General features: G+C 39.0%; 1 protein-coding gene across 1 annotated transcript; it reads left to right on the top strand.

The window, feature by feature from the left end:
• The first annotated feature begins 14,519 nt into the window (after positions 1-14,519).
• On the top strand, positions 14,520-65,037 carry ENPP1 (ectonucleotide pyrophosphatase/phosphodiesterase 1). Its single transcript, XM_005518351.3, has 25 exons — positions 14,520-14,705; positions 28,499-28,571; positions 29,962-30,078; positions 32,976-33,101; positions 33,274-33,334; positions 38,067-38,164; positions 41,713-41,792; positions 43,072-43,191; positions 44,313-44,422; positions 45,164-45,229; positions 45,540-45,612; positions 47,315-47,423; positions 48,582-48,713; positions 50,378-50,409; positions 51,638-51,765; positions 52,788-52,857; positions 54,775-54,862; positions 55,682-55,857; positions 56,358-56,409; positions 58,785-58,939; positions 60,144-60,279; positions 61,071-61,151; positions 61,603-61,735; positions 62,384-62,540; positions 63,376-65,037. Exons 1-25 carry the CDS (start codon positions 14,520-14,522, stop codon positions 63,541-63,543), a joined length of 2,727 nt encoding a protein of 908 aa, XP_005518408.2. The 3' UTR covers positions 63,544-65,037.
• Positions 65,038-72,089: the final 7,052 nt, after the last annotated feature.

The raw sequence follows: 72,089 nt of genomic DNA, 5'->3' as shown, positions 1-72,089 counted from the left end.
TGACGCGTAACTGGCTGTGTCTGCTGCCCAACATCTTTCCCATGGTTCCTGGTCATCATTCTCTTGCTCCAGCTTGCGTCTTTGTCTCTTCCCAGCCCTGGTCGTGTTTCTCTGCATCATCTGTGTCTCAGTGTGATCTTGGTCTTCTCCAGCTGCTGACACTTGCAAAGAAAGAAGTCTCAGCTCCTTTCTCCAACTTGGCCCTTAGCATATGGTTGCACTGCTCATGTGCCAACCACAGTTCCTAAACTATTACTTTGGAATAAAGCCAGTATGTGAACTAATTTCATGCTCAGTCTTTGGGACTATGACCACTGCCACCCATGCTTTCTCAGACCAGAAATCATATTGTTTCTGCAACTCAGGATTTTCAGAACGTTTAATGTAGAAGTAATGAATCCAGTCATTAAAATCACACAGAGGAATAGAATGGGCTATGGGAAACCCAGAAATAAGCATTTTTCCATCACAAAAAACTTTTACATTTTATGATAACTTACATGGCATCATAACTGTTCTCTGAGGCACAGATTGTATTTAATGTACTTGTACACAGACCCTTAGATAGAAAATTTCTGTTGGTCTGAATGATTTTTGTTTGAGAACTTCTAAGTAAACACCGTTGCATGAGAAATGCTGCAAATCTGTACGGATTACAGAAGTTTATATAGTTCTTCTCTTAATGTCTTCTTCACAAGAAAAATGCTTAAGAGAAATAATTCAGCAGAAATGTTGTCAGTAGTACTGCCAACCATTCTGTCTATTATTAAAAGCTTCTAAGCATTGCCAAAAATGTGCATAAAAGCAATGTGAAATCTTTATAGAGAAATAAAAATAGAAAAAAATATTTTTGTACCTTGCATAATAACCAGCATGTATTTCAAAGCAGCAGAGGGAAATTACTACTTGCTGTCAGTGCAATTATAGAAAGTTCCCACTTTTCCAGCTATGAATAACCTAATACAATCATAGGCATAATGCTGCAATATTACTTGACAAATTTGCTAATTGATGGCTGTAAAAAATGGCACCTTTTGAAACACAATTGCTACATGACATAAAATCAAAATGAAATCTGAACAATTCAGGAACTTTATGAAACCCACTGTAAGAGAAATTATATTTTTTCATAGGAATTGATTTTCTGTTCTCTATTACGTGTTTCTCTACTGTGATTAATGCAGAATAACTTCACCATAAAATAGCACTGAACAAAGTTTGTTCTGGCTGAAGCTTCTGCTTTATGAATCACTGAATCCACAGTCTACTTCTTGTCCAACCAAGCTGCACAGCTATTCTGGACAGCTATAGCATGGGATAATGACATATGGGACATGACACATCAGTGTCCTGTTTATGCTCAAGGTTTTTCCTGTGTGACATCTTGGTTTGTTTACTGAGGTTTGAGGTTAAACTGAAGAAAACTGTGATTTCCTCCTCGTCTCTGATATCCATTTGCTTTTTAACTGCTCAAAGTCCTTTTTGAACTACTGTCAACTTGTACTCATTACTTTGAATGGAAATGAGGTGTTCCATCTGTGTTGGTGTTTATTTGGCCACAGGTGCTTGGCTGTGCTGAGGAACTGTGGTGATGCCCTAATGGCCAAACAGAGGGGAGAAAATAAAGAATGGCATCATTGCTTCTTCAGATATTAATTCTGAATGGTTTCACATGTAGCTACTTATAGGTTTGGCCAGCTCAGACCAGGGAGCACAAAGACTGTGTGTAGACCTGGGATGACCATCAGTGGCAGTGAAACTTCCAATAATGTGGTCTTAGACATCCTGAAGCCTGTACAGAGCGCACATAGGGCTTCAGAAAGCTCTTATGTGACAGAAAACTTGCTTTGAAGTGAAAAAGGGTGTGACTGCCATTGGTGACACCTCCTGTCCTAGATAGGGAGTAGGTAAATAGCTTGACAAATAGTGAGCCACATGGCTTTCAGCGGTTGTTGTTGGAGGTAGAAACAGAGTGGAGCTCATGTAAGGCTAGCAAATACATACTGATGATACATTTTTGTTGTTTTTTAGTACAAGAAAGAGACTCCAAAATATAAGGAACACTGTAATACCATACAGGTATTAGGTGACTTCATTTTGGAACAAAAGCAACAGAAGGCTCTGATATCATATGGAAAAAAAATCCTTATATGCTTAACTACTTTAATCTCTTCACAAACAAGAGATTTTAAATATTTTCTTGTTTAGCAGAGTAAACCCACAACCTGAGAGGAGATTAACTACTCTTTCTAGCTGTATTGCTAGGAGTGATAGTAGTGATGATCAGCAGAGAAAGAAAAAAAGAGAGTGGTTTATAATAGTGAAAAATGTTAGCACCAAATAATAATAATAATGATACATAAATCTGCGAGCTGTAGAGTCCAGCAGGAAATCAGAAGACAGATTTTCACCAGTAGGCTTCTGGAACAGCTATTCTATGAAAGTTGCAAGGGATGAACAAAAATACTTTAAAGTAAAGAACTTGGTCAACCTCTGAATCAGGCTGAATTACAGAGTTACCCACAAGAGCAGGCAACTGCTATCCATGAACCTCAATGACTCTTTTGGGCCTGTGTTCTTTGCCTCAGCAAATAATGATTAAGTGAAAGAAAAAGAAGGCATTTTTACTTTAGGAAGTTAATAATGCAAGACCTGTTTGATTGAGACAGTGATTAATGATGAAATTAACACCTCAAGCCCTTGCCAACCAGTAACTTGAGGAACTTGCCTGGGTTTACTGCAATTTAAATAAAAAGTATCTGTGTGGCCAGGATTTGTATGAGCACTGCTGGTGCTGCCATTTCATCAGTCCTAGCTCATGCTCTGCTTTGGTTGCCTGTGAATCATATAACTGAACATGTGGATAGGAAAGCCATACTTGCTTTACTTCCAGCTGTGTTTGTGAGGTTGGGAAGAATGACAGGCGATGTCATGCTGGGCCAGAAAATGTCTGTACAAAGTGCTTTTGACTAGCTAGGAGGAAAAAGGCATGGATAAAGTTGGTCAGAAAAAGCCTAATAAAACTTATTTGGGTTTTAGTGGTTTTCGGTGTTGGCTTTTTTTTTTTTTTTTTGTTTGGATGAATTAGTCAGATCCATGAAATTAAATAATTTTGCAGAGTCTGAATTTGCTTTCAGTGGTGTCCCAATACAGCTGTGTCAGCCAGACAATTTTCAGAACAAGGTTAGATGCCAACACATCATCTCCATGACTTTTTCTTTTGGGCTTCTCCCGAGCTGACAAACAACCTGAACTCATTGAATCCTGGATGAGAGCCATATTGCTCCACAGCCTGCTGAGGTGACAAAATCCAGAGCTGGAGCAGCTTGCAGGCATGAACTTGATGCCAGATTTTGCACAACTTAAGTGAGTGTCTTAATAACCAATCTGCTAATTGTTTTGCTGTTCTTCTGTCTGATGGGTCCCCACACCTGAAAGATGGCTCTGACCTGGTGTGGAATGTGAGAGGTTTTGAAGTCTTAAAAATTCCCTGAGGGCAGGAATTTTTTTCCAGTGCAGCATTTCTGCCATGACTCTCCTCTTCAGCATATCCGAAACTCATGCTGTTGTCCTTGCTTGCTTTGCCAAATCCTATTCCAGTTCCTCATAAGAAAAAGATATATGAATTTTGGTTGGAACGTATGCAGAGACTGGGCAAGGCAGTCTGGCTAAAAGGAGAACAGGCACATGATGGAGGATGTGGTCTGCTCAGAAACTTTCATGTCAGAGAAGTTGCCCTGCAGGTCATTTCTATTTATATCTAATGAGAGCAGTCAGAAGATACAGAAGAACTGCAGGAGCCCAAAGGCAATTATACGTATTAAATTTCCTAGGTGTGGGATACAATGACAGTGATTGTAAGGCAATTGCCATAATAGCATGGTCCCTACACCTTTTGTTATTTTGGATGCAGCATGCAGCAGTTCATCATTGTTCATCAGTATCATGATTTCATTAGTGACAGAAAACTGCTTAACTCTTATCCTAATATGTTTGACTGGCCTGTTTCATAATTTGCAGAGTTCCAGAGTAGGTGAAAAAAATATTCTACCTTTCTGTCCACCTTTCACTAATCTTGGGGATATGCAATGCATAAGATAAACACCAATTGCTGATATATAACCTCAGAAAAAAAGATCAGAGGGAAAAATTTTTATATGCTTGAGCTGATGCATGAGGTTAACTGCTAGAATGGAGCTTTGTATTTTTATACCATAAAGGGGAAGAATGAGCAGATTTATGGCATTTTAGCTTTTAACATTAAAACTATTAATCCAAATGATTTTCATGTAAACCACGCAAGGATTCAGTACTTATGTTGTTCTTAGGCTACAATAAATGCTTACTTGTCTCTGTTCCTCATATAAAACTTGTAAAAAGATTGATGTGTGGCATGTACTTTGAGGCCTTAAGCTGACATAAAGAAAGAAGCATAATAATATCTTCCTTGCTTCCTCAAAATTTATTCCATTAATATCTATCTTCCAATAATTAGTGGAGAATCTGAAAATAAAAATACTTGCTAATATGTAGGTTTTTGTAAACAAAGTACAGGTTGGATGGCGTACAAAGGCAACAGCACAGCTGGGACTGACCATCAGTGTTTGGGATTCATCCCAAAACTATCACCTGGTGCCACCTGATTATTCTTTTTTGAAACTGGTGGTTGTAATAAGAGATCAGGTCACAGTGGGAGCCCCAGGTGTTGGTCTTGTGTGAGTCAGCCTCCTTATCAGGTCGGTCTTCCTGATTGATCTCAGGTTGTTGAGTTGGATTTCCTCTTGAGAGAATGGAAAGTGAGAGGTGTGGGGCTCCTGTACTATACATTGTGCTAGTAAAGAGGGCTGTAACAAAAGCCAGAGGAAATGCTTCTGTGAGGTAACAGGCAAAGAAACTATGACTTGTCTACATGGAGAAATTGTCTGTGTTGTTTTTGTGGAAAAGTTAATCTGCATTTACTGAATCCTCTTAGACACTCCCATTGCTCTCTAAGAATGCCAGGAAGAACATGGAGCTATGCCGACAGTTTTTCTTGTTTCATAATTCTTTGTACATGATCTGAAAGCCCATGGGGCATGGTGGATTGCTAAACTAGAAGAATACAGGCAAAGACTTCTGACTCTCAATTAAATCACATCCTTACTTCATCTTAAGGAACTGGTTGCCCTATCCCTCTTCTCCATGGAGAGCAGTGAAAAATATACTCATGACCTCTTTCTAAATAGGCTAAATTAAAACCAGATTTTGAATTTCAAAACATTAATTCTCATCTAGCTCTTTGTTGAGCAGCTCTGTGTGTTACAGGGCATCACTATGAGCCAGCTTGCTGTCAGTGAATGCTACCGTGATCACCAGCACTAAACATTTCTAACAGGGTAACTAACAGAGAAATACCTTAGCAGAAGTGCTATGCCATGTTCAAAATGCCAGCAGTCACCACTGCTCATTTGCTTCCTCTGCAAATTATTCTGCAGTTCAGAAGATAAGAGTAACCTTCAGCAACCCCACAGTTAGTTAACACCCTGAAAGAATTACAGAAAGGTACCTTCCAAAGACAAGCAATTCTTCAGAGACAAACTGATTTACCAACAATTTGTAAACTATGTTTTTAACATATCTGGTATGTAGAGCTCTTGGAACTTTCCACGAAAAAGGAACCCCAGACAAAAATAAAGATTAACTAAAAACACATCATGTTTCATTCTGGGGTGAGGATAAAATGACTTTTAGACACCACTAACATCCTGGTTGAGTCAATTCAACCTCCCTAAAGTCAAATATATAGTTTGGTTTGCTTGAACATATTAGTTTTTAAACACTGACAGTCTTAAGAGACCCTACAAAAGCTGATGATGAAATCAGTTTGGGTTTTTTCTTCATATCTTCTTACAAAAACATGAAGAGAAAACTTAATATAAAAATTGGCTTTTAAGCTTTGCTCTGGAGGAGTTTGTCAGGTAAATTTCATCCATCTGCCTTTTGAGATATTTTTCCTTTTTTTTCCAGCTTATAAGTCCTAGCAGGAAGAACTCCTATGAGAAGGCAACACTATGTCTGCATTACCTACAGTGAGTGATGCTTAGCCAAGATTTGCTCTCTCATAAGTGAGGGACTACTGAGAAACTGGGGACAAACAAGCCTCACCAAGGGAAGCAAATATGGAATGAGCAAATCTTTCTCTGACATCTCAATATAATCTGGCTGTGGCGCGTCCACATAGGAGAATTACTGATTAAATTTAATGTAGACATCTGCAAAAAACACACTTGACATAAATGATTTGGGGGTTTTATAAAGGATGTTTAACTCTAGTCCTCAGAAGATTAATTTGCATATTAAGCTGAAACAAAGAGTGGATTGAGTGAATGGGCTCAAGAGCCTGCTGCCTGAAATAGCTAGTGCTGTCTTCAGGTCAGCAGAGGATTGGCTGCATTGCTTATTAATGACCTGGTTTTCCTGAAAAGGTGCAGGAGAATTGCCTTCCACTTCTCTTATGGGCTACATGAAGGAATGAAAGAAGAGTAGAGACTGGAAGGTTTATGTTTTTAGTATTCCTGCATACTAATTGTGGTGCCAGTACTGACCATGTGTCTCTTCAGGACTGGTTTAGCACAGGTTCCCTAGATGGGGTCTGTCAGCCTCACCTGTAGATTTCAGTTCTCTTTCTCCACCAGCAGTATTGTGACTCCTAAAAACAAACTCAAATTCTGCTCTGAAAGCAAAGCAATGAGTTGAGTTTCAATGGCAAGAAGAATTTGGGCAATGACTTCTGACTCTCAGTTAAAGCACATTTTTATTTCATCTTAAGGAATTGATTGCCCTTGTGAACTTCTCTGCTTCTGAAGATCCTGGGGTGCATTGCATAGACCTGGTATCAAACTTGGAAGAATGCACTTCCTGGTATTCTCCACAGTCAGAAGTAGCTGTACTTCCTGACACCTAGCTTCAGTGAATCTCTTGACAGTCTTTTAATGATGCCTGGGTCAGGCATAATATGCCCAGGTCATAAGGCAGCAGGGATTCAGCAGTAGGCACCCTGCTGGAGACTCCAAAAATATTTAAGCATGCATTATTTCCCTTGGTGGGCTTCTTTCCTGGTACATATCCCAAAAAGTGGTTTCATTTTATTACACCAGAACAGCTTTGACAGAAACAATTTTTCATCCTTTTGTACTTTTATAAATACTTCTAGTATCTGCTTTTGTAAACAGAGAATGGACCCCAAAATAATAATACTAAAATATTCTCCCAGAATTTCTCTGGGCATTTTTTTGTCATGAGATCCCAAGAGGAGGCAGCACAGGTTAGCTGGGTGACAAGGCAAACTTGAAGACTCCAGGTTTGAGGGAGTACTGTGAGCTAAGGTGCTGGTCACAACCACTCACACTGTTTGGAGATGGGAGTGTGAACTTTTCCTATCACAAGACCATATTCACCTTCTTGGTGGATTTTTCTACATGTGCATCAAGTCACAAGAAGCACAGAAACAGAATGGGGTGAGCAAGAGGTGTGTGCCAATGAGCAGCTCAGGCATAGACTGACTTGGAAGTCCAAGGACAAACATTAATTTCTGACAGTTAACAACATGCAAGACTTGAATGTTTGATAATTACATTGGAAAAACTAGTCTCCCTGAGAAAACATCATTCTAGTCAGCTTTCTTGGAGATTATTAGCCCTGAAATTCATGTTTTATTTAGAATTTATATACAGTTGTTACTCTTAAGCTGTGTTTAAGCTTTCAAAAGTGTTTGTGCAGAGGTCTCTCAGGATTGCAAAACCAGCTGTCCAGTAAAGGCTGTGATAGTCAAATATTCAGAAACATGGAGTATTTTTTGCTGTCACAGTTCTGAAGAACAGAAATACCACAACTACTCAAATTACTTGGAAGCTTTATGGATGTCCTTTTTATGGAGAGGAAATTTGATTGAAATAACAAAATTTTTTCATTAGGGGTTTTTTTCTATTGAATGGGATCATCTGTTAAACTTAAAATGTTTGCACACAAGGCACTAAAATTCAGATGGATGAGAAACAGCATCTACACCACTAAGAAACAAAGATAAAACTTACCTCTTTCTTTACATCCAGGTACTCCCCTCTGTCTGTGCACTCCTCCCTCCCTCTTCGAGATCTTTGAGTTTTATCTCATTAATTTTCCAGTTGGCCTTAACATTATACTTATCAACTGTAACATTAATGTTAATAATTTTAATATTGATGATAATAATGTTAATATTGATGTTAATAATGTTAAATTCCCATCTTATACCTTCTTTTATTTTTTTTTAAGAACACATGTTTTTTCTCTTATTATCCCTGCTTGTAGTATTATAATTTTGTGTACTGAGTAATATCATATTTTAAAATACCAGATGTTTCCTTAAATGTGCAACAGGTTCCTGGATCATTTGTGGTTTGTTGAAACACCGGAAGAAACAACTTGCATTGTGGAAATCACAATTATTTTTTTTTCCATACTAATTCAGTGCAGCACAAATTTTTTTCATACTAATTCAGAATGATGCAATTAAAGCATCATTCCAGGTATTTTTTAGAAGTAAAAAAGATTCTTCCAGAATCTTGTTTTCATGACATTTTAGTAGGTTTATATGAAATAGGTTTTGTTCCAGCAGTGAAATACAAACTTGGCATTCCATGCACTTGTTTCCAGTAAAAAGGTAGTAAATGCCAATGTCTGTAAGCTGTTGAAAAGGAGACATGCAGCATCTGAAAGGTAAAGCTACTATACAGGACACAGAACTTCCTCAAATTACATCAGCCTATATATTTTACATGGTGACAACAATATACTAAAATTTAAGGAGGTATTTCTTCACCAAAAGTTAGAATGCAAGATTTTGTACTACAGGATTAGTAGTATTAGTAGATCTACATTTAGTAGATCCTAAAATATGTATGTGTTCAAAAAGTGGTTAGACATGATGAAAAATTATCTTGAACAGTATTTAGCAGGAGACCTTCCCTCTGGCACAAAAATCTCAGCTGCAGGTCTTTGACACTGTCTATCCTAATTTAATAGAGCAGTTGTACTTCTAGGGATGAAATAAAAGTGGATTTAGAATATAGATTTGTATGGAGCTGCCATATGCCCATTGTTAAATTCCTTATGCATTTTTTCCAAATCTCTGCCCCCAACTGACCATCTATTTTAAAGGCCTTTTTTCTTCCCATCCTGGTTTGTGTTGAATCATGTTCACTTCAAGATGTCAAAACTCAATGAGAGGTAAGGGGATATCTAACGTAAATCGTAAGACAACATTTAACTTGTGAAAGAACATTTTATCTTCTTTGAATCACCCTCTAGACGCAGTGGATATTGCAGTACCCACACTATTGCTTCACTCTGGACTCCTCCCAGAATGATAAACACTGATTTTAATATTACTACTACTAATATACTACTGCATTAACCTTTCAGGTCTTCAAGAAGCCACAAGAGTGTTTACTCAATACTGTATTCCCCATCCCCACCCCTGCTTATTTTTTTTGTGAATATCTTACAATTTTTCCACCATAGGTACCAAAGTATTCTTCCTGATAATAGGCTTGATTGTGCAGACCACTTAGATATGGTTGGCAGGTTAGGTATTTGTAATTGTGTTTGCTAGAGAGATTATGCTGAGAAGAGCATAATGAATGTCTGTTTGCTTCTTCAAACATCTTATAGTCTGCTTCCCAACAAATCTTGCCAATATGTTATCATCATATCATGATTTTACAGTTTAAAGGACTACAGGCATTTTTTCTAAAATCAAATAGAGGCATTTTTTATGTAGTTTAGAGAGACAGGAAATCACTGTCAAGCAATTATTTCCTATTGCTAAAGGACTTTTCATATTTTTCTTCTACTGTTGCCAGAAATCTAACAACTGTTATCTTAACAGTTATTTCCAATAATATATGCCAAATTAAGACTGAAAGGAGGAACAATTGTGCCATTTTTCAATTATACAGGAAATACTAGATTATCAGTTTGTCATCTATATAGATTTTTTTTTTGATCCCAGCAAAACAACCAAAAAATGGGTAATTATTGGCAGAAACAATTTTCTTTCTGTACTTATTAAAAGGGGAGTGTTGGGGAGTAAAATTAACAGATTTTGAAGCAAGTAGTTATAAAGGACTAATTAATTTTTCCTGACAAAGAGGCATCTTGATGCCAAACTCAGAACTTGAGACTTGCAACATGTGCCTTGAAACTCTACCTTGCCCTTGTGTTTTGGATCATTGCCTGGTTATGTACCATCCTTTGATGAAAACTGTTCAGTCCACACAGTTTGATAAGCCCAAAAATGCCATGGAATTTCTGACTTCATCTTAGGCATTACTCCCAGACATAATAGAAAAGTTTTGAGATATACCTCCAGTTTCATTTGTTCCTTTCATTAAGGACTTGCATTTTGGTGAAGTTTTAGACACATTTTGAATGCTAAGTGAAAGTACCCATAAGGATATTTCAGAAACTACCATAACTGCTAATTTTTCTATGATTTCTAAACTAGCTTACAATGCAACACTCATGGAGCAATGAAGTTCCAGAGAAGTTCTTATAGCAGGAGCAGAGAAACAGCTTCAATTAGCTCCTATAATGTAGTCCAGTGTTACACAGATCAGCAATGGACTTTAACAAGCAGCTTCAGACCTTCCTAGGGCTCCTGGTCTTTTTCACAGTTACGGGAATTTTGCTGCGGATTAGAGGCAGTGCAACAGGAAATACTTGCCACAACCACCAACCAAATTGGTTTCTATTGCAATGTAAGGGTCAAGACTCAGCCAGCCTGGAGCTGATTATCACTGGCAACCTCACAAGATGATGCTCCTCTGCCTGTGAGTTCAGTCTGTCCCCCTGCTGTGAGAGCAGCAAGGGCCTCCCAACTCTGGCTGGTGGATGGTCCAATCATGCAACATGGTGCAATTTACAACCCCTGTCACTAACCACAGCTCCTAAGTGGGCCACAGCCACCTCACACACACAGGGGCCAGGCAAGAGCACTTGGTGTTTGCTCAGGTCTTTCCAAAAACAGATGTTTGGTGGAGATTTTGTCGAGGTGAAAAAATGCAAGGAGAAAACATCACAAGCTGTGACATGCAGGAGCATGGAAAACTTCCCATGTTTACCTTTTTTCTCCTACTACATAGTTTATGCCTGTTTATCTTTGCTGCAGCCAGTAAAAGATGAACAGCAAATTAAAATTGATAATCCCTGATGACTCCCTTCACAGATAAGGCCTGCAAACATGAAGCTGGTGTCACTGCTGTTCTCCCTTGATGGTTGGGCAGCTTGATCCAGTTACTGCTTGAGCTGGCAGCTGTGCTGGCAGCAGCCCTTCCTTCCTCAAAAGCTTCCTCAGTCTCTGTTGAAATGGTTGCAGCCAATTTTTGGAATTTGGATTTGTAACTTCAGTAATCTCTGCAATTAATTTGCTGCACAATGATGTTTTTGTCACAGATTTGTTAAAATGGTGTTGACTCCTGTTTAACAACCTCACCCCAAGGAGACCAAGCAGATGTGGATTTTTGAAGGTTTAATATTGGGGATGTTTTGCCTTTTCCCCCAGTATTCAATAGAGTTATTCAGATACATTTGACATATTCAGCATCAAAACTTGGTCCTTTTTGGTTTTCCAGACTCTTGTCTAGATCACTTTGACACCCTGTCAGTCAGCTGAAATGAGCTAACTTCTCACTGTCAGGTTAATTATTTTCTATGCTGGTTAATTATTTTCCACACCTAGCCTGAAGTACCTTAACTGTTTATATTGTCAAATATATTGTGAAATTATAAAATTGATGCTGTTTCATGAATATTTGTACACAGAAGAGTAAACATTAATGAATGGTTAATGATTAATGAATGAAAAAATCAGAAGTTAGCTCCAGCTGCAGAATATCCTTTCTTCCTATAGAAAAAAAAGGATACCTTTTTGTTTGCAATGCAGTTATACATAATTTCCATTAAATCATCATTATACAATATGTGCTATTCAAATTTTTGAGTGGGTGACACTTCGGACAAGAACATTTTCTATTTGACTTAAAATGAATTGAAAAAATATGTTTCTACACACAAAAATAATTAAATGAAAAATTAAATATTATTTGTAAAAAACCCTGTAAACTTTTATCTTTTTTGTTATTGTTGTTTGTAGAGAGAAAGCATTTACTTTCTTGCTAGCGTGACTGGAAATGGAGAAAGAAATTATCTGAACTTAAACACATGATTGCAGTATCTTTCATTTTTATAAAAAAAGAAAAAGAAAAATAAAAGTGAGGGTTCTACTGCCACTTGTGCTAATTACTAAAGCTGCTTTCACTGAAAAAAAGCCCAACTAAAACCAAAACCAAAACAATTTGACTATGTCAGCTTTTATGAGAGTTTTAAAATTATTGAGCAATCAGTATTCAATTTGCAATCTTCACATGCCAAAATCCTTGAGCGTATAATAAACTGTCTGCTCAGCCGGACAGCCGTTTGAAATGCCACATTAATGGGATAAAGGAAATTTTTAATGTAGGCTCAAGGGCTTGGTTTTCACACTTTCTGTTGCCTTTCTCTTTCCTTTGCTAGCAAGTGAAACATTAGTGTAGAAATTCTCAAGACTACACCTATGGAACCTCATTAGATGACGACAGGCACGTGGAAGCAGCCCTGCAGTGACCCTCAGCATGCTGTGAGCTGCAGCATGTAATGTACATGCTGCATCTTTGCAATTGCTGTTAGTGGGAAGTTGTACTGACAGCTTGCTCTTGCAAGTCAATTGAAACAGAAAGCAGAGCAACAGCATTTCAACAGGGATCAAGATCACTTCCAAAAGGAAATTTTCATTTCACTAGAAGCTGGTTTTTAGAAAATATGGATTTTTATCAGAAACTACGCAAGGCCCCTCCTTTCTGAGTACATTGACAGTTTAAATAAAGCTGACAAAGACTCCTGAAGCCCTAGAACTAGAAAGACTAAGCCTAATGTCAACATACATAGCTGTATATAATATAAAAACTTAACAAATTATGGAGAATGAGATACTTTTAGTAATTTTAAGCTTAAATATACTTTGCAAGTCTTGATGCTACTCAGCACTCACAGATCTATTGTGGGAGGAATGACCCACATCTGGAGCCAGCCCTGCAGTCAGGACTGTGCCTATACACATGAGGTTAACTGCCTTTCCCCATGGATAGTCAGGCTGTGAACAAACCTCTCTCTTGCCAAACAAGCAGGGCAGAATTTAGTGGGAATGAGTGGGAAGTGACACCTTGGAGCCCTGGGAAGTGACACCTTGGAGCCAGATGGTGCCAGTCCCAAAAAAGGACCCCAAAGGGCGCCAAACATGGATTTCATCCCAACACCACCAGACCTCTGAGCAGGGCCTGTCTTGGGGGCAGTGAGCCCAAAGTCATAGAATCAGAGAATATGCTGAGTTGGAAGCGACCCACAAGGATTATCAAGTCTAACTCCTGACCCAGCACAGGACCATCCCCAACAGTCACACCAAAAGTTTCTTGAACTCTGTGAGGCTGGTGCTGTAACCACTTCCCTGGTGAGCCTTTCCAGTGCCCTGCCACCCTCTGGGTGAAGACCTTTTTCCTGATTCCCAACCTGAACCTCCCCTGACACATCTTCAGGCCATTTCCCAGAGTCCTGGCCAGCAGAGAGAAGAGATCACTGCCTGCCTCTCCTCTTCCCCTCACGAGGAAGTTGTAAAATGGGATGAGGTCTCCCCTCAGTCCCCTCTTCTCCTGGCTGAACAGGCCAAATCACCCCAAAGGGGTCTCAGTGTCCCCTGGGCAGGAGATGAAGCCGCCTGCTGCGCTGTGCCCCCGATGTTCGGGCACTCGGCCGGGTGATGCCTCCCGTGGGGGGTTTCCGGGGGCATCCCGCAGGCACCCACGGGCGGGGGCGGAAAACCTCCTCGGGAAGGCGCTAAGAACTGCAGGCAGGGACGGAGGGAAGCACCTCGCGAAGGAGCCCAGCAGCCGGCAGCGCTCTGGGTGCAAACGCGGACCTCTGGCATCCCCGGCAGTGGGAGCGGGCAGGGAGCGGGCCCCCGCCTCCGGGCACACCTGTGCCACCGCCGCCGGGCGGCTTCGGGGACAGCCGCCACACCGCCTCCGCCCGGCCATCGGGCAGCGGAAACTTTCTCCGCGCTGCCTGGTAAACACGGCCCGGCGCCCTCCCCCGGACGCTATTTCGGAGCAGCGCGGTGTCCTCCGGCCCCGCGCCGCCTTCCCGCCCTGCCCTGCCCTGCCCTGCCCGCAGGGAGGGACGGCCGCCGCCCGCCCTCACCTGCAGGGAGGGCCCGGGAAGCCGAGCCGGCGTGACCGAGCGGGACGGGCGGGCAGGGAAGGAGGGGAACATCCCTCTCCCTCCTCCACGCCGTTGCCGGCGGGGGAGCGGGGGCCTCCGGTGTCCGCGCTCCGGGCGGGGCGGGGCGGGACCGGGCGGCCGGGCTATTAATAGCCGTGTCCGGGCGGGCGGAGGGCAGAGCCGCGGGGACCATGCAGGGGAACGGGCAGCAGGCGGGGAAGGGCCGAGAGGAGCACCTGGACGGGGTAGGGGCGGCTGATGGCGGGCTGCAGGCTGCGGCTGTGCCCATGCTGCCGGCCATGGAGGTGGCCGAGGAGCCGGAGAAGCCTCCGGGCGGCAAGAGCAAGGATCCTAACACCTACAAAGTGCTCTCCCTGGTAAGGGCCGGGGCGCCGCGGGGCCGGGCGGGCGGACCTGGGTGTCACCTGGCCGGAGGGAGCGTGGGGAGCGCTGCAGCTGGCGCAGGTGTTTCTTCTGTCTCCAAGCCTCGGGAGATGGGAGATGAGCCCCTGGCGGGACCTTAGAAGCCTCTCGGCGGTGTAGGAAGAGGGTGGCTGCCTTCGGCAACACGGGCTCCTCGGGATGCCCGGGGCAGCAGTGCTGCGGGACGGCTCCGCTTCGGGAGTCAGCTTCGGGCAGGAGCGGTGGCACTTGCATATAGACAGCGACCTGCCTCAGAGAGGTTGTCGTAACTCTTAATTTATTTTACTCTTTAGACGGTATTGAATCTTTTAATTTTTTTTTTTTTTTTTTTTAATTGTGGTGTCAACGCTTGTCTCGTCTTCTTCCATCGTGTGGTTTTAGCTGTTTGCTGTAGGGGGAACACCAGGGAAGACAAAACCAGGTTAAAATAGGAAAATATGTCTGGAAAAGTTAAAAGGAGTTCAAGAGCCGAAAGGACAGAGGAAGTGTAAAAACTTGCCTTTCTCTGAATTTGAACTACCGTGGGTTGAAAGTTTATCTCCAAGTACTGCTGGGAGGCCCTTTTGGCCCGTGTTCAGAAGCCCCAGCAGCCAAAGCCATTGTTAGCAGGTAGGTCACTTTCCAGTTTTAGCCACGCTGCTGTATTATAATTATCCTCCACCATAGAGATGTGAAAATAAGACCTTCCAAACTGCCTGGAGTAGTCATTATGAGGCTAAAATCTTTATCAAGGTGAAGGATCTGTGGTGTTCTTGGAAGGAAGCTTTAATGGAACTGCAGCACCACTTATGTACACATAAGTGGTCCTCTTTCAACACATTGAAGCATAAGGGTCAAGGTGCCTATCCAAATTTACTGATACCTTTGTAATCTGGTTACTGTTTCAAATGAATCATCCACCCATTTGTGACTACGGGTTGGTCATGCTTTCTGATGTAGCAGGAGGTAAATTATGTTTCTAAGTTTGTCAGAATGTTATAAGAAAAATATGGAAATTCATGCAAAGGTCTATGGTAGCTTCCATGCAGAAGCTTTTTTGACAACTTTTCTGATAATATGTCCCCTTAAATAAAGATTGTGGTTAGTAGCTTGTTTCATTACTTTGTTGTCTTCTGGAGACGTAAAGGTTGTACCATGATAGCCACTGCAGTTGGATGGTGAAAACAGCTCAGCTCTTTTCAGGCTTGGAAATTAGATACTGGTAGTGGGAAATAGGGATATCCTGTTCAAAAACTAATGTTGTTGTCCTGTTAGGCTCTAGTACAACAAAATTATTAGATATACAGAGTCACTTAGAGATCAGAGTTGAGCACAAGTTAGTGTTTGCAGTTACTTATTCTTTTGAATTAAGTTCTTATTTTCCAAATGCCATTCACTTAGAGCAGGCAGAAGTTTCCTCCTGTGCTGATTAAAGTGTCAGAGTGAAATATGTCATCTACACAGAAATATTTTAAAAATTCTAAATATTTATGGCCATGGACTATTTTTTTTGTGCAGCTGCAAGCACTGAAAAGACACAGGATATTCAGCAAGAATTTGGAAAACTTTCTAAATACTGCAGGTGATGCTGGATTGAGTAAAACAAGAATATAATTAACCTAAACATGTTAAAAAGTGGCAAACTGGAGTTGGAAATTAAAGTTAGTTCTTTCTCAGAAGCCAATGTATTTGTAAAGTATAATACAAAATATTTGGTTATTGATGATATCCAAATGTAATAAACAAGTGACTAGACTTACCTGCTTGGTGTTTGTAGTTTTATAGTAATGTGAAACTATTAAAGTGTCTAGATGTAGGTAAATCTCATTTGCCTGCATTTATCCTGGTTGTATGTGCTATTGTTTCCCTTATTTATGTAGATTTAAAAAACCCACAAACAACTGCTTTCAAGTGAGCTTATGCTGAAGTCTAAAAACTCATAGATGCATTTCTGCCAATTAGGGAATACTTGAATCACTCTTCTTAGCTTCCTGTAAAGCTCAAACCGGACTGCAGTCTCCTCTTCACATGTGCCTGCCACCTGCAGCTGTCTGTGCAGTTTGTGAACACAACTTCAATGTTCCCAGCTTTTGTCCACCAGTCAATCTTGCCCTATTACAGAGCAGCTGTTGCTATTGCACAGGGAGGATTCTGCAAGTGGTGAGACAGGCCCACAGATATTTACTAACCCAGAGTGCTTCCCTAAGCACCTAAAGGACACCTTTGCATTTACTGTCTTGCCAGTTTTCTGAGCTCGATCTTCTGTCCCTCAAAGCCTAGTGAACTGTCTGTCTGTAGTCTCTCCAGGCTGTTGTGTGAGTGAGCAGTATGCTGCTGCCCAGGAGCAGCATAACCTTTGCTTATGCTTGAGCTTTTCTATCCTCACTTGCCAGGAACTCGGGCATTGCATTTTGGTCTGATTCATTCATTCCATTAAAATAATTTTTTCCATGCCAGTCTGACAGCTGAAACATGGAGAGAAATAAAAGTAATAGCATAAGAGAATGTTTCTTTTTAACAGCTTCAGACTTTTTGTCAGAACTGGAAGACTCATTTAAACTGATACTTTTGTTAGAAAAATTCTTAAGCAGTTTTTGCATCTTGAGAATTCCTAAGTAGAAAAAAATTGCCAAAAAATTTAAGGTAAGGTGTAGACTGAGACATTGAAAGTGTGCTAGTCTCATCTAAAGAGTAACACAAGCATTTCAGAGTGCATAAAGATAATAAATTGTGAACTTTAAAAAAAATGCTGTGGAATACACTTCATATTTTTATAGTCTGTAAGTTCTTTTTTCATTAAGGCTGTCCAGTCTTTTTTATTTTTTTGGGTTTTTTTTTTTTTAAAGACACATCCCAAAAACTAACCAGCTGCCAACTTTGGGAAAGAGATTTAACTGAAAATCTCTTCAAGTCTCTTCTAGCCTTATCATATCATAGAATGGTTTGGGTCTGAAGAGATCCTTAAAAATCAGCCAGTTTTAATCCCCCTATCATGGGCAGGGTCACCTTCACTAGATCAGGTTGCTCAAAGCCTATCTAATCTGACCTTGGACATTTGCAGGGATGGGGTATCCACAGATTCTCTGGGCAATCTTTTTCAAGTGATTTGCCACCCTTTCAATAAATAATTTCTTCTTAACATGTAATATAAGCATACCTTCTTTCACTTTAAAGCCATTTCCCCTTGTCCTGTCCCTACATTCTCTTGTAACGAGTCCCTCTCCAGCTTTTTTGTAGGCCTCTTCAGATACTGGAAGGTGCTGTAAGGTCTTCTCAGGGCTTTCTCTTCTTCAGGTTGAGTAGCCCCAAGCACTCTCCACCTATTTCACTGAAGAGGTGTTCTACCTCTCTGCTTACCTTTGTGGCCCTCCTCTGGATCTGCTTCAAGAAGTTTTAAGAATCCCTCTTATGCTGAGGGCCCCAGAGCTGGATGTAGCACTCCAGGTGGGGTCTCACAAGGGCACAGTAGAGGGGCAGAATCCCTTCCCTTGACCTGCTGGTCACACTGCTGTGGATACAGCCCAGGATGCAGTTTGCCTTCTGGGCTGCGAGTGCACTTTGACAGCCTGTGTCCAGCTTTTCTTCTACCTCCAGCCCCAGGAGGTTCTTCTCTGCAGGACTGTTCTTAATGAGTCTTTCTCCCAGTCTGCACTCACCTCAGGGGTTGTCATTACCCAGGTGTTGCACCTTGCACTTGCATGAGGTTCTTGTGGTCCCACTACTCAAGATTGTCCAGGTCCCTCTGGATGGCATCTCTTCCTCGTTATGTCAGCTGCACTGCTCAGCTTTGCATCATCTGCAGACCAGCTGGGCGTGCTGGGTCACACTGAGCTTCTCATCCACTGACAGCCCCAAGTCTTTCTCCTCAGGGCCGCTCTCAAACAATTCTCTGCCCTGCCTGTGCTGGTACTGGGATAGTCATGCAGGACCACACCCTTGGCCTTTGCACAGTCCCACCTCTCAGGTTTGCCCAGGCCCCTCTGGATGGCATCCCTTCCCTCCAGCCCGTGGACTGCACCACACAGCTTGGTCATTGGCAAACTGGCTGAGGGTGCCTTGATCCTGCTGCCCATGTCACTGACAAAATGCCAAACAGCGCTGGTCCCTACGCTGAACCGGAGGAAGGCCACTCCTCACTGACACATCAAACCCCTGAGCATAGTTCATGAGTGTGACTATCCAGCCTATTCCATGCCCACTGAGTGGTCCCTCTGTCAAATCCATATCTCTGCAGTGTAGAGACCAGGATGTCGTGCAGAACATGCCAAATGCCTTGCACAAGTCGGGGTAGATGATTTCAGTTTCTATTCCCTCCTTCACCACTGCTGTAATCCCATTTTAGAAGCCCACCAAATTTGTCAGACACACTTGGCCCTTAGTGAAGCCCCATTAGCTATCTATTTCTTATTTCCCATGTGCCTTAGCATAGGTTTCAGGAACATCTGCTCCATGATTCTAAAAATCTGGTTTCAGTCATCCATTGGTTGCTGTGTTGAGCTTTTATGAATCATAACCCCCTGTTCCCGTAAGTGCATGAGACAATCTCTGCCCAAAGGAGACTTTCTGTTGCCAGTTCATATCTACCATTACTGCAGTCAGCAGAGAGTCTAACTATAGAAAAAAAGATCCATTGGATGTTCAGGTGTTCTATACAAGTCCTGAAAGCTTTTGACCACTTCATTTGAAAATAACCCATAGCTGTTGACTTTGTGCTCAGGCAGGGAAAGATGGGTGTGCTACGTCAGGATTTTGGAGGCAACTGCAGTTTTGTCTGATTTTGTTGCTTGTTTTGTTGCTATTTTTCTTTTTTTTTTTCCTTCGCATAGATGAACAACTTTCTCTTACAAAATTGTCTGGAAGATTGTATTCCTGTTTGATTTCGTGCTGATGGTTTTCCTCCTAAAGAAAACCTTGTGATTTGGACCACCTTCAGCTGGCTTCAATACCCATTTTTATGGGTATCAGTCAGTTCTCAAGCACTGGATTAAAGGATGCTGTTGTCTCAATCTGTGAAGCCTGGGTGCCATGTTCAGTCTCTCATTTTTTTTGGCCTTCAGCAAACCATTCCATTTCAGCCTTTTTTTGTATTATTTTGCTTTATGTGCCTTGTGATTTTTGTCTTTATTTTTCAGTAGGGAAAACAGGTCGTTGCTGAAAGTACTTGCTCCTGTGATAGTGCTGGACTGAGCTTAGACAGGACTTCTGAGATCCAAGAAACCCCACACAACTTGACATTAATATTAGAGTGACTGTTGGATGATATAATTTTTTTTTTTGGCATTAAACATCCCTTGATGAAATATGAAGTAAAGAATGATGGTGACAGGATTGACATATTTTTAACAGATTTTGAAGCACTTTCAGTTTAGAAATATTAAATGAGTTCTTGGCCAATCTCCAATATCTTAATAATTTGTAGGAAAATCTCTTCCAATGTTGGGAAACAATGATGTTTTACAGCTGTCTTCTGCCAGTGTTACAGCTCTCCAGCTTCCATGGTGACTTGATTATAAGTCTGAACACATGGTGTTTGACAAATATTTTTTTTTAATTGTGCTTGATGTTGATATTGCTTAAATGCATTAATTAGAATAAAATTGTAACTACACATGCAAAAAATAAAGACATTGTTATCCAACTTAAGCCATCAAAAGAAACTTTGGGGTTTGATGAATTTAAAAATCATTATAGCTAAATGTTTTTCTTCGGTCTACTAATTTTTTAGGGAACAGTTTAAGTGGACAGGCTTTCTGTAGTAATAATTTTATCTTGAGTTCAGAACAACTTAGTTACTGTGCTAAAGCTTGGATTTCAGTCAAGGCCAAAGATACAGAAACTGTGCAAGGCTTCCTTCCAATTTCTGCTCTTCAAAAATTTTCCTTTGCATTTGTTTGCTAGTATGACTGGAATTTTCTCAGAGTGAATTGTTCTGATTTGACTTGCAGTGGAGGCTTTTTTATTGTTGCTTGCGGCTGAAAGGAGGAGCAGAGTAAATAAAGGCTTTGAGAACATGAAAGGTATGAAGAGTTTCTCACCTTGGAGCTGATATTAGGAATGAATATATTGGCAAGTATCACCATGCCCATATGCCATGGTAGAATTTGTTAATGTGCTTCATCATGACAGTGCCCCATTTGAATGAAATGGTGGTAGATGTGATTTTAAGAGAAGCGATTTTATAATGTTCCATGTTGGAATGTGTTTACATGGCTTTGATAGATTTCCTGACCTCTTTTCAAAAAAACACTTTCTTCACTGAAAATCAAAAAAGTACTTTCCTGCACAGGTGTTGCACAAATCACCTGTATAAAAAGTTTCCTGTAAGAGTGTTTATAAGGCAGCAGCGGATTTTATTGTAAATGGGATGTGGTAGAAGACAAAGAAAATTAGTATAAGTAAGGACTTTCCACAAATTAAATAATGTTTAATTGTTTGACATACTAAGTTAGCTAAAGAGAAAAGGAAATAAGAAAAAATTAAGTATTTGCATTTCTAAAGGAACTCGCTGAGCATAACCTTGCCCCAGTTCTGCTGTGTAATGGCATATAGACAAATCAATCTATATAAATGTTTTCTAATGTGGTAGTATTGTGGATACTAGTTTGTGTTAAACAGTGGTTGCTTTTGTTCCTAGAATAACAAAAAGTATAGAGTTTTTGTAGCTTCTTCAAGAAAATCAATAATCCAACCTGGCCATGTACATTTCATTTTGCTATTTAACTCTGGTAAATGGGCCAGTTCTTGAAGCTTCTTCTGGCTCACAATACCTCATGTTGTGAGGTATCAAAATTTGATAGCCTGCCTTTTGTTTTTTGAGGGTCTATATTGAAAAGGTGCTGAGGTAAATAATGGCCTCTTTATCAGCCCTGGTGTTTGTTTTGGGAACATGTCCAAAGGATTCAGGGCTGAAGATGAGTCTGTGATCAATATCAGTGTACTTAGTAAAGACCTATAATGAATAACTGAAGTTATTTGACTTGATCTTAAAGGTCTTTTCCAGCCTAAATGATTCTATGAAACCTGATTTGTCTTACCCTCTTCTCATACTGCTTGTGGTTCGGCAATTTTTTGATATTCTTTATAATCTTGGTGTTTTACAGGATTTCTTCACTTACTCTTTAAGGTCATTTTGTCTTCCTGTGTAAGTCAATACTGTTGTCATGGTGGCAGTCATAAAATACTGCCAAAGTAATAAAGCATCTGCCAAAGAAAAATGGATGTGAATATAGGTTTAATTGGTATGTTTGGTGGTATTATCAGTATCCTGTAGAAACCACCCCCTCTGTACACTGTTCTTGTCACAACTCTCATGACAGTAATCTAAACTGGGACAGCGTTCCCTTTGTTCTTGAAAAGGGACTTCTGGAATAGGAAGAGCATGAAAGATGGCTCAAGGCCATATTTTCAGATTCAATTTTGCTTTTATTTATGAGTCAAGTGCAACTTGTTTGGAAAACAATTTTTAGTTGGCATAGTTACTGACAGTTTCTGTCCTTTCTGTGCAGTGGTGTTCATATGTGGTTGCCACTAAAGCGGATGACATGCTTTGTTCTGTGTTCTTAGTCTGCTGTGTTGAATAAAAGAATTGTGTTTGAAAGTACAGTGTTTACTTTTTTTCTCATAACAGGAGTTTTCAGTCCTGTTTTTCTTAGGTTTTTACAAAAATCTATTTGCTGATTAAATAGCAGATTCAGCTGCTATCTGCTTTTTCTGAATTGAACTAGAAGTTTTATTTTCCCTTCTTTTTGGCTAGCATATTGTTGCACTTTAATTTCTAAATTATCTGATGATGTTAAGTGCAGTGAAAAAGGTAACAGCTGGGGTAAAGCTTTGATAACGAGAGCTCAAGAGCTAATGACTTCCAGGAGAGTATGTACCTACACAGTTGGGCAAGCAACAAATAAGAAAGATATTTTAGATTCCAGCTGACTAGCTGACAGATGCTAACTTGTCTATTTTTTGGTATCTTTTTGTTTAAAAAACACATGCTTGAATAGTTTTGGGAGGTATTTAGGGAACTATAGTATGATGATGATGATGTCTTCTGCTGATAATTCTCTGCTGAGGGAAGAGCTATCACTCTTTGGTGAGCTCTGTGAAGGCTTTTATAGTACCTTACAGTGGCTCAATCTACCTTTAAAACATTCTTGTCCTTTGAGTGACCTTTGGTTGCAATAGTACATAATAACAGTCATGAGAATATTCGATAGAAAGAATGAGAGTAGACCTCCTGTGTTCCCCTTTGAGAAGAAAAACAATAATGCTTATGCATTTTCTTTGTGAATATTTTTAGCTCTTTTTTGGGTGTTATCTCCAGTGTTTTCTTCCACTGACTTCAGAATTATTTAGTCACTTCTGGTGCTTTACAACAGCCAGGACCTGAGAGCCTCAGCGACTCTCCTCCTGCTGGCCTCTATGAGTGGAATGTAGATCAACAGAAGCAAGTCTTTGAAGACCATAAAAATATTTACAAATGTGGAAAGAAGAGATGACTGGTGCAAGAGGGAGGTGGTGCACTTGATCCAGTGCTGATTTACTTTTTTCTTTTTTAGGTGATTTGCTAAAGTGTTACTTAAATAGCTGTGCTGGTGCAAGTGAAGTGTCTATCTCCTTTCAGTTTAATAAACTTTATTAATTAACCCCTGCTTTTGAATAAAATTGAGCTGTTGGCAAGGGGATTATGCTGGTTTAAAAATAAATTTTACAGGCATGAGTAAGTATTCCACTGCCCTGGCAAGTGTAGATAAGTGTAGTTGTTTTTTTTTTTCTTTATACAGTACGATGTTTGCATTTCTAACAGTGTCCTTCTAGAGTCAGAAGTTGACACTATTCTTGCTTGAAATTCATTATTTATTACTGTGTTCTTTACATTTTTGCAGGTGAAATTCTTTCTCAAAGGTACTTTAGTGTTAAGGTTCAGATTCAGTAATCATCTATTCTAGGTGCACAAAACAGCGAAAACATAGCATGCCTTTCACGGATCCCAGTGGTTTTGGAAAATTCCATGGGTTTTCTCAATACTGGCATTACAGACCCTGTCTAGACATCCTCCCTACATGTGACACAACTGTGAGAACCAATCATGGAGATTAGAATGGAAAAACATTATTTTGCATGGTTTCCTTGATAATTGTGTAGTTGTTAATGGATGTTTCTTAAACCGTGGAGTGACAAGTTTTGCTGGCCCTGGAATACCAGGGGTGAAGGAGGGGAGATGGAAAGCAACTGGGCTTGCATGGCAGGCAAAGAGTGAGGAAGATCAACAATTAATAAATGTAATTCAGAATGACATTTCCTTAAAAGAAGTATCAGTGCATTCTTTGCCAATGAAAATACAGAATAGAGAAGTGGAGTGGGAGAGGTGGACAGAGCTAGAGAAGGATGAAAAGAAAGGGACAGTAGTATTAACTGTGTAAAGGAGGACTAAAATAAGATAGGAAAGGTGGCAGTAGCTAGGGCCAGTGAGAGATTTCTTCGTGTGTCAGTAAGACCTGTATACAGCTGAGGAGTCTCTTTGGGATCAGGTGTGTACAGCCTGCACACTTGCCAACTCTGGCCCTTCCAGCAACTCCCCAAAATCACTGCTGAGAAATTCTCTTCAGCTGCAGCTCTAGAGAAGAGTGGGGAGTATGATTCTGTTCTCTAACCATGCTATCATATTTCCATTTACCCAGCTCAAAATGAAAGGCTTTTGAAATGTTCTCAGGATTACAGTTTTCCAGACTTTAAACCACCTATTCCCAACATTATAATTGTTTACAAAACAAAGCTTTTATTGCTTCCTCCCACGTAAAGGAAGCAGTGATGGGACAGAGATTCATCCCTAGATGACAATGTTTTTGTGATTCCAAAACAAACTTTCTAAAAATTATTTTCAAACCAAAAAAAGTCACTTTCTCCTCTGCAGTTACTATGTTGTTTTAAAAACCTTTTCTCAGATGCTATATTAGAACTGAATCTGACACTTTGTACTGGCAGTCTCGTAAAATACAGATCATAAAAAGTTAATTTTCTACTCTTGTGTATTACAAGGCCAGGTTGTTTAATTTTAAGTGTCTTCCTACTAAATGTTGGATTCCCATATTCTTTCTTAATAGCACCTGTTTCTCAATTCTTGCTTTCTCTTTTGAGTGGGAGAATATGGGTGAGAGAGAACAGGTGAGATTTCTTCCTATTGTTTAAAAAGGCAGATTAAACCTTCAAGGCAGGCATTGTGCTGACAGTGTGGTAGTAGCTAGAGATTTGAATTTGGTGCTCACTACAGGATGCTAAACAAGGTCCTTGTTAGTAAACAAGAATGCATGCAGCTACTTGTCTTTCTATAGATTAAAAAAAAGACATAATCTTTATGTAGCAGGCTGCAGCATCCCCAACCTGACCTACCTGTATGTAAAACAGGTCAGGTAATGTTAGTAACCTACTTGCTGTGGTGAGGTTTCTTATAGGGTCACAGAATGGTTTGGGTTGGAAGGGACCTTAAATGTCACCTAGTTCTAAATCCCCTGTCATGGACAGGGACACCTTCTACTAGGATGCTCAAAGCTCTGTCCAGCTTGGCCTGGAACACTTCCAAGGATGGGGCATTCATAACTTCTCTGGACAACAGAGATATGTTGCAATATAGAAAGAAGCAAAGTAAACTAGTTCATCTTTAGGATGCAGCAGTGAGATGCTGTGAGTATCTGGATCTTCAAAAATAGCTTGAATATTCTTCATCATCTACAGAGCTTATAGTCTTGGGGCCTTTCCACTGACAATAGGTCAACTACTGGTGTAACACCTCTTGCTCTGCCTAGTCAGGACTGCTGCTGCTGGCCAGTATTAGCTGCTCCTTATTGTTCCAGCAGAACATTTTGCCATTTGTGTGGATAATATCCATGTGACTGAAGTCATTCAGGCTCAAGATAAAGCTTCAATTCAAAGCCTTAAACACTAAGCTGCAATTGCATGGGGTTCCACTGGGTTAGATTTCACTGTCCCAGAACATTGTCAAATGCTTAATGTGTAAATTTACTGGTTTTGTAAACTTCTTTATTAAGTTTTAAAGAAGGAAGGAAAGAAAGAGAAAAACAAAAAGGAGTGGGAAGCTTTAGTGTTTTGCAGTAAAATATTTTTAAGACAAAATTTTAAGCTAATGGGACTAAGGTTAAGAAAAGAAAGGATTTAATGTAGTGAGTTGAGAGTTTTAGGATCTTAATTTATAATTGCATTTAGTATTGCATTTTGTAGCATTTTGTACCCAACAGAGTATCATGTGCCTCAGTGAATATAATCCTTTTGTTTTTGCTTGTTGGAATTATGTTCATAGAAGCGTAAAACTGACAAGCTGGAATACAATACAAAACTGTGTTTTTGTTACATTTGGTGCCAAAATGACAGAAATTATTTGCAAGAATTTTAGTGAAGTTTTACCAGTTTTATGTTGAGAAGTATTATAATGCTGTCACTTTGGAGTGGGTTTTAGTAGATTTTATTTTTGCATTAGTTTGGTGTCATGATTCAATTCCTGCATTACCTACACTGAAGCTCCATAAGGGAATATTAATAGTCCATTTAGTGGTGCTGCAATGTGTTTTCTGTACAAGGATGCCCTTAGGTGGCATAAGACTCATAGGTCTAGGTAGCTGTTTGAAGATATGATGGGAAAAAAGCTGTTACAAACAGAGTAGCTGTGGGTTTTGCTTGTTTTAGTGTGTTTGTGTTTACATCTCAGAGGACATTCTACACCTTGATCTTAGTAGCAGGGCCTGGTGGGAGCAGAGAAGCAATAATTCACCCTGAAATAAAATGTTCTCAACTTGGCTTTTAAAAAATAAATTAATCTATTTTAAATTTAATAATAATAATAACAGTAATAATAATGTTAAAAGAACAACAACAGGTCTTGCCCTCTCTATTTTGCTGGGCTTTGACATCTTGCATTTGAAGTGTCACCTACCTTCCTGTGCATCTGCTCTTTTCTAGGTGATATTTTACAGGAAGGATTTCAAAGGTCCTGAACAATTTACATTGTCAATACTGACATAACAGGAACTGTTGACTCTGCATGTGTTAGTATTCTGATTTAAAAAGAAAAACAACAACAAAAAAGTACAAAACTCTGTATTTGTGTTCATTCTTGATAGTCAGGTTTAACAGACTTGCATCTTTCTGTAGTTTTTTCATATCCAGGTGAATGCTAGATTTTTTTCCCCCTTCAGTATTTTATTATTTTCCTTCTTTCCTTGTCAATTCAAAGATTGAAATTGAACTGAAAAAGTACTTATTTCTTTGCTGTGTGTGATGTTGAGTAAGATTCCAGTGACTTGCTGGGTTTAGAATTCTAAGCCACAGCTTCATCAGGTCCAGTCTATTGTTCAATTTTTAAGTGAATGGTATATAAATGTCGTGGTTTAAAACCAGTAATATTTTTTATATTGATTAATTTGGTTTTTGATAATTTTTAGTTCAAAAATTCAGAGTAATAGCTGAATTCTAACGCTACATATTCCAGAAACTGTTTTCTTACTGTCTTTATCAACTGCTTAGTGAACAAAATTGTATAGTAAACTAGAGTTGTTGAAAACAACACAAATAGTTTTTGATTACTGAAGTGCTCAGAGTATTTAAAAATAATAAAATTGAGAAATAATTAGGTGCATTTTAAAATGGAAGGAATTTTTGTCACATCACAGTATGATTCAGGCATCCTACTCAAGGCTGACTCAGCAGATTTTGCTGATGGAAAAGAAGAAAAAAGGGACAGAATTGTGTAGCCATATATGTGAAGTCATTGAAGTATTTCTTCAATGTGATTTTTCCACAGAAAACAGTGACTGGAAAGGTGGTATGTACACATTTTCCCTACTCAGAGCTCCTAAAATTGTTTTGTATGAGAAAGTCTGCATTGTTGCAATATCTTCTGTTTCTGGACTTCTGGCAAAGTACTTTATTACATTCTACACTTAAATAGAGTAGCTGTTGTAACTGCATTGTTGGCTTTTCTTTAATTACTGTATAAACGCTGATAGTATGTCTACTTTTCTAAAGAGTTTATGGAATAAATCCAATACCTAATGAGGTTAAAAGAAATCTGCCTCTGCATTTGAGTAGCCATTAAATCCTGCTATAACATGCTGGACAAGGATAATACAGTGGTTGTTCAATAACTTCAGTGCATCCAGAATCCAAAATGAACACAGCCATAGTTTCTGGTCAGTGCAAGACACCGTGGTCAGTGTTAATGTGACATCCCACAGTTGCTTACCATGGTGTGGACCCAGATCTAGTATGAACTGGATACTTGGACGTGGGAAAAGGTTTTCCTGCCTAAGAAAATTATAGGTATCACTTAAGGGCTATGCCTTCTGTTTGTAGTCTGTGGTTAATGGCAAAACTTCACCTTCTTAGAACAACATACAAAGAAGGAAGGAGTGCAGTAAAGTTTTCTATGAGATGTGTAAGAAATAGAAATACATCATCATGAATGAATGATGTAAAAGAAATCAGGAAAGACATGATGATATATGTCTATGCTAAAGGTCTTGGGAAGAAATGAGATATATATATAGGCCTGTTTGTGACAAGCATGTTCATACACTGCTAATTAATTTCAAGCAACATAATTACTTGTGGAAGTGAAAGCTGCTGGTGAAAACAGTGAAATCTGCCTCCAAATCAGCATGTTTATGAATTTCAGTACAATTGTATAGCATTCCAGAGAAAATCAGTGATTTTAAAACCATTCAGTGTAATTTAATATTACTTTCTTTTCCTTCCTGTCCCACAGGTCCTTTGTGTCTGCATGTTAACAACAATCCTAGGATGTATTTTTGGCCTGAAGCCTAGCTGTTCAAAAGATGGTAAATAATATGTCTTTTATTTAGTAATATTGCTAAACAATTCCTTTTTTCTTTCCTTTTTGTGAATTAATTTTTGCATTATCAGAATGCCACCCTTCTTGCTGTAGGAGGAGGATTGCATGCATTGCTTGAAGCAATATCAGTAAGAGGGGAACAAAAATACCAGAAAATAAACCTCAGGTGTACTCAATGATATTGTGTACTCACTTGAGAGGTAAAGTGATCCTGGTACTCAGTGTCTGATCTGGCAGCTTCCATGTATCCCAGCTGTCACTGTGGTGATGTCACATGGCTGGCTTTTTTCAGTTCACCATTAAAAAAAACAAAATGAAACAACAAGGCACAACAGCTTCTATTTCACGTTGTCCTGGAACATTTGTTTTTCATCTTTTCCAGTCAATTATGGAGGGGAAAAAAAAAAGAAGTTATTTTTTTGCTGGTTAGAATTGTAGCTTGAAAACATTCCTGGTGGAATTCCTCTGTCTGTTTTCTGTCCTGAAAAATGTGGTTTTTTCAATGGTGACATTTCTTCAGGTAGAAGGTCACAAAAGATTTTTATTTTTTTAAAGAAATTAGGTTTCACTTTGGGAACAGCTATGAAGAATAATTTCAAATCTGAACATAAAATTACTTTTACTGAAGTTCAGTTTATAAAATTTCTGTTACAATATATATATAGGTTTCTTCTCATTTTATTACAGCTCTGCAATATTGGTTCATTAATATCTCATTTTCCTAATATCACACACCTCAAGATTCTTCAGAAGAGGAGCCAGATGGAGGATTTCCCCTCACTCCCTTCTGGTGATTGCTCAGGATTAGACAGCATAACCAAATTATTAAGTTTTGTTAATCATTCACATCACCGGTTTCTGGTTGGGTGGTTTTTTTTGAATGATTATTCCCCTGCCCGCAGCAACCCCAATGCAGTGGAAGAATGCTATGTCTTTTTTTCATATTTAAACTGAACCAAAAATAAACCAGTGAGCAGTATACTCAAGTTTGTATCTCTGGTGTCTGCTTTGGAAGAGCCCTCCTCATGTGTTGAAATCTTACATATTCTGAGTGACGGTACTCACATCTTCCTGTGACACAGAAAAGCAAGGAGAGTCACAACTAGCTTTTATTTCATTGGTTTCTGCCAAAACTGAAACACCATGTTCCTGCTGAAAGAGAACTGAACCCTTTGTTCAAAATGATGAAAAAATACTTTTATTCAGTAAGAGGAATCATTTGATTGGATCAAGACCTTCCTTTGGCTGTCACTGTTTTTGCAGCCATCCTGTAAGCTATGGAACGACCACTGTCATTTTGCATGCTGACAGTGTTTCTTTTGCATGCTGACTCTTTGGGCTCAGCCACTGACATCTAACACTATCCAATATTACAGTGAAAACCTGCAAAGGTCGTTGTTTTGAAAGGACCTTTGGAAGCTGCCGTTGTGATAAAGATTGTGTCAAGCTTGGAAACTGCTGCTTAGATTACCAGGAAACATGTATACAACCAGGTAAGGATGGAAAAAAGCTGAGGGAGCAATCTCTCCTGTTCTTTGACAAGGGACAGCTCAGCTATGTGAGTACTGCTGTGGTCAGGGCAGATTTCAGATGGGCTGTGAGTGCAAATTGGGGCTACCGAACAGCAGAGTGCTTCTCATGCCACTCGTCTCCCTCTTTTTGTGCTCTCTGTGTCACATTCCTGGATGGAGTTGCAGAGGTGACGGTGGTACTGGGGACTCCTGTGGAAACATCAGGGCTCTGGTACAGCTGCTGTTTGGCACAAACAAAGCTTGTAGTTCACCCAGCTGGACTACTTAGGAGCTGACATAGCCAGTAGGCTGGCTTTCCCATAGCTCTCCTGTGAGGAGAGAGGCAGCAACAGACTGTGCTGCTGCCCTCCGCCTTGGAAGGAGGAGGAACAATGGCAACTCGAGGTCTTAGCCAGCTTTTTTTGTTCGCTGGTGGTGAGACAACAGTGACCCACATTGTCCCTGGCATCAGGGATGACTCCTCCGTTCTTGGGCAAGCCTGGAATAGAAGTGCACCCTGCATATTGCATTTGTCTGTCATCGCCTGAGTGAAAAAGGGGAAGGACAGAGAGCTCTGTGAAAGCTGCCACCTCTCCTTTGCCAGCTGCTCAGGCCCTCAGCCTTGCTACTCCCCAGCCTGAGTGTGAAGCAAGGGTCATGAGCATGAACCAAGGCAGGATTACAAAACAGATTGCACTGGTGGAGGATTGCGAAATGAGAAGCAGCTGCCATGATTTGCCAGAAGGCAAAGGTCAAATAGACAAATGTGTGAAAAATACCTTGGAGAAATTTTACAGGGAAAGATTTTAGTGTGTGTAGAACACCAAGGGCAGCACTTGACTATTTTCTCTACTTTGTTTTTGCCTTTATGCTTCAAAAGCAGCATTCCTATCAGATAACTTTTTTTCTTCTTACTTCTCTTTACATACACTGGATTAATTTCTGGGTGAGACCACACTGATTTAAAATTCCAGTGTGGACTTTGAAAACCAAGGAATTAAACTGAGCTCAGATCCCTGCTTCAGCTGACTGCTATTAAAAGGTCAAGTTACACATATATAGTTGATATATCCAGGTATATAATCACATGGGTTTTACTCTGTTTTATTATATCACTCCCCCAGAGTATAAACATTCTTTGAAAACAAGCTGGAGAGGCTGCCTTAGCACTAGGAATGTGAATTAATTCGTTAGTGGTGTTTTTTGTTTTTTTTTTTTTAATTAGCCTTAACATCAGTGGAGAATCAAATTCCAATTTCCCAATAATATCATCTAACTAGAACCAAAATAGATTCTTCTCTCTCATAGAAGTAAAGATCGATTTGGTATTAGTGGAGTTACTGAAGTGTGGCAACCTGAAAGTGAGATTAACCTCCTGACAATGCTTTTAGGGATTTCTAATTGCTAGTCATGTATGAAAATCATTGAGTATCCTCTGCTCAAACATTTAGATTTGGCTTCCATATCTCTGTTAAGATCTTTACTTAAGTATTCACTCAGCTGGTAAATTCACTGTTTATCCTCACTGAATGTAAAGGATCTATTTGTGTTTATGACTGATAATAAACCATAGAATCACAGAATATGCTGAGTTGGAAGGGGTCCATCAGGATCATGCAGTCCAACTCCTGGCCCTGCACAGGACACCCCAGGAGTCACACCATGTGCCTGAGAGTGCTGTCCAAACACTCCTTGAACTCTGTCAGGCTTGGTGCTGTCACCACTGCCCTGGGGAGCCTGTTCCAGTGCCCAACCACCTTCCGGATGAAAAATCTTTTCTTAATACTGCTAAAGCTCACCTGACTCAGCTTTATGCTCTTTCCTTGAGCCCTGTCACTGGTCACCAGAGTGAAGAGATTGGTACTTGCCCCTCTGTTTCCTGTCATGAGAATGTTGAAGGCTATAATGGGGCTTTTCCTCAGTCTCCTCCAGGCTGAACAAACCAAGTGACCTCAGCTACTCCTCATTGGGTTTCCCCTCCAGACCCTTCACCATCCTCATGACCCTCCTTTGGACACTCTCTAATAGTTTAATGCCTTTCTTATATTGTGGTACTCAAAAGTGTCCCCAGCACTCGAGGTGAGGTTACCCCAGCTCAGAGCAGAGCAGGACAATCCCTTCCCTTGCCTGGCTCTGTTGCTGTGCCTGATGCCCCCCAGGGCAGGGTTGGCTGTCCTGGCTGCCAGGGCACTGCTGGCTTATATTCAACCAGGACACCCAGGTCTTCAAATGATAGAACTGGATAGTACTGGAACATGCCATTCAGAGAAATCAACATGGTTCTCTAATAGTCAGCAGTGGAGCTGAAGTCAGTAGGTCTTCCTGTGAGCTTGTGTACAGAGTCTTAAATAGTGGCAGTGATGCCTATGCCTAAGAGGTGCTGAAAGAGGATGGAGTGCCTGATGATGAAGTAAAAATGGTAAAATCCACTGTGACTCCAAACGTAAGTCAGGATAAATTACTGCTGCTCAGTGTTTTCTAGGCATTCCAAATTCAGACTCAATTTTTTTTCACTCTCTGGCGGAGCTTTTTTGGAAACTTCTTTATAGTATGAGCTTACCAGATTAAACCCACATAAATTGCTATATTTCAGGAGCTCTGTAAAATGTATTCTTTCTGATCTGTGATATTTATACCCATGTGCTGCATATTTGTATTCTGATGACTATGCTCTTGGATATTTAGTCATGGTGTTTCTATTTCCTGAAGTGTCAAAGTTTGTGATACTATGCATGTATGAGATAACTCATTATCTCTATTACACCTGAGGACTATTTCTTAGTGAGTAGATATTTGAGACTGAACATTTGCTTTATTTGCTCTGGACTTACAGCAGTATTAATCATTGTGCTGTCCTTCTCTCTCACCTGTTTTTTTAGCCCACATATGGACCTGTAATAAATTCAGGTGTGGAGAAAAGAGGCGACCAGAATATCGTTGTTCCTGTTCAGATGATTGTGTAGAAAATGAAGATTGCTGTGTCAATTATCAAGCTGTTTGTAAAGGTAAATATCATCAACAAATTACTACCATCTTACATATGTACCCATATTTGTATAAAAGGAGCAAGAACATAATATAACCTTAAAAGCATCTGGTAAAATTAAAAAAAAAAACTTGCATCTATCAGTAAGAATGTACTGTCTTAAAAAATAAATTGCACTCATTTGTTTCAAGGAGAGGCAAGCTGGGTTGAAGAAGAATGTGAGGACATTACTGAACCTCAGTGTCCGAAAGGGTGAGGAAATTGTACATTTGCATAGTTCTGCTCTTTGCTTGCATTTCATTTTTGAGATTGTTTTCCCTGCTGTGCCTTTCTGGGCCCTGCTTGCCTTTTACATGCACAGTGAAAGCAGCTGCCAGGCAGAGATGAACACCTGTTCAGCCAGCATTTGGTGGTGCTTACTAACAGATCAGGTTGCTCTAGCTCAGCACTTGCTTGCCTTGAAAGATACGTCTGTTCCTCAACCCTGCTGTGTCTCACAGCTCTGTGTGCCCTGGGCAACCCTGCCTAGTTTCCAGCCATCTTATTGACCTACATGTACTACAATACCCATCATTCCAAACATTTTGGGACCCATCCAGCAATCATAGACTCCTAAGATGGTCTCCTTCCCTTGCCTCTTTAAAAGACCTTTCCAATAGCGTGCATTTTCCAGCCTCAGAACTGCAAATTGTGGGCAGGTCTCTGTTCCAGCTCCACCAGCAGTGGGACAACGCTGTTTGTAAGCTGTCTGAATTACTTTCTTTAAAAGGTGTAAAGTGCCAGGGGATCCTTGTATTCTCTGGCTCAGCTCCACACTGGGCCTGCTCCTGCAAGTTATATGTACACTGTGTGAGGAATGACTCATGTGGTTTAGGGCATCAGCACCCAAGGTTGAATAGTACAGCAAATCTCACAGCCAGGAAAAAAAAATCTTGTATTACTTGAACTGTTTTTGCTGTGGGATCTTCTAACTAACTTTAAAGTTGACCATAAACTATGATTGTATGTGTAAACTATCAATAGAAGTGACTTAAATTCTTGATTGATTTATGTTCTAGTAGTAAATACTTGCTAGACACATTATGGGACAACTATATTCTTATCTGATGAGTATCAGAAAATACAGACCTTATTTTGACAAGATTTTATTTTGATTTGGAAATTACAGTGCAATGGGATATTTCTAGTAAAGTAAAACCATTTTATTTTGTTCTTATATCATTATTTTTTGACTTAAGATATTTAAATCATGCTATATTTATTCACTGGAGTTATAATACCGTCAAACAAAATACAATTCCTTTTGAAATCTTTCATACCAATTGAGTACCCTTTACTCTAATTCAGAGCACTAACGGATGCTGACATGTCAGAACCTTCATCAGGACAGAAACTGGAGCTTCTGTCCAGCTTGTAGTCCAAGTCCCCAGTAATTCCCTGTGTAGGAAGGTGATAGCCAGATGGCTCTTGAAGTTTTTTTTTGTCATTAACTTTTGTTCTGAATTCAGGAGCTATTTGGGACTTCGTGCTGGGGACTGAGTCTAGGATGCTGATTTCTCTAACACGAGGTTAGGAAGTGTTGCCCCCAAGAGGTTGGTAAACAAACAAAAGTCTTGATGCCCTAGGGCAACTCCAACAAGTTGGTTAACTTGTTTTTAGGGTTTTTTGTTTGTTTTTTTTCTGTCCAGCTCATGAAAGGGATACATAGTTACTCCTCAAAAATTGTTTTAATCCTGGTAAACCCCAAAATGTTGCAATAAAACCTAGCCCAGGAAAGCGTGATGTGTGGTCAAAGTTGAATCAGTGTTGACTTAAGGTTCATCTTGGACTATTAGCACACAAGCCTCTCCCAAAAGTAACAAGTCTGTAAACAATCCACTTCTTCCTATGCTGTGTGGTAGGTAGGAGTGCAAGTGAATTTAGTTGCAGTGCTCATTTTGAGACTTCAGGATATCAGTTCTGATTCTGTACATATTAATACAGCATATTTTGTGGGTTCAGATTGCTGGTTTTGTTCTGTTTTGGTTTTAGCTATTCGTGTGGTGGTTTTAGTTTTAGCTGAGTTTTAGCTGCACCTGTGGTGCAGAATAGACAAAAGATGACACAGCATTCAATGACAATCTGAGAAACCCCACTGATTTCAGTGAGACTGATCAACTGCTTAAAATTAAGTACACAACTAAGCCTTGCAAAACTGGGTTCTATGTTGTTTAATAGGGTTATAAAGTTAATAAGCTATAAGATCTCAGGAGTGATCTAGTCCTTCCCACTGTTCCAGGAGTGAGATAATACTCAGAAATTTCAAACCTACTTAAACAGTTTATCCTAGTACTTACACAGATGGCTTTTCTGATGATTTTTCGCCATCTTTTTGTCCTTGTGTCTGTATTCTGTATTTCAGGCCTGTTACTATTTGCTCAATCTTCATTGAGCTGTAAGAGCATCAGATTACTTTCCTCTTTACGGATCTGTCTTTTTAGCTGGATACTGCTCTTATGCCTCCTGTTGAGCCTTTCTGTACATTTAGTGGAAAAGAAAGTTGTTCTTCCTGTGCTTTTTGGCTGTATGTAGGCAGTAGTGTATGACTGTGTGTGGGATAGGAAGTTTTCTGTGTACTACATTAAGCTTTTCAAGGGCATTTTCTTTTCCTTCCTATTTTGTTTTCTTTCTCTTTCTTTTAATTATGGTCTAACCTGCCTGCACTGAGGGAGGTCAACTTGGCAATGTTGTCCATGGTTCTGGCCTCTTGATCATCCAGACTGGCGAACCTACTAGACCACAGCAAGCCAGTGTTGCCTGCATAATGTTTCCATAGAAGCTAGTTTATAGGAGGGGATAATTGCTACTGCATTTCCTCCAGTTTGGAGTCAGGATGTGACTCCAAAGAGCTGTGAAACATGCTTGTCTTACTGTTTGGACACAGCCAGCATGAATCACTAACAGAACCAAAACTTGAGCCTCCCAGGCTTGCTTGCTCATGACGGCCCCTTTGTGAAGCAGCAAGTGCAGTCTTGCCTACTGACAGGAAAAATACGTGGAAGTGGCTGATATACCTCAGAATGGAGCTTGGGTCAATTTGTCTGGGGATTTTACTGGAGCTGTTCCAAAGAGAGTGCAGTTTAACGTGGTCTGTCATGCTTTGCTTCGCTGAGCACCAGGGCAGATCGCTAAATCTATGGGTTTTGGCATGAGTAGAGTATACAAGAAGTGAAATGGGCAATCACCCTCGTTGTGGCAATGGCCCATTTTGCCAAGTTTAATTTTACACGTGCAAAGGGGTCAGTAGCTAGATTTGCAGACAACCAAAACATGTATTTAACAGTTGGTTTACTTGTAAATGCCAAACCAGAAACTGTTGCGTAAAGTCCCTTCCTAAGTGGTTGTTTTAAGTTTGGTGGGGTTTTTTGGTTTTGGTTTGGTTTTTCCTCCTTTTTTTTTAAAAAAAGTTAGACTTGTTGGTAAGTAATATTGAAAAACCTTTGCCTCAAAATAACATTTTATTGCCCACAACATTGCAGTGAAGATTTTTAGACCTCTGCATCAAAGTGAATCGATTTATTGAGAACGGGCATGGAGAAGGAAGGTATTTTCTTGCTCTAAACTTGTAGAGATCTGAATCCGTGGTGCAAAAAAATACTTGTTATATGGGCAAAGGTAGTGGATAAAGTTTCCTTACTCTATTCTTCCATACAGCTTTAGTTTTGACCTGAAAATCATTAATTTCTCGTTCCCACCAGTGTTGTATAAATTAAAAAGAAGGCTACAAGCATACATCTTAGACATCTAAAAGTTTTATTGTATCTGGGGTATAGGGTAGGCTCTATAATAATTCTGACTAATGAAATCATTTTGGCTGAACTGTTGTCCAAATTGTTGATTAAAACTTGGTTAAGATAGACATGTTTTGGTTGCCTGACTATTCCTTAGTTTAATATAGTCATGTTTGTTTGACTGACACACAACTTATGAATGTTTCCTTTGTAAATGACTCCTCAGATTTTTTTGTGGGGCGTATCACTAAAGAAATTGTCAACACTTTATAAATAGTATTTGTCTTCTATCCTCATTGTTTTGTGATGCAATGTTTTAAGTACTTACAGTTGGAGAGAAATTTTTTGAACAGGGCTGAAACTGGAAACGAGTCAACACTGGAAAACATAGGTCCTGTGGAGACTGGAAGGGGAGATTTTATTTTTGTTGGTTCCAGTGAAATTAGTTTCTGAATTTATCTGTCAAGTTCTTGGCAGAAATGGTGTTACAGCGTTTCCAGTTGCAGGGCCACATTTTTTGAGTTTGGATATTGGTAGTACTCCTGGAGCAGTAAGCAAATTCTTTTTGGTTGGATAATCTTTTCTAGGATGAAAGGAAAAGTATGTGTTTCAGTTGCTGGTTTAACACACCCTGTACAGTAGACTTACAGTCCTGTGCACTGTGTGTATGTATATATATATATATATATATGTGTGTGTGTGTGTATGATTTTTTTTTTCCATCTACATTACAGCTTGTTCAGAAGCAAAGTGAATAAAGGGAAGTTCAGCTTTGCATTGCCCTATTTCTTTCCCTGCTCTTAGCTTGGTGTGGGAGAACAGGGTTGGAGGGGCTGAGTGTTGCTTCAAAGGGACTGATTTCAAGATAAGAAGCACCAAACCCACCAAATGGATCACCTGAGCATCTTGGCTTGTTGTTCATCTCATTGGTGTGTTTGAAATCAGGCCTTGTCATGACTTTTCTGTGCATGCCCTACTGCAAACCTCAGCCTCTTTGGGCTCAGATTGCTCTGCCAGCCTCCAAGCAGAGGGACTGGACAGCTTGTTTGCTCACCACTGTGCCAGAAAAATTCCCTGCTGAGGAGGACTTCCTTGGCCTGGCTTATAGCCCCGTAATGAACATTCCCACTGTCTGGGGGAAACTTTCTTGAAATTAGTGATAGGAAACTGTTTCTCAGAGTCTGTCTTCTAATACTCAATTTCTGTTTGTTCAGGTTTACCAAGTCTCCAGTGTTACTATTTTCATTGGATGGCTTCAGAGCAGAATATTTGCAGACTTGGGGTGGACTTCTACCTGTTATTAGCAAATTACGTGAGTAGTTTCTTTGTCTAAGAAATATTATGACGTCTTACTTGAAAAATCCACAGATGCAGCTTTGCACACTCTTTAAAATCCTCACTCTTCTGCCATGAATATGGAAGTTGTTTCTCTAAAGAGCAGCCATGCACAAAGAATTTGAGGTGTTGGAGAGTGGAAGGGCAAGAAAGAGAGGGCTTGAGGAAAGGGACATTTTGATTTTTAGTGAAATCTTAAGTTATAACCCCTGTTATATTTAGGAGGTGGATTTTTTTTTGCTGTGAGGTTATTTTATTTCTTCAACATAGAAGTAGATTCTTTTTACTCTGTAATTCATATCATCCCATATTTGGTGGAATGGCTTTGGAAAATGCAAAGCAAGTTAGAAAGCATTTGATTATATTTGGAAAAAGAAGAGAAGGAAGAGACTAAGAAGAGATTATATAGAAGGGCTGGTAGAAATGTAATGAATCCAAGACAACCTTAATTTAACAAACATTTCCAGAAGAAATATCCTCAGCTTTTTTAGTGTCTTACTTGATTTGGTAGTGTCTAAATAATTTTAGTTACTTTTCCTGTTTCTGTTTTGGCTGTGGTCTGTAGAGAACTGATGGTATTTCTTGTCTGAAAAATATGCCAATCTTCTTGACATTCATAAATTGCTACCTGGGGTGCCTGGTTTCAGTTTGACTAAAAATAAATCAGTAAAAACACTTGCTTTTTTACACAGTGCTTTTTTGCAACTTGAAGTGTTCCAGAGGATAACAATTCGCAGATGTATTTGAGGTTTTGGGTTCTTTTTAGATTTGTTCCATGCTAGAATAAAATGAGACACTTGCAAAGTTTTCATTAGATGCAGTTATAAAAAATTTAAACTTCCCAGAAGATTTCTGGGACATTTCTAGGAGAATCTGGCTAGTACAAATTATTCTAGCTCTGCATGAGATACAAGGTAGAAGTGTCACAAAGCATCTGTAGGGCTTCCAGTCTGTGATATCCACTTACACATGTAATTTCTTCATTCTTTGATCTGGATAGACTACAGTGGGGCTTCTCTCATTGACTTCTGTAATTAACTTGTACTTCTCTTTGCACTGAACCCATGATAAATTCTGACCGCTAAGAAATAAAAATATCTTTGTATCTTCATCAAAATCATTTCACTTCTCCACAGCTATGAGGTTTTTGATGGTCAAAATGTATCTTTTTAAAAGTTTCTAATACCAGACTGCCTAATAATACATGTTTTACATCCAACAAAATGCGTTAATTCTTCATTATGTTTATGGTTCTAAAGTACTCTGGATAATTTTTTTGGCAATATGCTAAAAGCTTTTGCTGTATAATGTGCTATGGGATCTTCTGTTTTCTTCTTTCTTCCCTCCTAGTAAAAAATTGGTGAAATGCACAGATAAAGCAAATTTTCTTTAGTAAGAGAAAAATATTATCATTAATGAAAATTGGTGTCACTGAGGTGTATATCCCATAACACTCTGAGGGCCTGTGGCTTCAAATCTCTGTGCTTTATGTTCCATGTGTCCAAAAATAGTGGAAGCAGTCATATTGGAAAAAAATAAACTTCTATATAAGTGAGTGAATACTCCTGCAGGATTTTACTATTCAGAAGAGGGTAATGAAATCTGTTCCTCTGTGTAGACAGGTAACAACAGTGGATAAATTGCTTGACTATTGCTGACATTTTTTATTAAATAATTTCAGAGTTCATAGCTGCCCATTTATAGGACTACTAAATTTTCAAGATGAGACAGTTTAAGAATGACAGTATTTACAAAGCAATGAACAACTACTCACATTCAGTAACTTATTGAATTGCCTGGTTCTGTGTTAAATTAGGGCCATGCTAAATGCCTGGATTTTTCTTTAAAGCATTTGATGACAAGTGCAGAATTCCAATAGATAAAAATGCTGCCTTTATTTGGTCCTGGTAATTCAGCCATGCTTACAGGGATATTCTGGTGTCTCCTTGGAGAGATCTGTCAGAGTAGATGTTGTAAGACTATTATAATTTCACTTTTACCAAGTTTTGTTATACATTTGCTCTCCCTGCTATTTGAAAGATGGACAATTCAGCACGGAGCTGAGGGATTTTAATGAACCCAGGCATAGTCTTGCTGTGTGCATGTGGTGTTCAGAAAAGACGTTTTTATATACAATTATGCTGTAATATTTTAAGTTTTAGCTAAATTGTCCTTTTGTCTTAAATAATCTTTAAATCATCTTTAGCTAAGGCAATGAGCCAAAAAGATAACTCTTATGGAAAGTCCTAGCAAAACTCCCCCAGGATTTTTGGTAAAACTTTTAAAGTGTGTTTTTCTATTTAAAAAGGAAAGCAAAACAGCAACAAAAAAAACCCAAAACCCAACCCTCCCAGCCACCCACACCAAAACGCTAAGATTTTGAAAACAATCTCAACAACAGATTTGGAAGTAGTAGAAATGTGCTAGGTGTTTACCAGTAATAAAAAAGATACAAGTGATTTTACAGAACACAAGTGTGGGAGGGCATGCCTGTGTGACTTGAGAGGATTTATTTTTCTGGCCTGGCTTCTTTTATCTTGATTGAAATAATCAAATTGATTATTTCAACTGAAATCAAATTGAAGCCCCAATCCCATGAGTTCAAAATGCCTTGATGCAACGCTTCCTATGTTATGAAGCCTTTAATTTCTATTCTATTTATATTGTATATAATTACCTAGAGTCATAGTGAAGATGACCCAGTGATGTTCTTCCTATAGGGTCATTAATTTTGGTTCTTCAGAATCTGTTGAAGCAGTTTTTGTATTTTTTAAGTTTTCATGAAGGCTTTTTCTTTTTTTTTTTAATTTCTGAAAATTGGTGCCCACACGTTTGCTGGTGGAAATTTAGATTCCTTAAATAAGGGGGCCTTGCTTAAATTTTGGCCTTGCTAATGCTTCTTCATACTAGCAAATTCTGTAAACTAATCTCCCTAAAGCCATATGATTTGTTTACTGAGATAAAGAAAACTTTGACATTCATCCTAGAATAAGAGCTTATTTTTATATTTTAAAAGCCCCACAAACAAGGAATGAAGACTGCAAAATAAGCAGTGATTTGACAGATGACTTAGAGAGCCAGGCACTACTGTGTCAGCGGCCACTTCACCTGTGAGAGCACCCAGGGTTAAGTGTCTGCTTGGTCTCAAGTTGCAGACAGCGCTTTTTGCATACCAGGGCAACTTTGGAGGGTGTGATTTCTTTCATTTCTCATTCTTATCTGTACATTTCTTTCACAAAGGCTGTAGGTTTTGCTCACGTAACCATTGCAGTCAGCCATTAGGCATATAAAAAATTTGTGTTAATAGACATTTAGCTTGTAAATGAATATAGGAAGAAAACTTATTACTTAAGTCCACAATTTTAAAGAGTGAAACCTTTCTTGAAAATAAATTCTGGCTCCTTTTTATTTATTTGTTTGTTTGTTTATTTATTTATTTATTAAATAGTTATACATCTTTATGAGAGAAACTTGCAAGATTTTTATTTCAGTAATTTTGCTGACTTTCTTTGTTACTTTCCCTAGGGAAATGTGGAACATACACTTCCAGTATGCGACCAGTGTATCCTTCAAAAACTTTTCCCAACCATTACTCCATTGTTACAGTAAGAATTCTTGTATATTATATGTTTCCACTACTGTTCATTATCAGGTTTTCTCCAAGGGAATAGTATATTTTGATGCATTATTAAAATAATTTGATTTCCCTTCAGAATAGGAAAAAATATGTGTTATATTTATGTATTTTTAGGTTAACAGCTATTATATAACACTACAGCTAAGTGTCCAGATCTAATGTAAGTAAATCCAATTCTTCCAAGAGTAGCTGTGAAAAATCCCATATAGCCAAAAGTTCACATCACTTTACAACTCCTCATTTATGTAAATATTTCCACTAAATTGCAGTTTCCTCTCTTGGAGTAGGAGCAGCCTGACTGCTTTAAGTTGCCAACTTTATTCCACTTCATTAAGGTAGCCTGTCATGATGAAAAGAAGGGTATAAATGAGGGAAAAGATTTTAGCATCATGCTGGTATTGGCTCTGTGTGATGGACCGTACCCAAACCTGCACGGAAATGCCACAAAGCTGATCTTGTAAATTTACCATCTCTTGCATATAGGAGGAAAAAGAAAAATCAAGGTTTTCAACACAAATGCAGGGTTGGAATCCAGGACATCCTTTTTAGTTTCATGGTGCCACAACTAAGATTCAATCAAATACTAGGATCTGCACTTTCTTCCCAGTTTTTCAAGACCTTTGGTGGGAGTGAAAGTTCAGGAATGAGATGCTTAATTGTGTAATTCTCACAAATCTCCATGACTGAATATGCAACTAAGAAACATTAATCATGCCCAGCAGCCATGTGAGTTGTAAAGTAGAGAGCTTTATTGCAACCCCTCATTCTTGTGAAAAGTAACAAGGTCCTAATGGTGGTAGTGGCTTATCCATTATAAATGTAAAAAGAGCTAGTCTGGTTAAAGACAGGGCACAAAGTCTGCTAAAACTACCCGACACCTGGTGCCTGCACTTATTTGACTGCTTATGTAATGGTTTTCTACAGCTAGAGCTTTTGCTCATGTGATGGAGGTAATTAGTGTAGGTAATTGTTTTGTCTTTGAAACTGAAACAGTGTCCTTCAGTTTGATCCCAAAGAACTGTGCCAAATTTTTTTAAATCTCACTGAGAAGCAAATAAGGGTTGGAAGGTAGGGCTTGGAAGCAATGAGAGATGATGGTGCTAAATTTGGGTCCTGAGCTGCTGGTGGAGTAGAAGTCACCAGTAGAGTGACTATTCAATAGATATATTTGTCTAAAGGACATGTTTGAGTAGCTGGAAGGTTCTTTTTGTTTAGAGCACTGCAACAAGGTAAACTCTCAATTACAGGGGCTGTATCCTGAATCTCATGGTATAATTGATAACAAGATGTACGACCCCAAAAGAAATGCATCCTTCACACTTAAAAGTGAGGAGAAGTTTAATCCACAGTGGTACCAAGGCCAGCCTGTAAGTATAAATGCCATTCTGAGAACGTACATCACTCTGTTATGTTACTTAATATTGCTTGGATGCACAGTGATGTTGAAAGAGTACAGAGGGTAATTCTAAGTCAGCCAAGAAGTGTTACTCAGCACCACTAGGAATTGCAGTACTAGAGCTGCAAAATAACAAATGAAACAAAATGTAACAGGTTTTGTTGAATTTAAACAGAACGTTCCCTAAGGAGAATGCTGGATTAAAATAGCTAATATAGCAAGCAGATTTTGGTCTGTTTTTAACATGAGTGGGCTTGCAGTTAACTCTGGTGAAGAAATCAACAGACCAGTAAGTTTGAATAATAAACAGTAATAAAGGTTTCTGTTCTGCTTAAATTACTTGTAAGTCTAAAGATGTGGTTTTAAAAGAAATTGTCTCAGCTCAGTTATACACCTATGGCAAAACTAATGAGATTGCCATGAAAATGAAGTGGCATGGAAGAGTTTGAGTGAGCACTAGCCTGAAGAGTAGCAAGAGATCAGATGTAACTATTTTGTATGTGTGAAAGACTGTTTTTTTTTTTGTTTTTGTTGTTTTGTGTCGTTATGTTTGTTTTGTCTTGTTTGGTTGTTTGTTTTTTTTTCCTTGAGGAAAGATTGCACAGGTGTAGAATTTGCAGGCCATTGAGAATAGAGTGATGTATGAGTTAGGCAGGAAATGTGTAGAAGGCATAAATCTGTAAACCAGAGAGCAGCAGTAAAATCAAAAGGACTGACAAAAATGCTGTTTCCATATGCCAAGATTGTGTGGCACATAGATCCTTGGAATATTCCTACCCCTTCTTGTGGCACTGTTTGAGACATTTCCCCTTCTTGGGGGGGATTGCATTTCTACTAATGGTTCCTACCTCAATCCTGGCTCTCCGTGGCATTGCAGCAGCAGGGATGCGAGTGTTTGCCGTAAGGAATCGGCCTACAAGGTGTATCTGGGCTGCAGAAAGCCATGGCAGCCAGACTGACTGGAGTGCTCCGTGACACTGTTAGTTTTGGATCTTGCTGAGGGGTGCAGGGTTGGTAATGGTGGCCGTGGGCCTGGCAGTCTCTCAGCTGGTTCGGTGACGGGCGCTAACGATGGGAAATGTTCTCCGGCAGATTTGGCTCACAGCCATGTACCAAGGGCTGAAAGCAGGGACCTTCTTCTGGCCTGGGTCTGATGTAGCAGTGAATGGAACCTTTCCAAACCTGTATGAAATATACAATCGGTATGTAAACACCTTTGTCTCAGAGGAATACTTTACATTAATGATTGCAGTGGGACAGGTGCCAGAGAGAACATAATTTTTTTCCCTACTTTTCTAAATAATTTTGTACCATAGGGAAAAAAGGCTAAGATCCAATTAATTTTGTTTCAGTATGATGTTTAATTATCTTTTCATTTCTCAAGAAATGTTTTAATGGTAAGATGTGTAAAAATAAGCTTTAAGCATAACCAGCTTTGAAGCTCTAGTGCTTTACTCTTTCTGTTTATAAAAACCTTTTCTGGCTGGTGTAGAATATTTCAATACAAACTTCTTCTGTAGTGAATGGACAAGGCTTTGATGTGACATTTTCCATGAAAATTGGTTTTACTGTGGACTGTGGTAAGCTGTTCCAATTTAAAATTATTTTCATTACAGATTTTGAAAATGTTAAGGCACTCATATTTAAGTCAGTGATTGCTTCTTCACTGGAATTAAACATTTTCTGCTTAATGAACATGTTTATCACAATTTATCTAATAATCTCAAATCTTGCCTAAGAAAGGTTTCTCATTTCTATCTTAGGATCATTTTCTCTTCTTACACCTTTCATACAGGATGGAATTTTTGATTCAAATTTGATACAAATTTGTATCCTGAAAAAAAGCCTGTAATGATTTTTTGGTTTTTTTTTCTGCTAAAGTACAGTGTTGGTAATGTATGGCTAAAAGATTTAGCTCTTGATATTGTATTATTTTGATGCAGCTCAATCCCCTTTGAAGAAAGAGTGGTGAGTGTCCTTCGCTGGCTGCAGCTACCTGAAGATGAAAGGTAGGTCTACATTTGTGAGTGTGAGTTCCTGATTGACTGGTATTGCAATGAGTTACTTTGTAAACACAATTTCTGTATTAAACAATACATTATGATTTATTCTATCAATATTAAAATATTATTCAGTGCAAACCTGTTTCTCTGACTGAAAACTTTTTAAATTGCATTTGTCCATTTAATGTATTCTTCCTCTGAATGACAATGTTGTTTCCAATATTTGTTCTCCATTGTTGAAATATAATCTCTTAACTGCCTCAAACTGTCTCAACATGTATGTAAAATATTACATTTTTGGTACTGTTTGATATAGACCACACTTTTACACTCTGTATTTAGAAGAACCAGATTCCTCGGGCCATAAGTTTGGACCAGTAAGCAGCGGAGTAAGTAATTCTGTAGTTTCTTAATTCTATTTTATTTTTTTTTAATTTGAAGCTTTGCTCTGACTCCTTAAATTCCATAATCCATGTTAGGTTAACTGAGATCATGTGAAGTATGCTTTTTAGGAAAAAAATGTGAATAGACAATCCATCCACGATTAACATTGATATAAACCATATAATAGCCTATTTAGTAAGCCTAATTTTAATTTTCTTTATTTCAATAACTTTTAAATTACCAATGCATGATTGGGTATGTCTTGTATGTTCTTTTTTCTGCTCCTACTAATGGTTCATGTTGATTTTTGGCATGGGAGGGGAATGGAGACAGAAAATTTCAATAGATAATTGACAGATAATAGACAGATAATTTCAATTTAGCAAGAACAAGGGTTTGCATAACAATGTCCAAGTTGTGATGATTAAGTATTCATGTTACAATTGTCGTTCATTTCCCCCCAGTCTCTGTGCTAAGGTTGGGTGGATTTTGGCTTTATCTCCCTTCACTTATAATCTATGCCTTCTCAGAAAGAGACAGATAAAAGAACCCCATTAGGGCCACATCAGTCAGTGATTTCTAATATAAGTAAGAAGTCTTTGGACAGCTACTGTCTTAAAAAGTACTGAATAGCTTTACCTTTTAAAAAACCAAAGTGAAAAATGCAAAGGAAAATGTTCTTGAAATTCAGGACCTTTGTAAAATTCTCCCATCTTGAGCAGTCAGGGAGTTTAGGCATCATAAGTGGGTATTTAGCTTCAGTGGTGACAAGAGTAAAAAAGCTCTTGCCAATTCCTCTTGAGCTGTGAATAGTTGCTATGTGTGTAAGGAAGTAGCAGACATAATTGGAACCACAGTACAGGGAAAATTATTAACTTGGCTATCTTTTTCTTTGCTTAATGAGTGGATCTAAAGTTCTGTATGTCAGGAATACTCTGGAGAGAAAGACCCTGAGGATTTGTATATAGTCTCTGCAGGAACATCTCTTTGTTGATACAAAGCAAGACAGCTTGTACTAGTAGTTCAGTGAGGTGACAGAATTACTTCATTGGAAAATACTTCTTTTTTTTTAACCTAGCAAGTATTCAAAAGGTAGCTCCAGTACTGTACTTCTGCAAGTGAGCTTGGGCATCAGACCCCTGATCACAAGCAGTGCTAAACTGGTAGTTAATTTTTTGCCTTTCTCAGTTTATTTAAAGTAGTTTGACTGGATATTAGTTTCAGAGTACAACTTCAAGGACAGTTTGCTCCAATTCCCAACAGACATTTTGAGGAAGGGTATTACAGGCTTGGTGTCCTCTGTTCTATCCAGCACATCAGTATCTGCATTCTTTGTCATTTCCTGCTGTCCTTGGTTGTGCCCAAGCACAATGCAACAAGCATCCTCAATTTCGTACTTTAAAACCACCCTCACTGGTTATAACCTGTGTGGTGTTTTTTTGATGCTCCTGTTTTGGGTTTTTTTCCTTCTTTTTTAAGCACCTGCAATTGAAATAACACCTAAAAATGTGTAGCTGTGTCGTAGTGCAGTATGGGACAGAAAAAAAATTGGGTTAAGGGCTGTATAGTGTAGATATAGCCAGTCTTCTCTTGGGGGAGGTAACTGAACAGTGAGGGTGATATCCAGTCTGCAGGCTCTCATTTTCATTTTGACATATTTAACAGTATTTTTAACATTTACTTTACATTCCTGTTTTTGTCCTGCAGGTCATTATGGCATTACAGAGAGTGGACAAAATAGTAGGGATGCTGATGGATGGTCTAAAGCAAATGAACTTGCATAAATGCCTGAACATTATTTTTATATCAGATCATGGTAAATTTGATTTTATGAAGTATATCAGAACTTCAAAGAACTGTCTTTATAAAGTAATATTCTGAATTTATACTTGTATGTTTCTGGCAAGATTAACAAAAGGAATTAATACCTATAAAATATGTTTTATGTTATCAAGATGATATGAAAGATAATCAGTGTGAGAGAGAGTCAGACTATTTTATGTAGGGGTAAAGAAGTGCAAGACATAGGGAGGAATTAAGTAATTTCCATATTTTATTTCTAATTCCTTTTGTGACCTTTAGCAGATGGTAAAAGAAAAACAGTAAAAAATGTGACCTGTAAAAAAATGGATATAATTTTCTTCTGTCTTCTAACTACATTGCACAGCAACAATTTACAAACTGCGGAGGAACTGAAAATACAAGCTATATCTTAATTTCCATTATCAGTTCCTTTATATGTTACTAGAAGGCCGTGAATATGAAACTTTGATTTAAATTTCTAGCTTTTCTGTATATCTGGAATTATTCCTATAAGTTATGCATTTAACTATTTTTTTCTGCTGCTTTTCTTGACAAATGAAATATAAGCACACTTTCACACAGCACAAAATTGACTTGCAAAACTCATTGCCACAGGGAATGATGTAAGCCAAATACATTTACAGGCTTAAAAAAATTATGACACTAATAAATATTATTATGATGATGCCAGGAATTATTTAAAGTAAGAGTTCAAATGCAATAAACAACTCAAAGCCCCTTTGGTTTCTGAAAACTGATAAAGAGCATTGGGTGAAGGACCAGTCAATAATTCTGTGCCTATTGGGTATTTCTTTAGCTACGTACTGAACATTATTAGGTAGGATACTGGGGTAAATTAATATTTGGTCTGACTGTTACTACTGTTCTTAGGCTCATAAGAGTTCTTTTCCATTTAGAGAAGAAAGTTTGTCTATTAAATTGGAGAGTCTTTCTCAGCTGAGGAAATGGCTGATAGTGTTTGTCTATGCTTGGTTTTTAATCTTCTATACAAGAGTAATTTGGTCTTCTTGGGTCAGATGCCTTGGGATTGCTGATAAAAAGTCCACAGAAATTACATTTCTGACTTCTACAACTAAAGTTACATGTCTCCTTAGCAAGGTGACTCTACACTGATATTCAATTTTAAAAGAAAATGTATTTCCTTTTACAGGGATGGAAGTCGGGAGCTGCAGAAAAACAGCATATCTGAACAGCTATCTGGACAATGTTCAAGATTTCATAGTTGTACCTGGTCCTGCAGCTCGCCTAAGACCTAATAATGTTCCAGATGAGTATTTCTCTTGTATGTAGTTGCTCAACTAACTTTTGTTATTTGGTTATATGTTTTTGTACTTTACAAATACAAACTTAGGATCCACATCTTCCATTAGTAAACTTGAGTGAATGCCAACTAGGGGCAACCTGGACAATGATGAAAAGGAAATACTAAGTAGGGTGTGCGCTTGTGCTTTTAAAGACCATTTGACTTTCAAAGTCTGAAACTATACTTGAATCCCACATTCAAATACATAAAAACATTTCATGGGCTGCCTCAGAATTACCAATTGCAAATACGTTCTGTGTTGTGAATGGCATTCCTTTGAATAAGATCACACGTGCACAAGACAGCCCCAAAATCCTCCCTTCATGTCTTACCTCATTTCCTAATTTATTAAGTTTTGTATAAATTTGCAATATTTCTGCTGTAGAGAAATATAAAATTGTTACTATCATTTATATATTATTTTGAATATTATGTTTTCTAGTTATAAAAAATTGGCCTAATGGCCTGACAGTAACTGAGTAAACTGCAAGTAAACATAAATAATAAAACTGAGTAAAAATCAATGATTTTTACATTTAAACATCTGTACATTTTACATTTAAAATTACAAATTTTAAACTCTGGTTTGTTAAGCAGTCTTATTTTAGCCGAATATTTAATCCCTGCAGTTTTTGGTACTTTTTAGTGTTGAATGCGGAAGCTTTCTTCATGTTTCACAGTATTTTTTGGGTGTATTGGGTTTTTTTTCTGTTGAGATTACTGATCTCTGTGCCCTTTAAAACTTTTAGACCTTAACCCCAGTGACTTTAAGTTCTGTTTACTCCACTGCTTGATGCTATTCTAAGCTGTTTTAAATATTTAAATATTTTAATTGGAGAACATGGGAGTCAAATGCAGTTTCAGGTTCTCCTTGGAGAAGTTCAGGGAGAGAAGTAGTGCATTGTGTCCTTTGGAGGTGTGCACTGCTATAATGAAGTATCAGAGCTGTCTTTGTAGCACTGCATGTATCTGTGCAGGAATTATGAATGGCTCTCTTGCCAGGGTAATCCTTTAGGTACTTGAGTCAAGTATTGGATGTCAGAATCAGGACAGACTAACTATGACATGTAGTGGGCCTCTGTTACACAAAATATCAAACTACATGATGCAATGTTCCCTTTTGGCTTGAGCCTAAGCATCTGAAACTTGGCCAGCTGGTGCTTGGCTTTCTTTCTAAGGATATTTACAAGACAAAACTGCTGTCTTGGAAGTTGCATTTGTCTTTTTCTTAATTATCTTATTATCAAAGAAAAATTCATTTTGATTAACACAGCACTTAGTTGCTTCTTTTCTGAAATTTTACTTCTTGGATTAGTTTTCTAACTGTGGCTAATATAGTTTAACATGTAAGTATAGTTAACTTTTAAGTAATAAAATTAACTAAAGTTTAACTATTACAGTTTAATTTAAAACTCTAAATAAGTAATCAAGGGGAAGAGAGGCTGAACTAAAATTTTATAGAAGGAATAGCTCAACAGTTTTGAGATTTTCTTGCTCTACATGGTTTTCAATCTGGAAAAATAATTTCTTACACCCAGAAATTTATTGAAACTTATCATTTGTGTTATATGATGGGTATGCTTCCGTTTTACATCTGATCTTTTTTAACGTAGGTGACTAATACTTACATATGATTCTTCCAGTTAATTATGAAGGCATTGTCAGGAACCTCACGGTAAGTGCTGTCTTATCTGTTGCTCTGTCTGAATTTCTACTGACATTTACAGATATTTTATAGCATTAGCTGTTTGCTGGGCAACTTACATACTATTTGTACTTTTGTTCAGTGACAGGATGAGGGGACATAATCTTATACTGCACCGGGGAGGTTTAGGTTGGACATTTGGAAGAATTTTTTTCTAGTTGACAAGGTGGATGTTCACTCTTAGTTGTAGTTGATGATCTCAGAGGTCTTTTCCAACCTAATTGGTTCTGTGTGTGACCTTTGGTTAACAACAGCACACAGGGGAAGGTGAAAATGGAGTAAGGTGACACACGGCTATCGGGTTGTGCATTAACTAAGGCTTTGTGTTCGTCTCACTGTATTTTGTTGCTCTTCCAACTGGAGGGCTTGTGTATCTGGACCATACTAGCTGAGGGCCATGCCAGTGTAAAGCTCAGCTCTACTGCCAGGACACACACAGGATTTTCTTGCTCACACCTTTTTGGTAAACAGCTTTGAGAGAGGCTATTGAATTATTTTTTTTGGGGGGTGTGGACGGTGTCAGTTGCAGTTTTATGAATTTGCTTTTTTGTTGTGTCCTTGGCTTCTGCTCTCATCTCTGCATGGTAATCTGTTCGCCTCTCATTTATGCAGACACTGTTGTTGGTGAGAACAATGCTGTTTTTATAGATTACTTCAGTATTCAAAGTTGCCATTATTACAGTAGAGATTTTATTTTGCGGGTTTTTTTTCCCTTTTTAAAATCATTAATGGATCTTGGTTCGTAAAAAAGTTTTTGTCCCTGAGTGATCAGTCTAAAAACCCTAAATGTCTGGTACCTTCTCTGTTACAGAGCTGTAGATTTTTGCACTGGACAGTCTCTTATCACTTGTGGAAGTACCATGATCATGTCTTAGTGTAATTCTTTATAAATTCTACACAGTACCATTTGGTTCTGTACAATTTTAGGCTGTAAGAAAAATAAAAAAAAGTGGGTTTTGTCCATGATGCAATATTAAATAGCTTTTAATACTATTGAATCTAAAACCAGGCAGTATTTGTGATTTAAGTGTTCATGCATATGTCTCAGATCTTATGACTCTAAACCTGGTGGAGTTACATTGTTCTTAGTGGAAGCTACTGCAGACCATTTGCAATTGATGTGCTTTGTAAGAAGTGTGCAAGACATAAAATACACATTTCACCAAAATTTCCCTATGTTTTAATTTAAACATTTCAGTGCATAAAACCAAACCAGCCTTTCAAAGCTTATATGAAACAGCTGCTACCCAAGCGTTTCCATTATTCCTATAATGACCGGATCGAACCGCTGCACTTTTATTTGGACTCCCAATGGCAGCTTGCTCAGTAAGTTACACATCTCAGTACCAACTGTACAACAAATGATTTCTTGTTTTCTCTTCCAAGTGCTTAGAGTTCAGTGATAGCTGTTAGAGTGTGATATTCTTGTTTGTCATAGCAAAGGGACACTGCAAAGGAACAATGCATGCTTTTTTCTGCAGGTTTTGCTGGCCTAGGGAGGCTTAATTCTAAACTGGAAGCTATTGATGTTCTCCCTGCTGGGTGTGGAGGTAGTAGCAGGATAGAAACTAAAGTCCTCACTCTCATATCTAAGCACATCTTGCCATGCTGTAGGAATTTCCAAAGTGAGTCCATGAAAGCAGAGCATGTATATAATTTCTAGGTTAAATCAGTCTTGTCAGTCATTGAACTTACTGAGTCCATGGTAGTTAATGACCTTATGTGTTTTGATGAAAGAATTTACAAGTCCCAGAATAGTGTTATCTCTTGTAATGGTATTAATTTTGAGGGCTTTCATCATGGAAGAGTTTTTCAGTGTACCTCTTCAGTAAGTCCTGTTGTGTAACACTGTAGACATGTGCAGGTTGTGCAAATCAGGTTTGGGTTAATAGAACTCTGTGTTTGCATAGTGTGTATAGCACAGGTTGGATGTTTGCTTTTATTAGACTGTAAGATTCCCATCTGAATGGTCAAAATTAGATTAGTGTTTTTATTAAAAAAAATATTGAGAATATACTTACCTAAAGTACTGTAAAGTTGTTACCCAAGTGGCCGTGAGCTGAAAATCTGTTATCCTGAAATGAAATTTTTTTTTTTCATATGTCATGTGCTTTGACTTTAAATGACTCTGATGGACACATGAAAATTCCAAAGGGATAACATTTGCAGAGAAAACTACCATTCTGATTTTAAAGGCGTTCTCTTCCCAAGCACTAAAGACTTCTCATTCCTTAGGGACAATCCTCTAAGTATCATTAAACAGAAAAGTAAATATGTCATCAGTGAATGTACTTTATGCTGATATGATTTGAAAAGCGTGAGTTATATAAGCTGTGTATTTTTAATAGAAAACCACTTGAGATTAAAAGCTGCAGAGGTGGATTCCATGGCTCAGACAATCGCTTCCCCAATATGCAGGTGAGGTTTAAGCTTATGTTAGCTCTAATTTTTAGCTCCTTCTATTTCCAAATACTGTGTTTGGTGGGTATTGGTTTTTTGTTGTTTTTTTTAAGATCTGTGATATTATTTCATCTGCAGTTAAAGAAATCAAACATTTATAGGATTGATGCTGTGATGTGCTGGGTAGTTCACACAAATAAGGAGAGTATTGAATTTCTTCTCTTTAATGAGAAATGGGAAGAGATCATAGAGAAGCATGAAATCAGATCCTTAGTTTTGTCTAATTTGGGGAAGTCACTTAATCTATCCTCTGCCTTAGCTTCTGCTATCAGTAAAATGAAAGCATATATTCTTGATTTCAAAAAGCTGTTCTCAGGATTAAAATGCACAAACCATTGTGAGGTACTTGGAACTGTTATAGTGAATATTTGTAAACACAGTTATAAAGAGAAATATGTGCGTTACATGGACTTTGTAGGTCTTCTCATGAAACTTGTGTTTCATAATTTCCTCTCTTAAAAGCCTTTTTTTCATGTTTTGTGGAGTTATATAGTGTTAGCATCAACACTGCTTTCTAAAAAAATCTTAATCTTGTATCAATTTACCCTTCCAGGCTTATACTTCTTCCCTGATTTGACAATGGAAAACCTATTGATAGTTTCTAGTAATGGGTTGCAGTCAGCAAGCCACATGATGCCAAATGTATTCCATCTCTCTCTGCTGCAGTTTGTGTTCAGTAGATTGACTCTATTCAAACTTTTTTGCCACACTTGAGATTGTCAGTTCATAGCACCCCTAACAAGTCTAAAAACTAGATAAAAGATATAATTTATTCTTTTTTGGCTAACATTATAGCAGCATAACAGCATTTCATAGTCTGCAATTACCGAAAACAACTGAAAGGAGGTAGTGTGTCCCTGCCTCATCTGGTTCAAATTAGGCCAGCTGAGTACATTATTAGCCTGAAGATTCTAGTATCAACAGTTGCAAAATAATGCACTGTGTTATGCTTTAATCTCAAAAAAAAAGGAGTTAAGAGCTGAGTTTTAGCCTCTGCTTTTGCCATACAGCTATGAAATCTGGGACAATTGCATTGCTCACAAAAAGCTTGGAGGTCTTACCCAGGGATGTGCTATAGGGTGTAAAACATCCATCACTCATTCAGTATCTTGATACCACAGATGTGTGCAATCTGTTTCTCTTCACTAAAAATAAACTGAATAACTGAGAATAAGTTTTAGAACAATGCTTTTGGCAGCAGTTGAACTTGAAGTTCTTGCTTCTTTGTTCATCAAACCCTGCAGTATGCTGGTGTAAGATTTGTGTGGCTACAGTGTCAAGTAGGTTGGAGAATTGAATCAGAAAGAAAAAAAATCAGCAGGGGGAAAAAAAAAAAAAGGAAAGGTTTTTGAGTTTGCAGCATGCCTGGATCAGGTCCAGTACAGCTTGGGAAGTGGTGCAAGAAGAAAGAACATCTGCAAACCAGGCATGGAAGCCTACGATCCTACCATTGCTGAAACCACTTAAAGCATTGCTACCCACAGATGTTTTTATAGCCCCAAGTTAAAGGCTTCCAAATTGTTTACAGGATGTGAACGTTACTTTGGATCAAGATTTCCATTAAATCTTTTAAAGCATTTAAGAAAATACCTTTTAATTTCTTCAAAAGCAGAGACGAGCAAGGGACATCATAAATGGCTAAAGGCAACAATGAGACAGAATTGTGTTTCTTAATACTCTACTACTGCTTTTAAAAATTATTCTTATACACCAGCTTTATTTAAAAGAAAAACACATGTTTTTGACTTGATACATACTGTGTTGGTAAAGTAAAGATTAAGTTCTTGGAAGAAAATGCCCTCTGAGTATGAAGATAATTTTCATTTCAACTTGTCTTAAACAGAATTCCACTATACTTTTCTCTGTAAATCCTAGGCTATCTTTATTGGTTTTGGACCAGGATTCAAGTTTGGTACTCAAGTTGATCCATTTGAAAACATTGAAGTATATAATTTAATGTGTGGTAAGTACAGTGGAGGTGGGTCAGTTTTGTTCAGTAAAATATAATATCTTTTTGGCAGTGTAAATCTTCTAATAACAAATTAAGTGTCCTCAGAAACTCATCCTTAAGAGTTGCTGCTGATTTTCATAAATCAGCTGCTTGTTTTTCTGAGAAAGGGCCATCTCTACATGACTAATAGCAGTTTAGGATCTACTGGTCAGGCTACCTTGTATATCTCTTTTCCACTGGTCTCACTGTGCATTCCTCTGGCTTTTTCAGAGCTGGTGCTTTGACTCACCACTGCTAAAAATGGCTACTTCACAGTCTCTCTACCATCATGAACGGAAACCTCCTTTCCCCCCTCTTTCAAACACAATGCTACTGTGACTCCTTATTCCTGTGTCCCTTCCTTCTGTATTTCATGGTTTCTCAAAAAAATCTGTCACTAGATCTACCACTTTCTGTTCATTTATTCTCCTCACCTCTTTTCCATTATTTCCTGCCTGCTTTCCTCTCTGCTTAGAACCTATAATGCTTCCATGAGAAGAAAAGCATTACCAGAGAGTTTGGTCCAGAAAATACTTAAGAGTACTGCGAATGCTTGAAGTTGGTGGCTGTACTGAAGTGACTTGCCCAGCCTCACAGGAAGAGTAGTACCATACTGAACCCTAGCTAAGGACCTGTGTGGACCCTTTTAAAGAGGTTACATTGCTTTTCATTTTGGGCCTTGTGGGCATCAGGCAGTGAAGCTTTGACTCATTCTTACTTGTAAGCACGATGTAATCAGATGTGTATTACAGTGTATCTCCTCCTGTTAATATCACTTGAATTCTTTCATAGATTTGCTGGGTTTGAAACCAGCACCAAACAATGGAACTCATGGACGCCTAAACCACCTATTGAAGCACCCTGTTTACACCCCCCACCATCCCAAAGAAACAAGTCATCCTTCTAAATGCTCTGTGGTGGGAGAAACAGCCTTTTCAGTGAGCCTTGGCTGCTCCTGCAGGACAGGGGTAAGCAATGAAATGGTTAAAGTTGTGGAGGCAGAAGTCTGTGTTGCATTCAAAGAGTGAAACTTTGCATTCTCCAGATAGTTTTACAATCCCTTACCATTAGCTTCAAAATCAACTCTTGCTTGGGGTTAGTGAGTATTTAGCCTGTATTTTTGTATTAATTTTTTGCAGATTGCTTATGTTAAGTCACATTAATCTTTGAAGAGCCTGGAAAAACCCCACAGAAGCTTGATGGGGAAAGCATTCAGTTCTTGCTTACTTCATTAAATTATGTTGAAGCTTCTGTTCTGTGAATATTAAGTTTGGGCTGTGGTTTTCAAGCCTGTAGATTTGCTTGTTGCAAAACCAATTTGTTTCTGCAAATTCCCTGTAGCTCCTCTCCAGTGCATGTCGCTGAGTTCTGTGTATGTATAACTTGCAAGACAGAAGTTGCATTTGGGTGTGGTACCAACTCATAAGGTGCTTTGTAGAATCTCACTGCTTTTCCTTTATAATTATAGGGCTTGCCAATAAGAGATTTTCATCAGCGTTTAAATCTTACTGAAACAGAAGGTAAGAATTTCAGATAATAATATAAAATTTAAAAGCTAACAGCAATGACAAGATTACTAGTCATCAAACATTTTATGTTTTTAAACTTCTGAGCAACTCTCAAGTAAATGATGTGAAAATTCTCTGAAATACTTGCTGGAGCTATAGCCCTGCCTGGAGAATTTGTGGATTCCTCACCCCTGGAAGTGTTAAAGGCCAGGATGGATGGGGGGAGCACAACCTGGTCTAAAGGAAGATGTCTAAAGGAAGCTCTTGACAGGCTGGTTGAAACTAGATGGTCTTTTTGGTGTCTTACAGCCCATACCATTCTATGATTCTCATGTTTTTGAATACAGTCCTCATGAACCATTTGTTCTCAGGTAAATGTGTATCCTTATACTTGTGTCTTTATGGCATGTGTGTTCTCTGTTACTTTTGACTTTTCTAGTACTGAAGTAATGAGCAGTCCAGAATGGGAACCAAGAGTGTTGTATGGGGAAGCACCTGATAACAAATCAATGCAAATAATGATACCCATAATGGCAGCATATTTTTAATGAGGCATAAGGAGCATTTTACATGTTTGTTATGTGGTCTTGAGCTGTTACTTCTTTCACTTATGTTCTATTTCCATTCAAATTCCATTTCCGGACAAACACTTGCCATGTTTAAGCTGCAGTTTGCAAGGCCATAGATGTGCTCATGAGTCATAAAACAAAATCGACTATTTTGAGCATGAAATGAGTAAAACAGCGAGTAAATAATGAAAATTCTAAGTCAAAATGGAACCTAGTCCCAGGTGCTAATGCCTTAATAGATGATATCAAGAAGTTTAGGTTGTCAGAAATAGGCTGATAGAGACCTTGCCTCATGTGTGTGTTCATGAAACCTTGGGGGTTTTATGCAAATAAACTATATTTGGCAACACCTCACTATGGCTCATTATTATTAAGAATTGGACATAAATGCCAGTTACTGGCAGGGTCGAGTATTTGCTGTTTATCCAGAGCTAATTCAAGGCTTCTGTTGATTTGTGTAGTTTGTCCTGAAAAAAAGAGTGATAGAGCTTCCTTGAATCTTTTCCACTAATGACAGGTCATTAATTTTAAAGTGTGTCCCAGAACCCTTTTAAAGTAAGTCTTCCAGTATTATAATGCTCATGAGAGCAACAAAATCAAATCCAGATTTAATGATATGATGTGTTTTCCCTAAAGTGTGCAAGGAATTTTGCTGAAACAGACTCTAAGGTTCTCTGAGGACTTTGTTAAACCTGACTTTGAAGAAACTTGACAAGGACAGGCACAATAACATATTTCAGTTCTTTTTTGTAGAAATAGGAATTTAAGGTTCTAAACCTACATTTTTGAAGAAGTAGGATTTTGCCTTGAATTATCAGTGAGACCTGGTATAGCACTGTCTTGACAGAAATAATTTCATTATTAATTGTAAGATTAAGAATTAATTAGATATAAAAGGCATTTCACAGATAGAAGAATTCTAGTCACCAGCCTTAGAAGCTCCTTAAGACTATATAGAGATCACCAGTTACTTCAGTTTGCATGTTCTCTCATTGATTGTCATAACTTGACAGTCTGTGAGGACAAAAGAAATTATAAATGCATTTTTACTTTTATGAAAAAAATATAAATTGTTTTTCCCTCATGGGTGGAGAAGTAACAGTCATAATCTTCACTTTTTTTTTGTACTGTGGAATTACTGTGGAAAATGCCCTGCACATTCATTGCTCAAATTATTTCCCCATGTAATACATTTGCCTTAAAATTGTATAATAATTTAATGAAGATATATTTTGCCACGTTCTTTATAATTTTAGTCTTGTAATGATTGAATATACTTGAATTTTCAAAGGCAAAGTAGTGAGTCCTTGCATAGTTGAAAATCCACTCCAGTACTTCACTGTATTGTTTATTTAGATCTCTGTATTTCCTAGTCTTTTAAATGCATTTTTACAGACAGCTGTGTGATTTCTACTGAAATAGTAATTTCAGATCACCAGAATGGATTTCTCACACATCTAAATGCTACATAAAAGCAGATCCCACATCTTTAAATTGAAACACAAAGTCAACAAAGACTTTAACCTTTGCAACTTAAATTTTTCTCTTGTTTTTAATGGCAAAAGCTTTTGGTTCAAATATAAGCTTAATTTGTGCAGTATAAGTTTAAATGATTCCTTTATACTAGCTTCATCACTTAATTTATTGCCTTAGCATGGAAACTATGCCTTTGATAGAATAATGACATTTTTTTGTCCCATTTCTGTGACTTCTGTTTGCTTGGCAATTGAAAATTAAGGCAGCTGTAGGTATATAGAAGAGGAGGATACTTAACAATCAGTATTAACTGAAAAACAATAAGCACTATTTCTGTTGCAGTTGAGAAGACAGAAGAACTTAATTTACCCTACGGACGGCCCAGGGTTCTGCAGAAAAAACATAATTACTGCCTCCTTTACCATTACCGCTACGTGAGCGGGTACAGCAGGGACTACAGGATGTCTCTGTGGAGCTCATACACTGTTGGCAAAGATGTAAGTATAAGAAGAAAGATTAGAAGAAACCTTGAAAAGTGAAAATCTGGAGTGTCAGTTATTCCTGAAGGCTTCTTATATCTGCTCATGACATGAGAGTCACAATGGTGGTGGAGTCAACATCCACGGAGGTGCTCAGGAAAGGACTGGATTTGGCACTTAGTGCTATAGTCTAGTTGACAAGGTGATGATCAGTCAAAGACTGGACTCAAGTATCTTAGAGGTCTTTTTCCAGTCTGTGATATTATCTCCCAGGGAACTAAGTTGAACCACATAAGATATAAAGTGGAAATTTGTGTGAGGTTTGCTATGCTAATAAGGATTGGCTTTGACTCTTCCATTTCTCAGAGTGAAACAGTTTTGCCTCCAGACTGAGCAGATCCACCAGGAAGTGAGGAGCCCATTGCCATTGGTGTGGAACCCGTAGGAGGCTGCACTGGTTGCACAGGTCTGCTCAGCAAACTGTCAGTGCTGTCCTTAGAAACTGGCCTCAATGCGGGTTTCATATTCTTAAAGCAGTTTGTGATGTAGCAGGATCCTTTTGAAAAAATAATCTCAGGACCATCTTGAGCTATTCATGTCCTGATATGATTCTTCTCTCAGAATATAATCCTGACCGGGGGAAAAAAAGAGACTGGGTGAAATAAAGCAGGTCTTTGTGGTCCTGAACCTTATGCTTAAGATACACCTCTTCAGTGTAGAGCACTGATCTGATGAATGAAAATTTTTTTCAAGTTGGCCTTTCCCATTCAGAGAAAATTTAGAAGCCAGATCATGCTTAAAATTAATTAGGATAGTAGAGAATACTTTTAAATTTAATTATCTAGGAATCATAGGTTTTAAATAATGACTGTTATAATTAAATTTAGCTAAACTCTGGCAAGATTTACTTGATCCTAAATATTTTGAGGGTAGTGGCATGAAGCAACCAGTTACTTTAACAAGTGGCCCATACTTCTATCTGTCAATTATGTGGGCCTGTCTATCTGTCAGTAAGTCAGGTTGTCTTTAATGGTCACCCCTAAATTCTCTTTTAGAAGATGTTATAGTTTACTAAAATGCTCCAGTTGTGTTCACTTTATTCCCAAGGTGTATGAAGTTGATGGGAGGCCTTGTTTTCCACTGACATAAGAGGAACAATACTCATACTGAGAGAATTATTGTAAGTCAGCTTTCACAATGACACTTTCTTCTTGTTCAATAGGACAAATGGATATCTTCTATAGGAGCTGCCTCCAGCTGTTTACACAAAGATGTTCGTATTTCACAGAATCATAACCAGACCTGTTTGTTTTACAACAATCATCCTCACCTAACTTATGGGTTTCTTGCTCCTCCAAGTAAGTACTTTGTCTTTTTTGTTTAGCATATCTGATTTACATGATTTTTAATGTTTTTAGCAGGTGTAGTCTTTTGTAAGTGTTCCTGATACCTAATCAGAATACAAAGCAGTTTGCTTTGTATTGTTGCAGTTCACTTCAGCATATGAGAAAGGAAAACATTTTAGATGCTTCAGCACTTGGTGGGTTGTCAAAGGGCACTTAGTGCTTCCCAGAAGTTTTGACACTTATTGTGTTTCTAAAGTAGCATCTCACAGAAGAAACTGGGAGGGACATGTAGACATTGAGTAAAGTCCAGCAAGCTGGTAATTTGCAAATTCGCTTTGTATACATGGATAAATTGTTTGTGAACCTGATCTGGAAGTATTTTTATTGACTCTACTGTGTTGAATAGCAAGTAGCAGGTTATTTAAATATCCCCATCAAACGTAGTTTGCAAAGTTTCAACAGAATCCCATCTTTAAGCCTAGATTCTGCAGTCAGGAAAAGTTGGCCTGACACTCACGGATTTTATTTCTTTCCCCACAATTCAGAAGCCTGTTGTGATATTCTTAAATCTCATTAAATTTGCCAATTGTATATCTGACAAGTGTAATTGCTCCTGCTACTAAGATTATTCATCTGAGATGGAATCCAGCAGGTACTGAAGTCGGCACTTACACCCACATCAGTTTTGGAAAATGAAGTTAGGTCAGCTCCATCTCAATGTTATTACACTGATCACTAAAAGCATGAAAATGCAAGTTTTAAGTAACAAATACATGTAATTAATTGTCCTTTTTTTGTTTCAGATTTTATGACAGATGCAAAGAAACCTCACTATGATGCCTTGCTTACCAGTAACATTGTGCCAATGTACCCTGCATTTAAAGGTATTTTTTTTTATGCCTATTTGTATGCCCATAGTTGAATAGAAGACTGCTGGTATTGTGCTTGCTTCCAAACCATGCAAATGATCCCTGGTTCCTGGGAGAGAGGGATCATGAGATGGTTGGCTGACAGAAAATAAGCATGTTCCTGGTGAAAAAGAAGGGTAACTTGTGGTACTTCTCCTGGAAGAAAAAGAGATGTCCTGTTTTGTAGTGGAATACTATTCAATTATTAATTGTAATTTAAAATATTACATAGGATAGATATGTCAGGACATGGCACAGTGAATGCTGCTGCCCAGTTGGATGCAGCCTTTAACAACAGCAAACACCCGTAGAATTTAGTTTTTTCCTAACTTATCACATGTGTCTCTACTCTACTGAATGCTCTGCAGAGTTGTATTAGCAGCTTCTATTGTGAAGATTGTTTCCTGATTCCATTACTGTGTTTCAGTGTTATGGAACTACTTCCATCAACACCTGCTGCCTGAATATGTTGCAGCCAGGAATGGTGTCAATGTAGTCAGTGGTCCTGTGTTTGATTATGACTCTGATGGGCTCTATGATACTCCAGAGAAGCTGACAAGGTGAGAACTTTTCACATTATAATCCTTTTTTTTTTTTTCCTCCAATCCTGGTTTGTTAGTAATTATTATCCTTATTCAGAAAGACATGCAAAAGTTCCTAAGCAGATAAGTAAGTTCAGAAGGAACAAAGAGAAAAATGCGCTTTCAAAATGTGTCATCCTAAACTTGAGGTGGAGTATAAGAGAAGCTGTTGTATGTGGAATGATGTCTACCAGCCTGAAAACTTAGGACATTGCCATTGCCTCTAGGAGAGGACAAGGCAAGGGCTTATCCCTGGTGGCATGGTTGATACTTCCTGAGCTGGCAATGTTCTACTACAAGTTGTGGGTCACATTAGTTAGCAAAATTGGTTCAAGCCAGCAGGCAGAGAGGTTCCTGGACTCAGGCTGAACTCTTCATCTCCTCTGGAGTTTTACACATTTTTATGGCAAATCAATTTGTTATATCTCATCAAACTTGTTACTTAAATCAGCCTACATGCCAAATGTGATTCTCAAAAATATTAATCTGGAATTTTCCTTCCAGACCTAAGCTTTCTTTGGACAAAACAGGTGAATTGATAAAACTGAATATAGCTGACTGTTGTCATTTGATCTTTGTGCAAGTATGATTTGGTGTGTATTTACAGAAAGATCTTTTATATTTCAGATACCCTGGTAATTCAGAAGTTCCAGTTCCAACTCACTTCTTCATTGTGCTGACTAGCTGTAAAAATACTTCTGAAACTCCTCTGGAGTGTGAAGGGTCTCTAGATGCCTTGTCTTTCATTGTACCTCACAGAGAAGACAACAGTGAAAGCTGTGCAGTAAGTTGTTTATTTGGCCCCCATAAACATCTGAAGTCAGGCTGGAGCTTGTTTTGTTGGATATCGGTGATTAACTGGTTAAAGCCTGTAAAAATGGTACAGCCTACATGCTCATATTGAGAGAGAAAACAACATTTTTTCAAATGGAATTATGTCAAAGTTTGTGAATATGATCAAATGGGAAAATAGGTCACTTCAAAGAGCAAAACTTGGAGCTAGCAGAGTGGAGTCAGAGTATGCAGAGACCATCAATGTGATACATACATAGACTTCTGCAATGCAGCTATTCAGTCAACAGCTGAGAAGGGTGAAGAGCTTCTAAGAGGAGTCACCCACAACAAAAGGTCAGTGCTAAGGCCAAATGCATTCCCAGAAGGAGAAGATACAGATGTTCCTGAGGAGCACTGGTTGCTTCTAGTTCAGGTACCTTGGCATTATGGGGAGAACACACATAACTGCACTCCATATACAACAGAAAAAAAAGTGTGGGAAGTGTAGACCAATCCTGCAGAAAGGAATTTGAGCCAGACACAGCTCTTAGAAATATTTTTATCATACTGATGGTAGATAGATGCTGGACCTAACTTGCCATTCCCCATTATCACCAACTGGTACAGGTTTTGTACACTTGAGGAGGTAACAGCAAGAACTAAATTCAGATGAGCTTCTAACTATGTATAATCCTGCACACTCTCTTGTTAGATGCTTGCCAACAGTTATTGATTTCTGTCTTTATAAAACCTCAAAATGTCTTTTTTTAGTAGATTAAATGCATCTCAGGAGAAAAAAAAAAAAGTTTTACGACCTCTTTCTTTTCTCTCCTCTGTCCCAATAGGATGGCAAGTCTGAGTCCATGTGGGTTGAAGAGAGAATGAAGTTTCATACAGCTCGGATCAGAGATATAGAATTACTTACTGGACTCAGCTTCTATCAAGACAGAAAACAGCCCATATCTGACATTTTACAGTTAAAAACGTATTTGCCAACTTTTGAGACAGTCTGATTTTTTTCCATGGAATGTTCTTATTCATGTCACAACTGATTTGTAAATAGACTTTTTTTTAATTAACGAAACCTTTTTTTTAAAAAAATAAACTGGATCTTTTATTGAGAACTCTTGACCAAAATGCCAGTAGAGAGGAGTGGGTGCCATATTTGTATCTCAGGGACTCCTGATGGACTATGCTTGTGACACAGGATGGCAGCGCCTGTCATTCCCACTTGGATGTGGTAGAACCATGTCCATTGTTATGCTAACATTTGGTCATCACAGTCTGAGACACGAACACAAATGTTATCTGTGAAATGCACTGGAGAGGGAGAATTTTATAAAGCATGGTTTATGATCAGTGTTCTACTTTAAAAATGCAGATAATTAGCAAATACAGTTCTGAGAAAGAACTACATTCGTGGTGACCATTGAAATCTAAAAAACAGCACTCTTCTCACCCCAGTTTTCCTTGAAGTGTGAATTGCACTCTGACCTTTGGGTGTCATAAAACAATGCAGCATTATGGTGCAAGAAGCTATACTGGGGTCAGTAGGACCGGTAACTCACATGGAAGAGATGCCTGGCTGCAGGAGTTCTGTGGTCTGGTAAGCCTTGGCATGTTGCTGCCCTCTGATGGCTCCAACACTGATGGGAATTAGATGCACAATTTGTATGTTCTACATGCATCCTCTGAATGGGTGGGTGTAGGATGCATCAAGTCACCTGTAAATGAGAAGAAATTATGTCAGGAATATGTCTCAGCTCCCAGAAGTAATTATCTTACTTAAAGCTAAACTTAGATTTGATGGAAAGATTTTGCTTTATTGAAGTAAAGATGTGTTTCTCTGTTTGGTACATGTTTTTTGTCAGCTGTGGTTTTGGAATCCCATTTTTGAATGCAGGTGCTGTCAGAGATGCAAATTCTGAAGAAGCATGTAATGACCTTTCTTGGAAGCTTTCAGGCTACACAAACAGCTGCTACAGGCACTCAGGAGTGTAGGAACTCCCTCCTTTTCCAGCACACATATTATCACCTTTGTAATTCTCCCACTCTCTAAAGCTGATGACCCAAAATTAGCTCTGTTATGTATAAAATTCGGCATAGCAAATTTCACATTTATGGTCTTCTCATTTAAAAAGGAGAAAATACATCACGCACAAGTATTTCAGAAAAATGAAGAGCCTGTCACTGAGCAGAGAGGCATTTGACCTTATAGCTTGGCCAGGGCATGTTGAAGGCTGGATTGAGAGCCTGCTGAAGTCAGAGGAAGCTTTTCCATTAACTTCAGTTTCAGTGGGCTGAAGTTCTGGGACCATTTTTTCTTTTAACCAAGTGTATTTTCTTGATCTTATGTTACGAGCATGAATTGTTTTTTTCTCAAGTAGTTTCACTGTGTGAAATCTAAATGTGTTGTAGCAACCTCACATTAAATAGGACTGTGACAGCATTATTCAGTGTAACTGCTTTGTAATGTTGCCTGTGACCAATAAACCCATCAGAAGTACTATGCTGTTTGTGACCCTTTCTGGACCAAATGCTACCAACTGGTGCAGCTATAGAGTACAATTTCAATTTTTTCGGGGGGGGGGAGGTGGGGATGGGAGTTTCTTCAGTCTTTTCCCCATTAACTGAAGGTAATTTCTCCAACTGTAACGTTAATTACATTTATTATTGGGAGAGGAAGGTAGGAAGAAAGATGGTCAAGGTGTTAAGGGGTTTTCTTTGGGTGTTTTGTTTTTGGTTTTGGTTTTTTTTTTTTGTTTGTTTGTTTTTTACAGCTGGTACTGTCTCCTGAATACAAATAGATATGTTGACATCTTAAGGTGATGCCAGTTTCCATTAAGAGGCAGGGCAAGCCTAGCTTCTGGATAAAAATGGAACCAGCACCTCTTCAAGCATGTGACTTCTGGTTTGACCTTTGATTTTGGAATGGAGAGCAGTTGTGAAAGTTATTATGGTCATCAAGACAGGGCAGGAGTTAAATGGGGTTTGGGATGTGTCTTTGCCAGAAATTGACAAGTCAGATTGACAATGAAGAAAGTTATTCTCATTTAGTGTTAGTGTAAATATTTCTGCTGATTTAATTTCTTCTTTGATTTTTAAAGACATTTGTAATGGTGGTGTCAGAGCATATGAATAAATGTTGGTGTCCAGTGGCTAGCGGATACCCCAGGATGACAGATACTAGGTTGTCTTTTTGAAGCCTGATGGGACTCAAGAAGCATCCTACAGTCACCATTGAACTCCGTTCAGAAAAACTCGACAGCTTTGTCCATCTGGATGTACAATGTTTTCCATTTCAGCTGGTGTATGGTGTCAGAACTTGTCCTGGTTCCATCCAGGACAGGGTTAATTTTTGCAGTAGCCAGGAAAGACATAGCCAGGACCATGAGGTTATTCCACAGCACCTCACACCACACTCATGGTACATGGGAGGGAGGTTGGGTTCCTTCCTGCTGGCTGGTGGTGGGGAGCACTGACCTGTGAATCACTCACCTGTCTTGTGCAGTCTGTTACTAATATTGTTGTTGTTACTGTTCCTTTTCTTATCTCGTTGTTTCCAGTAAATTGTTCTTATCTCAACCTTCGATCTTTGCCTTCTGTGCCTCTAATTCTCCTCTCCATCCTGCTGCAGGAATGAGGGGAGAGGGGAGAGAATGGGGGAATGAGCGAGCGGCATGTGGTGTGGAGTGTTTCAGTGGGAACACTAAACTGCGGAATACCATTCCTAAACCATCACAGGGTTCCACCAAGCATTTTCAGTAGGTAAAGCTGAAAGGTGACATGTAACATGGGTGTCAGTATTACTCCATATAACTGCTCCTTTGCTGTAGTGTGGTGTGGCCTTCTTTCAAGTGGAAAAGGCAGAGGAAGAGCAAACTTCAGCTCATGGTCTGGACATACCTAGAAGTGAAACGTGTCACAAGGCAAGTAGAGTTGTGCCTTCAGAGGTCTTCAGATGGTACAGATTTATGTCACTGGTTGCTTCTGTCAGTAGCTGAGAGGTAATTTGCTTGACTAATATGTTGGGATTTCTTGCTCTTATTTACCTCAGGATCTATCATGTTTAAAGAAAATTAGCAATATCTGTCTGTATTTCAGACAGGATTGTTCTTGTAAATCTGTTTTCAACACATCCCAAATACACTAAACCACTGTGTCCAGCCCAGTGCACAACAGCTGTCTGCTAAAAGCACCTGCCAGAGGCTGCCCTGTGTCATCTGGCGAGTGGGTGGCCTGGGCTCCAGCATTTCCTTAGTCTAAGCAGATTCAAAGTACAAAATTATCCCTTTAAATACAAGGTTATAAACCATACTCAGCAAGCTGGGAGGAGCTACCCATCTGCTGCATGGGAGGGCACCCATTTTTCCAGGAAAAGGAGATTCATGGGGACCAGAAGTCAGAAAGAAATATAAAAGGAAGCCCCAATCTGTGACTCTGTGGTTAGGATGCTAATCTGAGAGGCAAAGATCTCATTTCTGATCTCCCTTCTTTCAGTCTGCTGCAAAGCTCAAGCTTGTTGTTGAGGAACTACCTGTGCCAGAACGAGTTGCCCCATGTACCACTCCAGCGTGGACACTCAGGAATAAGAGCACTGTGAGGAACTTCTAGTGCTGCAGGGTCACAGGGCAGCTGCTGTAACACTCTGTGCCCACAGCAGCACCACTAATGAGCTCGGGAAACCAGCCCAGGGCTCATGGTGAGCTCTATATTCAGCACTTTTACTGCTGGGCTGTGGTAAGCTGTTTTTGCTCTTCTGAGGAGTTCAGGGACAGAGTCAATAAGAGTCCAGCAACTTATTAAAGCATGAGTTTCCAAATATTTGTGTTTGTTTGGCAGTAGCAGATACATCTCCTGCTTACCCTCGCATACTTGTGGCAATGCCTGGGAGGTGCTGGAGCATCATGCAGAGGTGGCTTGTGTACCATGAGCGGTACGTCTACCATAGCTCAGGAATTTCTGTATTACAGGAAACCAGTCCAGGTTTGGCATCCTGTGACTCAGACTCCCTGGAAAGGAGTTGAATCCTTTGCTGAACCACTGTGAGTCACCACATCAGGCTTGAGCCTCAGGAAAGGCTGCTATGGAGACCATGGACAAACTCGGAATAATTATGGAAGCCTGGAAACAGATTTTAGAAGATACAATTGAAAATTATTGTATTCCTTCTCAGCCACAACATGTGTCAAATTTATGGTGCTGTTTATTTCATGCTTAGTTCTCTCTATTTTTGATTTACTGAAATAAAACAAGTACAGTGAGGTGCAAGAGTTTAGAGTCACCCCAAAACTCCAGACTGATCTCCTGACAGCAGAATTGCCTTTTGGTCATGTCCATAAGGCATATAGGCATGGCTGACAGTCATGGAATCATTTTGGTTGGATAAGACCCCCAAGATTATCGAGTCTAGCCATTAACCCAGTGCTGCCAAGTCCACCACGAAACCATGTCACTAAGCGCCACATCCGCACATCTCCTAAATACTTCCAAGGACAGTGACCACTTCTCTGGGCAGCCTATTCTGATGTTTCACAAACCATTTGGTGAAGAATTTTTTCTAATCCCCAAAGGAAAACTCCCCTTGTGCAACTTCATGCAACTTCATTCCTCTCATCCTTTCACTTGTTACCTGGGGGGAACGGCTGACCCCACCTGGCTACACCTTCCTTTCAGGCAGTTGTAGAGAGTGATAAGGTCACCCCTGAGCCTCCTTTTCTCCAGGCTAAACAACCAAAGCTCCCTCAGCCACTCCTCATAGGACTTGTGTTCCAGACCCTTCACCAGCTTCCTTGCCCTTCTCTAAACTCACTCTTGCATGTCCAAGTCTTTCCTGTAGTGAGTGGCCCAGAATCAAATACAGGATTCAAGTCATGGCCTCCTGAGTTCTGTGTACAGGGAAGATGATCCCTCCCTTGTTCCTTCTAGCCACACTATTGCTGATCCAGGCCAGGATGCCATCTGCCTTCTTGGCCACCTTCAGCCACCTTGGCTCATGTTCAGCTGCTGTTCACCAACACCCCCAGGTCCTTTCCATCAGGCATCTTTCCAGGCACCTTGACCTAAACCTGAAGGGTTACATGGGGTTGTTGTGACCCAGGTGCTAGACTCAGCACTTCATTTTATTGTAATTGGCCTTGGCTCACCAATCAGCCTGTTCAGATCCCTCTGCCAGAGCCTTCCTGCCCTACAGCGAATCGACATTCCCACCTAACTTGGTGTCATCTGTGAACTGAGGTTGCACTTGATCCCCTCATGCAAGTTATCAGTGAAGATGTTAAACGGGATGATCCCAGTACTGAGTTTTGGGGAACACCATTCATGACCAGCCACCAGCTGGATGTAAATCATTCACCACCACTCTCTGGAGTCAGCCATCCACACACTTTTTCATCCAGCAAACTGTGCACCCACCCAAGCCATGAGCAGCCAGTTTTTTCTGGGAGAATGCTTTGGGAAATGGTGTCAAAGGCTTTAGTAAAAGTCTAGGTAAACAATGTCCACAGCCTTTCATAAAAGGAGGTTGGTCAAGCAGGATCTGCCTTTTTTAAGCCCATGCTGGTTGGGATGTTCCCTTGGTTGTCCTGTACATGTCATGTGAATGCATTCAAGATGATCTGCTCCATGACCTTCCCTGGAACCAAGGTCAGGCTGGTAGGCATGTAGTTCCCCAGATCTCCTTCCAGCCCTTCTTGCAGATGTGTGTCATGTTTTTTAACTTCCCATCTAGTTGTTATGAGTCTCTGTATTTGTGGCACTCTGGCAAAGCCATACTTTAGCACCAGCCTCAGTCTGAAGCTTGATAGAGAATTTCCTTGTGTCTCCTCAAATGTCTCTGCTGGAGGCCTTACCTCTGCCAGAGACAAAGGGGTTTTTGTTGGTTTGCTGGTCGGTTTGTTCATTTTTTTGAGGGCCCAGAGAAGCACCATTCCAGAGATGCAATGTTCTTTGTTGTGCTGAATATTATCCAGGCTGTCTTTCAATGGTGTTTTTCTCCCTATACCTCAAATGCCATGGGAGGGTTTCACACCTTCCATGGAAGGCTGGCAGGTTACTCACAGAGAAGTTGTTAGCATTGACCACATATTAACCCACCAACTTCTGCTATCAAAAAAAACCAGACAGTGTTTCAATCAACAAATACCAGATATTACAGGATTAATATCTGTGCCAGAGCCTTGAATTTCTCTGTGGCAGAAAGCATGCTGATTGAGGGCAATGAATTAATTTTTAAGTCTTGTGGCTTGGTTTCTAATCCTCCTGCTGGCTGCAGAAGATGGCACAGTCCACTATAAAAAATTAATTATGCTCTTTGTCACAGTCCTGTAACTAGGTCTAAAGCTGTATTTAGTCTCTTTACATGGAGAAGGAAATGATGTACACTTGATTCTGGTGTTCAAAAGAAATTGTTTATGGACGTATAGATAGATTTTACTTTAAATGGATAGTGAACACAAATGCATTTGCTGGTGATACCTGGCCCTCTTCTGGCCCGATCTGGAATAACTGGGAAATGATCTGTTAGACTGTAATTTTTTAAGGAAACATAGCCCCATGACAGGAGAAATCCAGGCAAACCTCCTGAAAAGAATGGGCTTTCCTAGGCTTCTTATGAGTTACTTTCCATTCTTGTAATTAGCTAACACAGCTAGTAGAACTTTTAGAGATGAGAGCATGGGGAAACCTGAATTATTGAGGTGCAAAGAATCAAAATTCTGCAGAAGAAGGTTATGCTATCATTTCCCATCACCGAGGAAGTTTTAACTGTCATATAAATTACTATATTTATTATTTTAAATTTCATCCGGTTTATGAAATATGCCAGTGGAACTTTCTTGTACAAGAGAGCTAAAACCACTTAAAATGCACATCACCATTTCCCACTGCTGGCTTCAACAGAGCAGAAGTGCATTGTGACTCTGTATCAACCATTTAATTACTTAATCTCAATTATTCTTGTGATGTCTTGCAGAAATAGATGCCATCTTGGAAACTGGGCATTATAAAACAGGTTGTGCACAACTTTCTCTCAAAAAAACCCAAACAAACAAACAAAAAACCCAAACAACAACAACAAAAACAAGAAAAAAACCCCAAGTTTTTACAGTAGGTTTGGGTTAGGTCCAGAGCACCAGAGTCAAAAAACTATTTACCAGACCAAACCTACACAAAATGGGTGTGACTCATTGTGAAGAAGCCATGTTGAAGAAGCCAGGAGGGAATTTGTCCCTTCCAACAATTTAACTCAAAAGTTTATTGCAACATAATTAGTCATCTGGAAAAAGGGAGATGTAATTACATAAGATAATTTTATGGATCTCTGATAGATCCCCAAAGTCTACCTGTGAATTTGTATCTGCCTAAGGAGGAGAAGCAAGTTCTACTCATCCTAATACTTGAACCTTGGAACCTTGGAGTGCTGATTAGCTTTTAAGAAGCATGCAAAATAAAAAGCATGACAATTAAAACATACTCCCCTTTAATATCATCTTTAATCAATAAACCCCTTTCTGTAAAATATACCCCTCTATTTTTCCAGGTTCCTGCTTGTGAAAACTATTGTGACGTGTTACAGTGATTGTTTTCTCCAGGGTGGGCACCACGCCCTTTGGGGTTTTCCTTTTCTATATCTTCCATATAGATAACAATGATGTAATGATATCTAAGTAAAGCGTGGTGCTCAGAACTGTGTAGCTGTTACTTTAATTCACATTGAGAAAACAAGGAAGATTTCCTATGTTTCAAACAAATCTGCGCTTACATGATGTCCCATCATCCCTCGTGACAAAATAGCACGAATTGTTTCAAGTAACCAAACTCCAAGAAGAGCACGAGCTCGTTCAGCTCCATCCGTACGGAGGCAGAGTTTGCATCCGCAGCAAAAGGTGCCACACGGTGTCAGTGTGATGCAGAGAAAGAGCCCGCTCTCCTGCCTGAGGTCCGGCGTGAAGCCTGGCAGAGCCCTGTGCCAACTGCGACCCCACAGGGTCTTTGTAGTAATTTGGTAATTACTAAATTTCAGGAGCTGATTTGGTAATTTCAGGAGCTGATAGTCTGATGCGGGTTCAAGGGGGGTATTAAGTTCTAGGTGGGGTAAATACAGAATATATTTTGCTGAATTTCCTATAAGCTAACTATCTATAAACAGCATCATCTTCCAGAAAGGATATGCTTCAAACTTGCCTGATCAATGAAACCACTTTTATCTGAATGAACTCATGAAATAAAATGACAGACCAACTTTTGACTCCTCCTTTTTTGAAAAGCAGACAGACAAAATACAGGTGCCAGCATTTCTTTATTTTCTGTCTAAAGGACAGGATGTTTCTGTGCAATCCTACTAGCCCACAACTTGTCCTAGTGTGGCTGTACAGAGCGAAAAAATATTCAAAGACTGGTTTAATGAAGTCTAATATATATTCTTAGAGAGATTTTAGGCATAAATGTAAACTATTTGGAAGAAGATCCTGCTGCCTCTCACAATCAGCAGTAACCGAACAGCACAAAGAGATTTTATCAGCCAGTTGCTTGTTTGTCTCTGATTTGTGTTGAGAGGACC

The sequence above is a fragment of the Pseudopodoces humilis genome, chromosome 3 (assembly GCF_049639895.1).
Source record: "Pseudopodoces humilis isolate 2021_Gansu_Grassland_sample_001 chromosome 3, ASM4963989v1, whole genome shotgun sequence".
NCBI lineage: Eukaryota > Metazoa > Chordata > Aves > Passeriformes > Paridae > Pseudopodoces > Pseudopodoces humilis.
The sequence above is the reverse complement of the archived record's forward strand: the minus strand, read 5'-3'. Positions and strand labels throughout refer to the sequence as shown.

Bases quoted from the DNA above. Each gene is read 5' to 3' on its own strand.
- ENPP1 (XM_005518351.3), top strand. From the start codon at position 14,520: ATGCAGGGGAACGGGCAGCAGGCGGGGAAGGGCCGAGAGGAGCACCTG. The intron at 33,102-33,273 runs GTAAATATCATC...ATTTGTTTCAAG, and splicing joins TTATCAAGCTGTTTGTAAAG to GAGAGGCAAGCTGGGTTGAA. The intron at 56,410-58,784 runs GTAAGAATTTCA...TTTCTGTTGCAG, and splicing joins AAATCTTACTGAAACAGAAG to TTGAGAAGACAGAAGAACTT.